The sequence below is a fragment of the Vicia villosa genome, linkage group LG1 (assembly GCF_029867415.1).
Source record: "Vicia villosa cultivar HV-30 ecotype Madison, WI linkage group LG1, Vvil1.0, whole genome shotgun sequence".
NCBI lineage: Eukaryota > Viridiplantae > Streptophyta > Magnoliopsida > Fabales > Fabaceae > Vicia > Vicia villosa.
In genome coordinates, this window is record NC_081180.1 from 243,262,713 (window position 1) to 243,334,801 (window position 72,089).

The 72,089-nt window shown below is 36.1% G+C and overlaps 3 protein-coding genes across 3 annotated transcripts; 2 read left to right on the top strand and 1 right to left on the bottom strand.

The window, feature by feature from the left end:
* The first annotated feature begins 14,601 nt into the window (after window positions 1-14,601).
* On the top strand, window positions 14,602-15,460 carry LOC131598074 (uncharacterized). The gene is made up of 3 exons (XM_058870712.1): window positions 14,602-14,687; window positions 14,779-14,993; window positions 15,060-15,460. Exons 1-3 carry the CDS (start codon window positions 14,602-14,604, stop codon window positions 15,458-15,460), a joined length of 702 nt encoding a protein of 233 aa, XP_058726695.1.
* A 16,121-nt stretch (window positions 15,461-31,581) lies between these two features.
* LOC131624787 (protein REPRESSOR OF SILENCING 3-like) lies at window positions 31,582-32,422 on the top strand. Its single transcript, XM_058895705.1, has 2 exons — window positions 31,582-31,931; window positions 32,128-32,422. Exons 1-2 carry the CDS (start codon window positions 31,728-31,730, stop codon window positions 32,329-32,331), a joined length of 408 nt encoding a protein of 135 aa, XP_058751688.1. The 5' UTR covers window positions 31,582-31,727; the 3' UTR covers window positions 32,332-32,422.
* Window positions 32,423-63,368: 30,946 nt separating this feature from the next.
* Window positions 63,369-67,609, bottom strand: LOC131645040 (probable pectin methylesterase CGR2). Its single transcript, XM_058915696.1, has 7 exons — window positions 67,363-67,609; window positions 66,052-66,198; window positions 65,638-65,677; window positions 65,036-65,077; window positions 64,274-64,648; window positions 63,976-64,031; window positions 63,369-63,870 (listed from the first exon to the last, which is right to left on the bottom strand). Exons 2-7 carry the CDS (start codon window positions 66,172-66,174, stop codon window positions 63,718-63,720), a joined length of 789 nt encoding a protein of 262 aa, XP_058771679.1. The 5' UTR covers window positions 66,175-66,198; window positions 67,363-67,609; the 3' UTR covers window positions 63,369-63,717.
* Window positions 67,610-72,089: the final 4,480 nt, after the last annotated feature.

The following is a 72,089-nucleotide window of genomic DNA, read 5'->3' on the forward strand; positions in this document are numbered from 1 at the left end:
TATTTGTACAATTACCATACCATTCATTCTTTTGCATTACTTGCTTATTGATTGAATCACTTTAGTTCCCAAACCATAAATGTGAGGAAGCTTTCCATTGTTCATATATGCTGGAGGCCACAATCTTTGTTTTAACTGGATTTTAGTATGCTTAATCTTTTGTTTATGTTGATTTTGTGAAAGCATGAAAAGGATCAAGGCATTTTGTTTCATTTTGAGCACAACTACCAAAACCAAATAGTCAATTCACCTTGTGAGTGTGTGATCATTTGTTAACCCTTTTGAGCCTTTTTGTCAATATCCATGTTATTTTTGCTAAATGCTTATCTTTGAGTATTTAATTCTCATTTTTGCATGGGTGATTGATTCTTTGTTTTCTTGAACCCTCAACCATGATTTTTGGTATGAATTTTTACCTTGCCTTAGAAAGTAAGGAGTATTCATATGATGGTGTGGTTGAATTCAAGTTGGGGAGAGAAATGGTTGCTACTTATTTGGTTATTGCTATGAGGTTGAAAAGAAAGAAAAAAAAAGAAAAAAAATGTGAAAAGAAAAGAAAAAGAAAGAAAAAAGTGAAAAAGTTTTCAAAAACAAAAGAAAAGAGAAGCAAATAATTGTGCTAATAAGTATTGTGATTGGTTTGAGAAACATGTGGATAAGGAAGAAGTTTAATCGAGATTTTGTTGCTTAGGACTTTGGTGGATTGGTCACTCCCTTAGATTTAGGCAAGTTTTTTTTTCCGATTAGCCTTAGGACATATCCCTTGTTTGTTAACCAAGCCACATTACAACCTTGAAAAGTCCTTGTTATTCTTGCTTTTGTATCTTCAATGTGATTTTTGGATGAATGCATAATTTAATCTTTTGTTTGCAAGATTGTTGGATGAGTGTTAAAAGTCCTTCACCTTTGTGTGTTCTTCATCCATTGATGAATTTTTGCTAGGTGTGATTCATGATGTGAGCATGTATTATGTTAGAATGTTTTGTATGCTTTTTGTGCTTAGGATTCGTTTCGTTTACATGTTGTCGTTGTAGGATAGTGGTAAGTATTTACTTTGTTTATACGTTTTTGTATTGAGCCATACATTTGTTTTTGGTTTTCAAAACTTGTTGATTCACAATTCTTTGGTTTATTACTTTTGATTCTTTGATTTATTTGACACTGTTTGAGGACAAACAAAGTTTCAAGTTGGGGAGAGTTTGATAAGTGTCAAAATGTCGATGTTTTGAGTATGTAAATAGTGGCACTTATCGATACTTTTGTCAATACCGTTTGAATAATTCCCTATTTTATGTATAAATACGTATACTTTGTAAATAGTTATATTTTCATATACTTTTATACCATTTGATAGTTTTCCATTCATTTTATAGGTATGCATGCATCTTTGGAGCATTGAGTAATAAAGACCAAAGGCTAAGCTTCAAGAATGCAAATTCTACCAATTCATCAAAGAATAAGGCTCAAAATAAGGATGATAAAAATTATCATATTGGTTTCCATTCATTCATTATTGGATAGAGCATTGAATAAGCTTTCCAACGCTTCGAACCGGGCGCAATTCGGAGTTACGGTTCTCAACTTATGGCGAAAACAAGATTTCACTTTTGCTGTCAGCCGCTAAGCGGGAGTACCTCCGCTGAGCGACCATGACAGATATCAGCTCGTTAAATAGGGGTAAAAATCACATTTTTAGGTTATGTTTTGGGGTAATTGTTCCCAAATCATCAAACCTTCATTCTTAGGGTAGATTAGCTTAGAAAACAACTTCCGAGGTTGCATAAGGATGATCGGGGGTGGATTGAGCGTCGAACGGAGCTGACAAACCGGGAGATCTTCGGTTCATTTCTCTTCTTCTTTGTGTATTTCTCTTTTGTTGGGTTTTGTTTGTATATTTACTTGAATCTTATGTATATTTACCGATTATAATGTTATATTTAACTTGCTTTACGAATCTGTGTTGATGTTGTTCTGGATTTTTGCTCTATGCTGGGGATTTGGGGTGCTTTAGAGATAAACTTCTTGAATCCTTATCTAGGATGATAATCTGTTGGTTCTGAACTCTAGAGATAGATTTAGAGCTAGCATTCACTGTGGGTATCTGTTCTTAATGCTTTTGTGTTTGAGCGGCGCCCGAGAGATCGCCGACGCGAGAACACGGATGTTCTCGTGACTTCGCGTTAGAGATAACCTTAGTTGTGAGATGATCTCGTTTGTGCTCCAGAGATGGACGCTTATGTGAGAGATACGTGATAACATAGATGAGTATCATAGGTTGAGTATAATAGGTTGGTAAGTGTATGTTTGTGAAGAGTGGGTATACTTACATTCCTGATAAGTTATTTCTCTTCTAAGAATGTGTTTATTCTTTTCCTGTCTATATCTTTGTTTACTTTTTGCTCATTCAATCCCGAGCTCGAAACCATAGAAACTATTGAATGGCATCTCTCCATCTCTGTGGACGATAATTCCCGGATCAATATTTCCAAATCTTTTCTGTTGCCTGCCCTATACTGCATTCAACAAAATGGCGCCGTTGCCGGGGATGGTTGTTGAATTGCATCGCAATAGTTTTCGTGGTTTTGAGCTTTGTATATAACGTATATATTGTATAGTTTCACAAGTATATATTTACTTGTACATGTTTACTTGTTTATGTTCACCATATAGTAACTTGTATATGTGTTCATACAAGTATACTTTGTTGGTGAATGTTGGTGAAACACGTTGAGATCGGACAAGTTTGTTATTCAAAATCTTCACTTTTTAACTTGTGAATCCAACATTTACCAAAGTTTCTCTTTTTGTATGATAATAGTTGTTTGTGTTCCATAATTGTGCATATTTTTTGGTTTGTGTACATAATTGTATACTTGCGTTTTCTTTTATGTTCGTATAATTGTTGTATATATTTGTACTCGTAACGTTTGTTGAGTGTTTTGGTTAGGAAACTTTCTTTAGGCTTGTGCGGTGAGACGTCACCATGGCATGATTGGAGGAAGCTACTTTCCAAACACCAAAACAATAAAGGCGTCGAGCTAACGACGTAAAACAAGCGCTTGTTGGGAGGCACCCCAACAGTTGTAAATTTTGTCTATATTTCGGTATTTGAGGTATTTAGGTGAAGTGGAGAGAGCTGGAACACCAGATTCTGTTCTGATTTTTCTGGTTTTTTCTGTGTCCGCTTAGCGAGCTCGGCTCCGCTAAGCGAGCATAGCAGAATTTTGTTTTCCTGCTTTGCACCAGTGGGGCTTCCATTCCACTTGGTTCACTCTTTTTCCCACTTTCACCAAGGCTAATTAGTAGTATATAATAGTTTTGTTTTTCTAATTCTTTTGTTGGTTGTTTGTACTCAAATTTTATCGGTGATTCGAAGATTTTTGAGGTGATTTTCTGAAGCTTGAGTGTTTCAACTTGCGGATGTATGGTAGGACATTGTTTTTGAAGTTGTATCATTCAAGGTACTCATTTATCGCTTTCTATAGCATAACATGTTTAGGAAACTTTTTATTTGTACAATTACCATACCATTCATTCTTTTGCATTACTTGCTTATTGATTGAATCACTTTAGTTCCCAAACCATAAATGTGAGGAAGCTTTCCATTGTTCATATATGCTGGAGGCCACAATCTTTGTTTTAACTGGATTTTAGTATGCTTAATCTTTTGTTTATGTTGATTTTGTGAAAGCATGAAAAGGATCAAGGCATTTTGTTTCATTTTGAGCACAACTACCAAAACCAAATAGTCAATTCACCTTGTGAGTGTGTGATCATTTGTTAACCCTTTTGAGCCTTTTTGTCAATATCCATGTTATTTTTGCTAAATGCTTATCTTTGAGTATTTAATTCTCATTTTTGCATGGGTGATTGATTCTTTGTTTTCTTGAACCCTCAACCATGATTTTTGGTATGAATTTTTACCTTGCCTTAGAAAGTAAGGAGTATTCATATGATGGTGTGGTTGAATTCAAGTTGGGGAGAGAAATGGTTGCTACTTATTTGGTTATTGCTATGAGGTTGAAAAGAAAGAAAAAAAAAGAAAAAAAATGTGAAAAGAAAAGAAAAAGAAAGAAAAAAGTGAAAAAGTTTTCAAAAACAAAAGAAAAGAGAAGCAAATAATTGTGCTAATAAGTATTGTGATTGGTTTGAGAAACATGTGGATAAGGAAGAAGTTTAATCGAGATTTTGTTGCTTAGGACTTTGGTGGATTGGTCACTCCCTTAGATTTAGGCAAGTTTTTTTTTCCGATTAGCCTTAGGACATATCCCTTGTTTGTTAACCAAGCCACATTACAACCTTGAAAAGTCCTTGTTATTCTTGCTTTTGTATCTTCAATGTGATTTTTGGATGAATGCATAATTTAATCTTTTGTTTGCAAGATTGTTGGATGAGTGTTAAAAGTCCTTCACCTTTGTGTGTTCTTCATCCATTGATGAATTTTTGCTAGGTGTGATTCATGATGTGAGCATGTATTATGTTAGAATGTTTTGTATGCTTTTTGTGCTTAGGATTCGTTTCGTTTACATGTTGTCGTTGTAGGATAGTGGTAAGTATTTACTTTGTTTATACGTTTTTGTATTGAGCCATACATTTGTTTTTGGTTTTCAAAACTTGTTGATTCACAATTCTTTGGTTTATTACTTTTGATTCTTTGATTTATTTGACACTGTTTGAGGACAAACAAAGTTTCAAGTTGGGGAGAGTTTGATAAGTGTCAAAATGTCGATGTTTTGAGTATGTAAATAGTGGCACTTATCGATACTTTTGTCAATACCGTTTGAATAATTCCCTATTTTATGTATAAATACGTATACTTTGTAAATAGTTATATTTTCATATACTTTTATACCATTTGATAGTTTTCCATTCATTTTATAGGTATGCATGCATCTTTGGAGCATTGAGTAATAAAGACCAAAGGCTAAGCTTCAAGAATGCAAATTCTACCAATTCATCAAAGAATAAGGCTCAAAATAAGGATGATAAAAATTATCATATTGGTTTCCATTCATTCATTATTGGATAGAGCATTGAATAAGCTTTCCAACGCTTCGAACCGGGCGCAATTCGGAGTTACGGTTCTCAACTTATGGCGAAAACAAGATTTCACTTTTGCTGTCAGCCGCTAAGCGGGAGTACCTCCGCTGAGCGACCATGACAGATATCAGCTCGTTAAATAGGGGTAAAAATCACATTTTTAGGTTATGTTTTGGGGTAATTGTTCCCAAATCATCAAACCTTCATTCTTAGGGTAGATTAGCTTAGAAAACAACTTCCGAGGTTGCATAAGGATGATCGGGGGTGGATTGAGCGTCGAACGGAGCTGACAAACCGGGAGATCTTCGGTTCATTTCTCTTCTTCTTTGTGTATTTCTCTTTTGTTGGGTTTTGTTTGTATATTTACTTGAATCTTATGTATATTTACCGATTATAATGTTATATTTAACTTGCTTTACGAATCTGTGTTGATGTTGTTCTGGATTTTTGCTCTATGCTGGGGATTTGGGGTGCTTTAGAGATAAACTTCTTGAATCCTTATCTAGGATGATAATCTGTTGGTTCTGAACTCTAGAGATAGATTTAGAGCTAGCATTCACTGTGGGTATCTGTTCTTAATGCTTTTGTGTTTGAGCGGCGCCCGAGAGATCGCCGACGCGAGAACACGGATGTTCTCGTGACTTCGCGTTAGAGATAACCTTAGTTGTGAGATGATCTCGTTTGTGCTCCAGAGATGGACGCTTATGTGAGAGATACGTGATAACATAGATGAGTATCATAGGTTGAGTATAATAGGTTGGTAAGTGTATGTTTGTGAAGAGTGGGTATACTTACATTCCTGATAAGTTATTTCTCTTCTAAGAATGTGTTTATTCTTTTCCTGTCTATATCTTTGTTTACTTTTTGCTCATTCAATCCCGAGCTCGAAACCATAGAAACTATTGAATGGCATCTCTCCATCTCTGTGGACGATAATTCCCGGATCAATATTTCCAAATCTTTTCTGTTGCCTGCCCTATACTGCATTCAACAAAATGGCGCCGTTGCCGGGGATGGTTGTTGAATTGCATCGCAATAGTTTTCGTGGTTTTGAGCTTTGTATATAACGTATATATTGTATAGTTTCACAAGTATATATTTACTTGTACATGTTTACTTGTTTATGTTCACCATATAGTAACTTGTATATGTGTTCATACAAGTATACTTTGTTGGTGAATGTTGGTGAAACACGTTGAGATCGGACAAGTTTGTTATTCAAAATCTTCACTTTTTAACTTGTGAATCCAACATTTACCAAAGTTTCTCTTTTTGTATGATAATAGTTGTTTGTGTTCCATAATTGTGCATATTTTTTGGTTTGTGTACATAATTGTATACTTGCGTTTTCTTTTATGTTCGTATAATTGTTGTATATATTTGTACTCGTAACGTTTGTTGAGTGTTTTGGTTAGGAAACTTTCTTTAGGCTTGTGCGGTGAGACGTCACCATGGCATGATTGGAGGAAGCTACTTTCCAAACACCAAAACAATAAAGGCGTCGAGCTAACGACGTAAAACAAGCGCTTGTTGGGAGGCACCCCAACAGTTGTAAATTTTGTCTATATTTCGGTATTTGAGGTATTTAGGTGAAGTGGAGAGAGCTGGAACACCAGATTCTGTTCTGATTTTTCTGGTTTTTTCTGTGTCCGCTTAGCGAGCTCGGCTCCGCTAAGCGAGCATAGCAGAATTTTGTTTTCCTGCTTTGCACCAGTGGGGCTTCCATTCCACTTGGTTCACTCTTTTTCCCACTTTCACCAAGGCTAATTAGTAGTATATAATAGTTTTGTTTTTCTAATTCTTTTGTTGGTTGTTTGTACTCAAATTTTATCGGTGATTCGAAGATTTTTGAGGTGATTTTCTGAAGCTTGAGTGTTTCAACTTGCGGATGTATGGTAGGACATTGTTTTTGAAGTTGTATCATTCAAGGTACTCATTTATCGCTTTCTATAGCATAACATGTTTAGGAAACTTTTTATTTGTACAATTACCATACCATTCATTCTTTTGCATTACTTGCTTATTGATTGAATCACTTTAGTTCCCAAACCATAAATGTGAGGAAGCTTTCCATTGTTCATATATGCTGGAGGCCACAATCTTTGTTTTAACTGGATTTTAGTATGCTTAATCTTTTGTTTATGTTGATTTTGTGAAAGCATGAAAAGGATCAAGGCATTTTGTTTCATTTTGAGCACAACTACCAAAACCAAATAGTCAATTCACCTTGTGAGTGTGTGATCATTTGTTAACCCTTTTGAGCCTTTTTGTCAATATCCATGTTATTTTTGCTAAATGCTTATCTTTGAGTATTTAATTCTCATTTTTGCATGGGTGATTGATTCTTTGTTTTCTTGAACCCTCAACCATGATTTTTGGTATGAATTTTTACCTTGCCTTAGAAAGTAAGGAGTATTCATATGATGGTGTGGTTGAATTCAAGTTGGGGAGAGAAATGGTTGCTACTTATTTGGTTATTGCTATGAGGTTGAAAAGAAAGAAAAAAAAAGAAAAAAAAATGTGAAAAGAAAAGAAAAAGAAAGAAAAAAGTGAAAAAGTTTTCAAAAACAAAAGAAAAGAGAAGCAAATAATTGTGCTAATAAGTATTGTGATTGGTTTGAGAAACATGTGGATAAGGAAGAAGTTTAATCGAGATTTTGTTGCTTAGGACTTTGGTGGATTGGTCACTCCCTTAGATTTAGGCAAGTTTTTTTTTCCGATTAGCCTTAGGACATATCCCTTGTTTGTTAACCAAGCCACATTACAACCTTGAAAAGTCCTTGTTATTCTTGCTTTTGTATCTTCAATGTGATTTTTGGATGAATGCATAATTTAATCTTTTGTTTGCAAGATTGTTGGATGAGTGTTAAAAGTCCTTCACCTTTGTGTGTTCTTCATCCATTGATGAATTTTTGCTAGGTGTGATTCATGATGTGAGCATGTATTATGTTAGAATGTTTTGTATGCTTTTTGTGCTTAGGATTCGTTTCGTTTACATGTTGTCGTTGTAGGATAGTGGTAAGTATTTACTTTGTTTATACGTTTTTGTATTGAGCCATACATTTGTTTTTGGTTTTCAAAACTTGTTGATTCACAATTCTTTGGTTTATTACTTTTGATTCTTTGATTTATTTGACACTGTTTGAGGACAAACAAAGTTTCAAGTTGGGGAGAGTTTGATAAGTGTCAAAATGTCGATGTTTTGAGTATGTAAATAGTGGCACTTATCGATACTTTTGTCAATACCGTTTGAATAATTCCCTATTTTATGTATAAATACGTATACTTTGTAAATAGTTATATTTTCATATACTTTTATACCATTTGATAGTTTTCCATTCATTTTATAGGTATGCATGCATCTTTGGAGCATTGAGTAATAAAGACCAAAGGCTAAGCTTCAAGAATGCAAATTCTACCAATTCATCAAAGAATAAGGCTCAAAATAAGGATGATAAAAATTATCATATTGGTTTCCATTCATTCATTATTGGATAGAGCATTGAATAAGCTTTCCAACGCTTCGAACCGGGCGCAATTCGGAGTTACGGTTCTCAACTTATGGCGAAAACAAGATTTCACTTTTGCTGTCAGCCGCTAAGCGGGAGTACCTCCGCTGAGCGACCATGACAGATATCAGCTCGTTAAATAGGGGTAAAAATCACATTTTTAGGTTATGTTTTGGGGTAATTGTTCCCAAATCATCAAACCTTCATTCTTAGGGTAGATTAGCTTAGAAAACAACTTCCGAGGTTGCATAAGGATGATCGGGGGTGGATTGAGCGTCGAACGGAGCTGACAAACCGGGAGATCTTCGGTTCATTTCTCTTCTTCTTTGTGTATTTCTCTTTGGTTGGGTTTTGTTTGTATATTTACTTGAATCTTATGTATATTTACCGATTATAATGTTATATTTAACTTGCTTTACGAATCTGTGTTGATGTTGTTCTGGATTTTTGCTCTATGCTGGGGATTTGGGGTGCTTTAGAGATAAACTTCTTGAATCCTTATCTAGGATGATAATCTGTTGGTTCTGAACTCTAGAGATAGATTTAGAGCTAGCATTCACTGTGGGTATCTGTTCTTAATGCTTTTGTGTTTGAGCGGCGCGCGAGAGATCGCCGACGCGAGAACACGGATGTTCTCGTGACTTCGCGTTAGAGATAACCTTAGTTGTGAGATGATCTCGTTTGTGCTCCAGAGATGGACGCTTATGTGAGAGATACGTGATAACATAGATGAGTATCGTAGGTTGAGTATAATAGGTTGGTAAGTGTATGTTTGTGAAGAGTGGGTATACTTACATTCCTGATAAGTTATTTCTCTTCTAAGAATGTGTTTATTCTTTTCCTGTCTATATCTTTGTTTACTTTTTGCTCATTCAATCCCGAGCTCGAAACCATAGAAACTATTGAATGGCATCTCTCCATCTCTGTGGACGATAATTCCCGGATCAATATTTCCAAATCTTTTCTGTTGCCTGCCCTATACTGCATTCAACAATACCCTTGAGGCTGAAGTTGTAAGTGGTTCGACAAATGTTGCATCAACGAAACCTTTGTCGAAGACAAAAATCTGGCACATGAGATTGGGCCATGTCAGTGAAAGGGGTCTGGTCGAATTAGGGAAACAAAATCTGCTTGGTGGAGACAATGTCGAAAAGCTAAAGTTTTGTGAACCCTATGTACTTGGAAAATCTTGCAGAGTGAAGTTCAACAAAGGCAAACAAAGAACACATGGATCCCTTGATTACATCCATGCTGATCTTTGGGAGCCTGCAAGGTGTGCCTCACATTCTGGAGCGAGGTATTTCCTATCCATAGTAGATGATTATTCCAGGAAGTTATGGGTATTCATCCAGAAGACTAAGGATGAAACTTTTGAGAATTTCAAAAGTTGGAAGACTCTGGTTTAAAATCAGACTGGCGGGAAGGTCAAGAGGTTGAGAACCAATAATGACCTTGAATTTTGCAATGAAGCGTTCGACAGTTTTTGTGCTGACTCTGGTATTGCAAGGCATAGAACTACTGCAGGTACTCCACAGCAAAATGGTTTGGCTGAAAGGTTTAATCGAACTATTTTGGAGAGATTCAGATGCATGTTGACTAGTGCGGGGTTAAAGAAGGTGTTCTGGGCTGAGGCTATTTCGACAGCAACATATCTGATAAACAAATGTCCTTCGACAGCGTTAGATATGAAGACACCTGAAGAAGTTTGGTCGGGACATCCACCAGATCTCGACAAACTGAGAATATTTGGCTGCGTAGCCTATGCTCACATTAGGCAAGAAAAGGTCGAACCTAGAGCTCTGAAATGCATGTTCATGGGATACCCTGAAGGAGTCAAAGCTTATAGGCTATGGTGCCTAGAGCCAGGTCACAGGAGGTGTATCACCAGTCGAGATGTAGTTTTCAATGAAGCTGAAATGGCTTTTAAGAAAACTGATGATGTTGGTCGAAGTACAGAAACATCTGACGAAGAGCTGGAACAGGTAGAGATTCCTGTTGAGGTGGAGCATGTTCATGCTGAATTGCATATCCTTGATGAAGTCGAAGAAGAAGCAGAAGATGCTGAGGAAGTTGAGGAAACTGACGATGACTACCTATTGTCGGGAGATAGGTCGAGAAGAGTCATCAAGCCACCTCAGAGGCTTGGGTATGCAGATCTTATAGCTTATGCCTTAATCTCTGCAAGTGAGGTTCTAGACGATGAACCTAAAGATTATAAGGAAGTTATGAGGAGACGAAATAAGACTGAATGGCTGAAGGCCATGGATGATGAGATGAAATCTCTTCATGATAATCACACTTGGGAACTGATCAAGAAACCTGCTGGGGCAAGGTTAGTCATCTGTAAATGGATTTTCAAAGTTAAGGAAGGAATCGAAGGAGTGACGTCGAAAAGATACAAGGCAAGTGATCGGAAAAATAGCAAGTATACTATTTTTACGAATAGTAATTAAAGGGTAAAAACCAAGTATCGATCTCGAAGACTGCATTCGAATATAAGTTTTATAATTATTCAATTAAACAAAAAGACAACTGGGGTTTTTTGATTTTGTTATAATTTCTAAACGTAGAATAAAAACAGTCGAATGTAAATTTAAGCTTTTTCACTAATATGAGTAAATGCCAAGGCAAAGTGTGTGATTTGCTCTGTAACAACCCTGAATCCTTATTTGAGATCTCTTCAATAAGTTCATGATATTCAATTACTAAATCTTTAGAGTGTTTGCCCCAAAATCCTTAATGGGCAAACCTTTGGTTTTTCATCTATAAATCCTAAGTCCTTAGAGAAATAAGATAAAACCAAGCTTTTTCTATCAAGAATTCTTAGTGACCATTGAGTATCCCTAGTCCTAGGTGATATCTACTATGGTTCAATTGAATACAAGCCTTAACAATTGCGATCCGGCAAATTGTTAATCATAAACAATCTTTATTGGTCCGATAAAGAAGGCATTAAAAACGGTATAAAATTGAATTGAATAACATAAACATGGAATCAATCAAATTAAAGTATCAAAGTCATTACAAACCAAATCAGGGACACCCCCTAGCATTAGGGGGTTTAGCTACTCATATTGTTCAAAAGAAATTCAAAAGTATCAAAGTTAAACATTACAGATAATTGAGGAGTTTGTGATCTTCAATTGCTCTTGCTCATGAATGATCTCCGTTCTTCAATAATCTCATATGTTGCTCTTCCTCAGATTCAATTTCTTCCTTGTGTAAAAGATGCCCTACTCCACTTTCACAACTCTGATTAAGTAGTTTCAGACTTAGTCTCAGCACAAAGTCCAAATTGCCCTTAATGACCGGACAACTGGCAAAAGATCGCAAAATAGCATGTTTCTGCGTAACCATCTACACGGGCCGTGTAGATTCACACGGGCACCCGTGTAGATCTTCTGACTTCACTCTTTTAGCTTTTATGCTCCAGACACATCAACACTGACCGTGTTGATTTACACGGCCAACCGTGTAGATTCACTGACTTAGCACTTCTTTCCTTTCCTCCTTAGCATTCAACACGGGGCCGTGTTGATTCACACGGGTACCCGTGTTGACCTTCTGATTCTTCATCGACTCCCATATTTTGGCCTTCCAGCAGCTCCAAGTCAGGCTATAATTTCTTTTTGCTCCACGACATCGATCTGAAACATTAACAATACCACAAGCAGGCATAAAGAGGAACTTTTGACAACATCACTAACAAAATGCAATGACACACTATGACTTAATGATTAAATTAAACTTAACTTAAAAGCATGAAAAACAACCAAGATGTTACCGAATTGATGAATTTCCGCCGGATGAAAGATCGAAACTTGCATAGAAATGGTGACCGATCAGCAAGGTTAGTTGCAAGGGGTTTCACTCAAAAAGAAGGTGTCGACTTCAATGATGTGTTTTCTCCTGTTATGAATTTGAATGTTGCTTGCCATGGTGGCACAGTTCGACCTTGAATTGGAACAGATGGATGTGAAGACTGCTTTCTTGTATGGTGATCTAGATGAAACAATCCTGATGAGGCAACCTGAAGGGTATGTCGAAAAGGGGAAGGAAGATTATGTGTTCAAGCTAAAGAGGGTGAAGGCTGAACTCAATAAGGAGTTCGATATGAAGGATCTGGTAGCTGCTTCCAAGATTCTTGGAATTGACATTCGAAGAGATAGAAAGAAGTCAAAGTTATGCTTATCTCAAGAGGCATATCTACGGAAGATTCTCGAAAAGTTTGGAATGTCGAATTCGAAGCCAGTTGTGACTCCAACAAACCCTCAATTCAAGTTGAGTATTGATCAGTGTCCCAGTACTGATGTCAAAGGAGCCTATATGAATAGCATCCCATATGCTAATATAGTTGGTTCTTTGATGTATGCTATGGTCTGTACTAGACCCAATATAGCATATGCAATAAGTCTTGTAAGCAGGTACATGGCGAATCCTGGAAAGGCTCACTAGCAAGCATTGAAGTGGATTTTAAGGTACATAGATGGGTCTCTAAACAGAGTCTTAATTTATGGTGGAGTCTGGGGTGAAGATAGTAAATCAGCAATTGAAGGATATGTCGACTCTGATTATGCAGGTTGTATGGATTCCAGAAAATCTATTTCTGGATATGTTTTCACTATGTTTGGCACAACAATTAGTTGGAAAGCAACACTTCAGAAGGTTGTTGCTCTATCAACCATTGAAGCAGAATATATTGCTCTCACTGAAGCTGTGAAAGAAGCATTGTGGCTTGAAGGTTTTGCGAAGGAGCTGAAACGTCAAGGTCGAGGTATCACTGTTAAATGTGATAATCAAAGTGCAATACACCTGTCGAAGAATTTAGCCTATCATGAGTGAACTAAGCACATTGATGTGAGGCTGCATTTCGTCAGAGGAGTAATCGAGCGTGGAGAAGTCCAAGTGCTGAAGGTTTCGACTGAAGACAATGCTGCTGATATGATCACCATGACATTGCCGAGTTGCAAGTTTTTCCATTGTATGCAGTTGATAAAGCTGCATGAAGAAAGCTAGTTTGTTCCCTTGATGTTGTAGAGTTAGATCCAAGGTGGAGATTTGTGAGATATTGGATCGAACTCTAGTATGGTCGAAGGGTAGCTTTTTGGTTCGACAGTTCGACAGAGTTAAGCATGAAGTCGAAGGTTGTTCACATGCTGGTGTCGAAGTGTGCATGTTGTAGTCGAAGATGGGTCTAGCTTGCATATGTCGAAGATGCTAGGGTTGTTAGCATGTTGAATTAGGTTTTAGTGTTTAAACCCTAATTTGTTAAGTTAGCTTGTGTATTAAGTTAGCTTGTGTAATGGGCCTTGCTGAAAAAGCCCATTAGTTAGTATGTTAGGTTTTATTATAAATAGCATATTAGTCTCTCATCATTGTTAAGCTGCAAATCCTAATTTTGGGTGAGAGAGGTTATTTGTTATTCTTGTAAACTTGTAATCTTGTTTTAAGAGAAAGTAAAAGAATAGCAGTTATAACCAATTCTTGTGTTCTTCATCTCCTCCCTAATTCCCTTTTATACTTTGTTCTTGGCATTGAATTCACAACATGGTACAATATATTTGTTTGTTTAAGCATAATTTGATAGATGCTCACATGCAAAATCTTAGGTGCATATCATGATACATTAAAGGCAATAGTCAATATAGATTGCACCTTTATCCATCATTCACTATATATCTTTGATCTCTTGCACAAATGCAGATTAGGAAGGTTGTCTAGATACCAAGAAATCTACTTCTAGTTATTGTGTTTTTCTTGGTGACAAATTACTCTCTTGGACCTTCAAATGCAAACCACTTTATCCCGCTTTTGTCCTGAGGTCGAATATTATGGTGTTGCAAGTATGGTGTCTAAATCTTGTTAGTTACGTAACGTGCTTTTAGAGTTATATTGTCCAATTCACAAAGCTGCTATGGTCTATTGTAATAACGTCGATGCAATATTTATTTGGTAATTCAATTTGAGATGGACATTCACTTCATACGCAAAAAAAAAATAGTATGTAGTCAGGTCTGCATCCCTCATGTTCCTACGCGCCTTCAGCAACACCATGTTCAGTGTACGGGAATTTGCCCTTTCTGTGATAGTTATTGTGAGGATGACTGGCATGTCTTCTTTGGGTGTCCAGATACTTATGTTTGTTGGAGAGCAGCAGGTTTGAGCAATATTATTGATCACCGAACTTTTCATTTTATGATGTTAAGTCTCTCATTCTTGACATTTGCAGTAAGGAAGATAAGAATACGGCGGGTCGATTTGCTGTTACTATCGAGTCGATGTGGAAAAGTAGGAATGATCTTATTTGGAATAATGAGCGTGAGAATGACTCCCGAGTAGGTTGGCTTGCTCATCATAATTGGCAAGAATGGCTTTCGGCGCAACGAGTTAAGGATAATAATAATGGTATTCATCAGCCTCTAAATTGGAATCCGCCTCCCCAAGGTTGGTTTTAGTGCAACTACGCGGGTTTCAATAATAATAATAATAATAGAAGCACGACTATTAGAGGTTGGTGCCTTAGAGATGATCTCGACAACTTCATTGCCGCTGGAGTGGCTTGGGACCCTGGTAACCTTTCTGTTCTTGAAGCGGAAGCTTTAGCTCTTAAAGAAGCGATCCAAGGATTTGTTCCGCTAAATTTAGGTAATATTATCTTCGAAAGTGATTCTCTTGGGGTGGTGCAAGCTTTTCATTCTGTTACCGTATGTATTTCGAAGTTTTATACTATAATAAAAGATATTCAGTTACTATTACAAAATTTTCCCAACTTTGAGGTGAAGTTTGTCAAACGTCAAGCAAACATGGTTGCTCATTTGTTAGCGAAGGCGGCCAATTCTTATACTAGACGTAGTATTATGCATGTAATTCCTCCTTGTATTGAACTTTTGATTATGAATGAGAAAAGTTAGTTTTGATTTGTTAAAAAAAAAATTTATAAAAGTCTTTTCTTAATCAGCTTTGCTAATCATACACCATAATTGAGTACACCGTATGGTACACCGTATATATCATCAAAGCAAAATTTTCTTTCACACAAACCAATGCAAAATATATTATTAAAAAATAAAATGTGTATATATTTTGTTGTGTTTTACGGTGTAGGTGTTGAAAATGGGTGCATAAATAACTTTTCTCTTTCTTAATACTCTGTCAGGATTTTAGAACTAGACTCAGCATAGGACAACCTCTCACTAAGACGGCAGATGTGATTGAATATATTATTATTATTATTATTATTATTATTATTATTATTATTATTATTATTATTATTATTATTAGTTTTTAAGTATATTTATTAGGTATAGTTAGTTCATCGATATCAATTATTCAATATATTTCTTATAAAAAATAATAGGCATAGGTTTTTTATTTGTTTTTGAATAAGCTATATTAAAAACAATCGACTTCTAGTAATAGTAAACTCATGTGACTCACAATATTCTTCTAATATACTATTGCAAGCATGACTTCACGTGTTTGATTGTAAGAAAAAATGAAAATGACTTCAAATATTATTTGATAATGCGTATACATCTGAGATAAATTTTGCAATTGTGTGCGGAGGGAGGGGCCCAATATTTCACATGCGTTTGTCGGTTACTTGTGGCCACAAATTTTGGAAGGTCTTTTTAAAGCAGCAAAATTAGGGTATTGTTAATCCTTTTTTAAGTGGTAAAAAAATATTTTATGAACAAATATTTTATGAATTCCTACATAAATGCATTATCAATCAAGATTTCTACTCCAAAACTGCACCCTTGTGTTTCATCACTTCAAAAGAAGTAAAAGAGGCTGAAATTCAAGGTAAAGATCATTTATTTCATTTCACATTGTTTACAATAATCTTGTTTTTGAGCAGTAAAAGTTATGTTGCATCCAAAAATGCATTTATGGATTATATATGAATTCTTACATAAGTGCTTTTTCCGAATAGTTATGTGTTCATTTCATTATGTTTTTAAATTTTTTTGTTATTGTTTGCATTAGATATGGTGTACCCTATGTTTTCCCCAAACCTATTGCGTCTGCAGATGCCAAATGTGTTGATTGTGAAAGAATTAGACGTCGGCAACTAATTTACAAAGGGATAAGAGTTTAAGTTTCATGATCATATGCTTCAATGGATTTGCACATTGCCTTTTAAATTGGGTTTGGTGTTGTAATCGGAAGGTCCCGGAAGGTCCGATAAAGGTTTAGATAAAAAAATTGCATTTGTGACAATGAGATACGAAAGAAGTGGGAAGTATAGAACTCCTCTCCAGAAATTCAAACGAGATGACACCGGTTAGAGAAAATGTTAGTGTCCCTTTAACTTGTGTGGTTATCTTTTGTATAACAAATGGAGATTTAATGTGATTTATGGTTTACATAACCATGACATGCGTGACAAGTTAGTTGGGCATCCAATTGCATGTCGATTTATGCCGGAAGAGAAGAAAATTGTTTCGTACATGACATTGAATATGATGCAGTCCAGAAACATACTTGCAACTTTAAAAAGTAAAAGACCCAGAAATATATCAAATATCAAGCAAGTGTAGAATATTTGTGTCCTCAACAACAAGGAATTAAGGGAGAATAAAACTAAAATGCAACAAATGTTAAAACTTCTGAATAATAACAATTATGTATCTAGGTACCAAGCGTGTGAGGATGGAGTAACCATTCGAGATATATTTTAGACTCATCCTAATTCTATAAATTTGTTCAACACATTTCCTACAGAGCTCAACATTGATTCAACGTACAAGACCAACAAAGTACAGACTTCCACTATTGGAAATTATTGGTGTCACCCCTGTCAATAAGACTTATTTTGTTGGGTTTTCATTTTTGGAGAGCGAAAAAGAGGAAAATGTTACTTGGGCTTTAGAAGTGTGTCAGACAATGTTGAAGGACCAAGAAGACATATCGAAAGTCATTGTCACCGATCGCGATACGGCATTGATGAATTCGGTTGTAAAGTTTTTCCTACTTCATACGCATTACTTTGTAGATATCACATCACAAAGAATGTGAAAAGTCGGGTTAAACCTGAGGTATGGACCAAACAAATTAAAGGCAAAGACAGAATAATTGTCGAGCTAGCGTGATAGTGGAGAGAATAATGGATGCATGGAATGTTATAATAAATTATTCTACAAAAAAATTATATGTAGATGCCATTATAAATTTCAGGAAGGTGTGTGAGAAATATCCAGATTTATTAAAATATGTTAACATTATAATTTTGGACCAGGTAAAGAAAAATATTGTTTATGCTTGGACCAATCAGGTTAGACACCTTGGAAATACAACAACTAACTGAGTTGAATATGCCCATGCTACACTGAAAAATTGGTTGGGAAATAGTAAGGGTGATTTGTGTAGAGATTGAGACCCTATGAACCAAATTATCCAAAATCAGCATAATAATATTGGGACTCAAAAAAGTGTTTTCAAAGGAGCTTAAATAAGCAAACCACGTGCTTCACCACATCTACCAAAAACTCAATTCATCAACAAGATGACAGTTTTTATGCACAATTACATTGAATGAATTGCCAATGTTAAGGGTGACTGTAACTACGGTTTTCAAGTTGTTTCTACTTTGATCAGTAAAGGAGAAGAAGGACATACACTTTCCCGCCAACAACTTATCAAAGAGTTAAAGGGACATAAAGAATCTTGCACACACGACTATACAGGAAAAAAAGAAAATTTTGATGCAATTTATGAGTCTCTTGTTCCTTGCATTAGTGGACCGACATCGGAGTAAAAATGGATGTGTTTCCCTAAAATGGCTCATCTTATAGCAACTGCGTGTGAAAGAGTGTGTATTGATCTAACATGATACAGTTTCTCGAAAACGTTTTTCCACTGTGCACTACCCAACTCAAAACCCAAATGATCATATTTTTTGTATCGGGTGGCTTTTGTAAACGCGTAACTTTGTTCAAGTTTATTTGAAACTGGGATGCCCTATACCACTGACATCACCAGAGTGGACATGTCATTCAACGAGGAAAGCTAAGACTTGGCTTAATCATTTTTTGAAAAGGATGCAAGAGTTCATCAAGTTGAGCGAGATTGAAAGAGAATCAAATAAACAAAAGTAAAAGGCGGTCCACTAGTAGATATAGATTTAGCTGTGACATATGTCCCTATTCATTTTAGTTTTTAGTCAATGATGTATTTATGTGGTTAGACATGTTTTGTATGTAATTTTGTATTAAAATTAATGATGTCAAATATATACATTTTCAAATATTTCAATACATGTTTAGGCTTCAAGAAAATTTTTCCATTTTTCATTCTAAAACAGGTTCTGTTTCTCACTGTTTCTGAAATTCTTCTGTGTTGTGTGGTTTCAAAAATGCATCTGTGTAATCGCATGATAAGGTGGTTCTGGAAATGCATTTTCGAAATTTATCCTGGTACAAGATAGACTTTTTAAGGTTCATATTGTCCTAGAACTTGTAAAAGGATTAGGCTCCCATCTCATATTTTTTACCAAATCACATTACAGTAATGAACATCAATTGACATGTCGCATATGTCTACTTCAAAGGGGGTGAAACTCTCAATTGAATTTAAGTTCAATAAGTACATCCCTCTTGTAGATCTGAAATTCATATTGGAGAATCTCCTACCATACTCTGACAATCAAAAAGTTGTGAAGCTCAGGTATTATTCACTCTCGATTGACAATAATGGAAGATTAAGTTCAACAAATTTAAGCTGAAAACAGATACAAATTTAAGGGTTATTTGGAATACATTGTTCTATTATGAAACAAAATTTCTAATCTAGTTGGATGCAACGATTGTGAGATCGATCAAAGATATTATGAAGATGTTCAAACGTCCATTTGAATATTGAAATGTAATTTTCAATTAATGTTAACAATTAGCTATGTAGATTTGCAGAAGATTTATTTGGACTGGAACTGAAGACAACAAAATTAACAAGAGCCTTGTGGCTTGGAACAGGGTCTGCAGCAGTTTTAAGCAATGGGGTCTGCAGATTACTAATCTCTAATGCTGGAATTCTGCTCTTCTGATGAAGTGCTTATGGAATCTAAGTGGGAAAGCTGATAATTTATGGTTTAGATGGGTAAACTGCTATTTTCTTAAAGGAAAGGATATTTTGGAGTATTATGTGAAACTAGACAAAAGCTGGATGTTCAAGGGTATTCTAAATCAAAGGGTGAACATTGTGAATATGCAACAGGTTTGGGATAAGGCTCTGTAGCAGAATAAATTTAAAGTCACCAAGTTCAACAATTGTATGATTGATGATGGGAATAGAGTTCCTTGGTTTAATATGGTGCAATGCAATAAGGCTAGGCACCGAGCAGTCGTGTGCCTCTGGATGGCTTGCCATGGTAAGCTACCCCCGAGGGAGAGATTGAAACATTTTGGTATTGTACATGATAGTAGTTGTGTGTTCTGCAATACTGAGGAGGAATACCTCAACCATTTGTTCTTAAGGTGCAGCAAAACTGGGCATATTGGAAGGAGATTCTTAACTGGTTTGGGGTTGATTATAGACCTCAACAGTGGGAGGAGGAATTAGGTTGGCTTTAACAGACACTAAGGGCAAGGGCTGGAAAGCCACTCTGCTTAAAATGGGCATTGCTGAAACTTTGTATTGTGTTTGGAGGATGCGCAATAGTATATCCTTTAAAGAGACTGTTGATATTACTTGTATAGCTGGTAGAATTAAAGATAGCATAGTTTATAGAGCTTGGCAAAATACCAAGATTAGGCACCATATTGCTAGAATAATGATGTAAGTTTAGGTCGTGTAGTCTGTTTGGTGGGTTGGATTTGTTGATCACCATGGGCTTGTACTGTTTTTGAATAAAGATCAATATATATATATATATATATATATATTATTCATTAAAAAAATTAGCTATGCAATGTTTTGTTTTTTATGTTATCAATGTTAATTTATCTTTATTCTACATCTTTCCATTTCTGTGTTTATTTCTGGTTTAGTATGTTCCAGAAATACACCTTTGTAAAGTTTACGGATATACATTTCCGAATTAAATTCACTAGAATATTTGGGGTGTGACTCAAAAACGAATGGGATGTGTGTTTTGGATCCGTCCGGAGATGCATTTCTGAAATTTAAAAGTATTTTTGATTTTTCACAAGGGTTTGGAAGCAATCCTTAGGGTTGTTGGCGCAACAATTGGTAGATTGAGCGAGGAGCATTCTACTTTGTGGGACTTTCCTTGAGCAATACACCTTTGTGATAGAGACACCACTTAATCATCCAAAATCTTAAGGTTTTTGATGAATATGTGGTGTGTCTCTCACAAAGGCGTGTTCCAAGTGTAAAATGTTCTCTCGTGTTGACCCCCAAATTGCCTATAATAATTGTTATCAGAGTCTTTAGTTTCGAGAAACGGATCAGCTTACTTGTATGGAAAATACCCCACATGGTCGTGAGTAAGCATCCCGCATGTGGGTAAAGAGTGTTTGTTGAAAAGAGTCAACGGCAGTACAAGTGTATGTGAAAGAAAGAACTTTGTGGGACTTTCCTTTGAGCAACACACATTTGTGGGAGACACGCCACTTGTCAACCTAAAACCTTAAGGTGATAGGTGAGTGAGTTCTCCCACTTAGAAATGCTTGAGTCACCATATTATTATTCTATGTGAGACTATTTCCCCATAATACTCACACTTGCTATATTCTCAACACTCCCCATCAAGTGTGACTCCACATTGCTCCCCCTCAAGTGAAAGCTCTTTCTTTCACATACACTTGTACCTTCATTGACTCTCTTCAACTGAAACTTTTTACCCACATGTGGGATGCTTACCCATGACTATGTGGGGTACTTTTTGATACAAGTAAGCTTGTCCCTTTCTCGAAGCTAAAGTCTCTAATACCATTTGTTGGAGGCAATTCGGGGGTCAACACGAGAGAGCATTTTACACTTGGAACACACCTTTTTGGTGAATAAGTTGTGTGTCTCTCGAAAAGGTGTATTGCTCAAGAAAAGTCCCGCAAAGTAGAATGCTCCTTGCTCGATCCCCTTTGGTTGTGAGAAAGGAACCGACTTACTCTGTTGGGTCATTATGAATGGGAAGCATTCATATTGAGTCAAACACTCATCTTAAAGTTTTGTGTGAATATGTGGTGTCTCTCTCACGCTTTTGGATGAGTCTTTGATCTTTAACTGAGTGTTTGAGCTAATGTAAATGTATCCCCTTTATAATGACCCAACAAGGATACCTTAAGCAATTCTCAATATTAAAATTACATTTACTATCTACAATTGAATCAAACATTTACATCTTAAACATAAATAACTTTTAATTTAAATTAATTTTGAATATTAAAGTTTTAATTTAATTTTTTTATTAATGTTATTATTATTATTAAAAGTTTACATATAAATAATCAATTTTTTTTACATATAATATACTAAAAATTAATATTATAAAATGATAATGATTATCTTTAAAATAAATAAAACAGTATAAATAATAGATTATCTTTGGATTGATGGGTTTGCGATTTTTACTTGAATCTTTAATTGAAATTAAAATTTTAGAACTTAAAATTTAAATTCCAAAATATAAATATAGAATAATTTTTTTTAAATGATCTTATTAAGATTGAGTGGTTATTTGATAGGAAGAAAATTTAGAACCCTAACAACTCAAGAAAAGCTAAGAGAAATAAAAGAGACAAGTAAAATAAACTAAGAAAATTAAAGACTTTTCATTTCATTTGATTCTTGATACCTATTGTCTCGATGAGACTACACTATATAGTACTTCTAATGCTAATAAACTTAAAGGCTCAAACACTACTAAAAGCCCAATTCAACCAAGCATTCAAAATAAAATAACAACTAACATTATATTGCTAATTAAAATATCTAATTGCACCTCCTATCACTGTCTCCCGGTTCACATTGAACCTTGTCCTCAAGGTTCTAAAATTACTTCGGATCCCATTGCTTAAATGGAACAACCATAATAAATAAAATCCAACCACTAATGTTTGATCCATAATGTGTATCAAGTAGTAGTACAGTAGCATGAGAGGAACATATTACTTTCTTGAATATTTGATCCATAAATATAAAACTATCCAACTGCAAAAATTTAGAATGACATTCAGCTTCTAATATCACCTTCTGAGTAGGAAAGCCAGGATATGTAATATGGTTGGTTGACATCAATTCAAAAGTAACAATGAAAAAATCTGCAAGTTCCTTGGCATTTGAAAATCTGAAGACCACATCAGTACACCAATAGTAAAAAGTAACAAGTTCCTCAATTTGCTTAGCTGAGCTTGCATAAGCATCAAAGGCCTTCACACAATCGGTGTACTCCATGTCAAAGAATTTGTCAAGCAACACAGCCGCGACAAAATTCCCCTGAGCAAAATAAACTTGAGCGACATTTATCCAAACGTCAGGTATTTGGGCAAAAACATTACCACTGGCAGCTTCTTGAACCTGTGTAGAGATATCTTTTGAAACTTGAAAATGGCCTTTTTCCGCAAAAACAACTGCAGCACCATTGGCATCATATAAATTCGAAGAATGTTGAATCATAACTCTTGTAAAAAGTTTCTCGGCCTTTTCCAAATGAGTAGCTTCTAGCTTTGGATTTCTCTTTTCATTGCGAATTGCAGCAAAGTGTTTCTAGTTTCCTAGATACAATGTATCACATGAATCCTTCCCGTCAGTGGCATTACTAGCTGCCCGGAGAAGTTCGGTTGCCTTCACCCAATCATCATTTTTCAACTCCATCTCACCTAACATAGATAATGCATTAGGACACTTGTCATTCACCTTCAGGGCATCATTAACTAGTTCAATGCTTAATAAAATGTTGTTCCTAGCCTTTGCAATAACAGATAACCTCAGATTCACATCAATGTAGTATGGATACTTAAACAATATTAGGTGATATAATAAGCTTGCAGTTCCAGACTCATTTAACTGCTCAAGTAATCTGGCCAGATTAAACAGTACCGTGACTTTATCCCATAGTATTTCGACAAATTGACCCTTACTTTCAAGGTCGTGTGAAACACCCTGAAACAAGGTGGAGACAACTGAACTGGACGTTCCAATAATCCTCACAGAACTCAAGTCATTGTCCGATGTTAAATTAACCACAGTATTCTCATAACGTTTATCTTTCCCATCGCTAAAAACAATTGCACTCAACGCGGAGTAATAGTCATCCTCACTAGGAACAACTCTACCTAAATATTTCTTAACCAAATCAAGATACTCTCTAAACGCTTCCGAAATCGAACAAAAAATAACACCAGCTTTCTCAAGTTCATGGAACTCTATGACACACTTGGTAACCTTCAAGATGACATTTACTATATCATTAAGCGTATCGAATCGTGGTTTTAGTGAGGTCGAATGCTCTTTTTCTTCCTTCTTAAGACAGTGATGAAGGAATTGTTTTGAAAAACATGACAGAAACAGTGATGGTGTTTGAATGACAATTTCATCCGGTGGTTTAGGTGGAATTGCAATAAAAACATATGCACCGAATTTCCATACCTTTGCAATCAGAGGAAGTATGGTGTTCCCCTTAAAAACAGAAACAAGAATGATTCGACGCAGACATGCCCGTGTGAAATAATGTTGGATACTACCATGTATGGTAAATCCCCAAAAGTGACCTTTAGCATGATGCCTACAGAGAGAAAAGTGACATCATCGCATAAACCGTCCTCCTCCGACTCCAAGGCTTGAACAAACACATCAATTGCTTCCAGGTCCAAGTATGTTAGAGTGGTAATATTTCCTAACTCCTTAGGAATCTCCCTTGACAAACGATGAGCAAGTAGCGAGATTGAAGTTAGTTCAATCGAACCTCATTCCTTTGGAATATCGTACTATTTAGGTAGTTAAGAGCAAAATCAACTACTTTGAGGTATGGAAGCTTAACCAATTGAGGTGGAAACGTGCCAGGAAGGTTGTATCCCTTGAATTCCATCCTTACTACGTGACAGAAGGTGTCAGTTTGAGAAGAGCATTCACAAGCAATGTTGCTTTGGGATCCATCAGGTGACTTTTTAGTTAAACCAATATTTTGAATTTGACATGAATCACCATCAAATTTCCAATAGTTTGAACCCATTGTACTAGTGATTTCTTCAAGAGAATCAACTTTTATCTGACTAGCTGGGTTCCACAAGTTGGGTTTCCTTTCCAATCCTTGTCATGCAAACAGCAGAAGAGAAACCCCTGTTCTTTTTAGATTTTCCATTGTTGAAGGGAATAATGACTCAAGTGGGCCTGGGTCGTAAGGGATGGAGTTGAATAGTAGGGCATCTCCTATAGCGGGGGTAACACCGTCGAGGATTTGAAAGGGATTGGAGCAACAACGAGTGAGCTGAGAAATGCAGCGAATTGCAATACCAGAAAAGAAATTGTTGAAATCATCCTCTATATTCATGTAAACCCTAGAAAACGTGTCCTCCAATTGCTCCATGACATATAAGGATAAATCGGAAATAACGTTAACTGTGAACCCAGATTTCTCAACACCAACCTTATAAACAAGGAGCTTCAAGTCTATGTTGGCTAGGATTAATACCAGAACGACAGTTTGAGTAGCGATCGGAGAACTCGAACCAGCATCATCATCGAGGACAAAGGAAGAAGCCTCTATCTCCTTCGCGAGGATGATAGCGTCATCTGGATCCGGTGAAGCAGATTGGAACGATGACTCGTCGTCATCATCATCCGGTACTGCGAAATCTCGATCTCCAATAACAGGTGAAGAATAATGTGTGTTGAAATCACAGAATCCTTCTACTATCCCTGTTGATTGTTTAGTAACAATCTCACAAGTTCTTCTGTAACTATGGCAGAGACCTAGTTGTGCCTTTTCCAAATTTGTTAGGCTTAGGGAAAAAGATAGGGTGTGCGTTTGGTGTTGAGAGAGAAGGGAGAATCCGAAGGTTTTGGGGAATTTTATTTTGAGGTTTTCTTAAAAGAAGGATGAGATATTTGTAAATGTTTCTCAAAATCTTTTCTAATTGTGGAAGAGGTTTTTGTTGGTTCCAGTGGTTGATGATGATTATTGTAGTAGTATGGATAATGAAATGAAGAATATGATGCATATGGATTAGGTGGAGGTGGTGTATACCCATGATTAAAATACTAATATGGGGTTGTAACATGTGGATTTGTGGAATAAGATGGAAAATTTTCCCATGGAAAAGATGGAAATGAGGAAGTGATTGGAGATGTAAAAGGAGGGTTTGTGGGATAGGTAGGAGGAATACTCCATGGATGATATGAAAGTGTGTGATAAGGATAATCTATAGGAGGATTTGAGTATACGGATGAAAGCACCAATTGAAAGGAAGCAAATTTAGAACCCTAACAACTCAAGAAAAGATAAGAGAAATAAAAGAGACAAGTAAAATAAACTAAAAAAATTAAAGACTTTTCATTTCATTTGATTCTTGATACCTAATGTCTCAATGAGACTACAATATATAGTACTTCTAATGCTAATAAACTTAAAGGCTCAAACACTACTAAGAGCCTAATTCAACCAAATATTAAAAATAAAATAACAACTAACATTATATTACTAATTAAAATATCTAATTGCACCTCCTATCATTATTTATGTTTAAGATGAAAATGTTTGATTGACTGTCACAAAATTTTATTTTTAAATTTAATTAACTAAATAAAATTTAATTAACTTTTACTTCAAACCTGCTACAAACCGCATCACGAAGTTTAATCTTAATTAAACAATATCTTTTTGAATTTGATTTCATCATTATAAATTAACAACCACAAAAAATCCTTAATATGTCATGGGATTAAGTCAAAAATAAAAGTCATAAGGACATGTGAACTTTCTTGTTCCTTTAACTTTGTGATTAAAGTTAGGCTCTGAAGAAATTATCGGAAATGTTTACCAATTAAAAAAGAGGAGTGAGTTATAAAATAACACGATACTTTTTATCTACTGAAAAAATAATATAGTAGTTAACCTGTAAATATAAATCACATGTTAATATTTAATAATATATTATAAAAAGATGACTTTTGCTGCAAATTTTGACCGGAGTCTCGAGATTAGCGGTTGTTTTGTTTTATATGAATTATAATTTAACAAATTTTTAGACAGAATTTTAACTTGCTCTTATATGGTAGAACCAGAAATAATAGATGCATGGGGAGTGGTCTCTACAAGGACGGCATTGAGTGGTTCTGGTAAGATAGAGCAGTATGAATTTATAAGATTAACACTAAAATACTCAATACTCAAGTCAATAAATAATGAATGAAAAGTGATAATGTGAATAAAAATGAGATCATACATACTTGTAGAGAAGCTAATGTATCTTGTATCCCTAACCTGAGATGCGGGCAACAATATTTGATCAAACCTAATAAGAAATGATCTTAGGAGGCAAGAGATTAGATGTCAAATCCTTTGGTGTAGTTTGACATAATTCATAGCTATTTTGTGAAGGTGCCTTTTTGTTTGAACTCTCATGTGATTCGGTTTCACATGCCTTTTGAATTGGACTCACTTGTAATTGGGTCTCTTGTCTTTTGTGCCTTAGATTGTCTGGGACAGTTGGCCCCAAGGCTTCGTTATTACTTATTAATGTGAGAGTTGAGATTGTTGGGTCATATTCATTTTCCGTCTTGATCTTCCCGTCATTTGTAATCAGAGATATTTATGAATATTTATGAATATTTATATTTTCTATGCATGTGTGACTTTATTTCATCACTTATCTTCATGAATGATTTTATTTCATCGTCGTGTGTCTTAAATGATATTATTTCATCATTATCCTTCTTGAATGATTTTATTTCATCATCTTGTATCTTGAATAATTTTACTACATCATTTTAGTCTATAATGACTTTGTTTTATCATTGCTTTGGCGCAGTCGCCCAATCCTGAGCTTGTGACGGCCGAGTTGGAAGTCGAGCTTTACTTTGACCGTGTCCAACCAAGGGTGGTTTCCCTTGTTGTGTTATTTAAATTCCGTGATTAATTTAAAATTTTATTACTTAAAACAGAACTTTGTGTTAATACTGTAAGGGAGCAGAGAGAGGCAAAGAGAAATTTAAGAGAGATTGCATTAGGATTTATAGTGGTTCGGCCGATCTTTTGGCCACTACAAGAAAAGTTGGATCTAGCCACGTAATGTTGCGACGTGATTATCACGTGGCTCAAAAAAGTGTGTTGCGACGTGATAATCACGTCACTATAAGATTTTAATATTAAAAAAATAAAGCCAACGTTGGCACATGGGGTGTCTGAAATTTTATTTTTAAAAAAAAAATTGAGAAGTGAAAAACACGTCGCAACCTTTAAATAAAAAAAAAAGAAAAATGAAAACAGATAAAGTATCTGACAAAGGGGGGAATTTCAAATTTTCATATTTTTTTTTGTTGCGGCGTGTATTTCACGTCGCAAACGTATTTAGAATTCCACGCCAACAATTTGACTGACACATTAATTATTGTGTGGGTGTTGCGACGTGATTTTCACTTCACAACCTAGACACGTGAAAATCACGTCACTAAAATTGATATAGGTCTTCGCGTGTTGCTCCTCTTCCCAGAACCCCCTTTCTGCGTTTTCTCTTCTTCCTCTTCCCCCAAACCCTCTTCCTCTCTTCTTCCACTTCCTCCATAATCCACCATTTTCAATCCTCTATTTTTGTTACAATCTCCCATTTTCAGGTATGCAACCAATCTCCACTTGTTCTTGTCCATTTTTTTTTTAAATTTTTTTAATAAGAAACTGATTTTGATTTAATATATGTAGGTGAAGATTTTTGATTTTGATTCTAGTATAAGAACTCACTCATTGTTCAACTTCATTAAGGTATTTTTTTTTCAATTTTATTTATATAATTTTTCTGATTTTCTTTTATGTGATTATATATATATATATATATATATATATATATATATATATATATATATATATATATATATATATATATATATATATATATATATATATATATATATAGTTTGTTATAATTTGTTATAGTTTGTATTATTTATAGTATGTATTATTAATTTTTTGATGTGATTATAGGTTAATTTGTAGTATAGTTTGTTATAATTTGTAGTAGTTTGTAGTATAGTTTGTTAATTTGTTATAGTTTGTTAATTAATAGAATGTTATAATAATTAGAATGTATATTATTTGTAGTATGTATATATATAGATTAATTTTTAGAATGTATATTATTTATTGAATGTTAATTTTTATGTGATTATATAATAATTTTGTAGAATGTAATATTATTTATAGTATGTATAATTTTTAGAATGTCATTATAATTATAGATTTTTATGTCGCTATCGGTATTATTTTTTTAAGCTATATGTATTATTTGGTTAAGCTATCGGTATTATATTTGGTTAAGTTATCGGTATTATTTGGTTAAGTTGGGTATTATATTTGGTTAAGTTATCGGTATTATATTTGGTTAAGCTATCGGTATTATTTGGTTAAGTTGGATATTATATTTGTTTAAGCTATCTGTATTATATTTGGTTAAGCTATCAGTATTATTTGATTAAAGTTGAGTATTATATTTGGTTAAGCTATCCGTATTATATTTGATTAAGCTATCGGTATTATTTGGTTAAAGTTTGGTATTATATTTGGTTAAGCTATCCGTATTATATTTGGTTAAGCTATCAGTATTATTTGGTTAAAGTTGGGTATTATATTTGGTTAAGCTATCCGTATTATATTTGGTTAAGCTATCAGTATTTCTTTAAGCGATGAATTGTGATGTATTTGGTGGTGATTGTGAAGTGTCGATAAAGTGTTGATATATATGAATCAAATTGGTGATCAAAGTTAGAATGTATGTGTTATAATGTATGAGTTAAATCGGGATTATTATTCTGATTTATTAATTAATTCCGACAGGTAGAATGTATGTGTTATAATGTATGAATTAAATCGGTATTATTATTCTGATTTATTAATTAATTCTGACACGTAGAATGTATGTGTTATAATTTTCATGTGGCATGTGACATGTTGTGGCGTGAAAATCATGTGGCAACTAAATTTGTGGCGTGAAATTCATGTGGCAACTAAATTATATTTAACTTTTTTTTGTATGTGTAGGATGATTATCAGGCATTGCTTGTACAATTTCTGACTGCTAATCCTCGGTATACTCCAAGACCGGGAGAGCCGCTTCATCCAGATGTAGATTTTTATCTTTGGAGTAAAGTCATTGGCGGCAAGGGGCCTAACGAGTGTTTTTTTGGTGGTGGAAATTTGGCAGGCACCTTGAGATCTGATGATAGAACTCTATATCAAAGAGTTCTTGACGGGGAAGGAGGTTCACGTCCTGTAACTTTAACAGATGAACAGAGAGACACTGTAAGACAATTGGCGATAAATGAGGTGAGGCGTGAGGCGGAGGAACGTGAAGCGGCACTGAAAACTCAAATGGAGGCCCAAATGGAGGCCCAAATGATGGCAATGCGGAATGAGCATCAGCGGGAAATGGAGGTCATGGCGAAAAGACAATCGGATATGGAGGCACAAATGCGACAATTTATGCAATCTTTTGGAGGAAACCAAAATATGGGGGGTTCTGCGCCGACTGATCAGGAAAATCTAAATGAAGATGAGTTTCCCGACCCGGATTGATTGTTGATTTAGTTTAGTTTTTATTTTGTTGTTATAACTTTTAATTTTGAATTTGTGTAAACTATTAATTAAATTATAATTACATTATTTAGTAATATTAGATTTATAATTTTACTTTCTTAATTTTAATATTAGATTTATATTTAGTTTATTGAATTAATTTATAAATTTTATTAATTAATTTTAATATATTTAGTTTATTAATTTGATTATATATATATATATATATATATATATATATATAATATTTTGTTTTTAAAAAAAATATATTAGTGACGTGATTTCCATGTCACTACCTAGTGACATGAAAATCACGTCGCAACTTCCCAAGTCTCTAGGCAAATTTAGTGACGTGATTTGCATGCCACTAAGTAGTGACATGGAAATCACGTCACTAATAAAGATGCTTTTACTAACTCATTACTGCTGCGCCTGCTCTGAATTGAAAAGCATTAAACTCTGGTCCAAATGTTGCGACGTGATTTTCACTTCACTAATTAGTGAAGTGAAAATCACGTCACTAAAAGTTTCCACCTTGCCTCCTGCGACGTGAATGACCACGTCGCAAACAATGGTTTGTGAAGTGTTTTTTCTGTTTGTGGCGTGATTATCACGTCACTACTGAGCTCTCTTTTTGTAGTGGGCCTACTCCTCTCCTTAAGAAATTCTTCTTGAGATTTTTACTAAAATATCATTGAGCTTTTACTAGGTTATTCCCAAGAACCTATTTACAATCTATTGAGAGATTTTAACATATTAATCACTTAAACTAAATGGTGCTTTTAACAAGCTAAGCTCACGAACCAAAAACAAGATTTCAACTTACTGATCTCGAAAACTAAAAAGAGGCTTTATGAGGATAATCTCAACAATCATATAAGAAAAACACTACAAGAGAATTGCAATCCTTATAAAAAAGTTGAACTCTAATACAACTAAAATCTCACAAGTGTTATCACTACTAGAAATTTGGCCTACGGCCACGCTAAAATTGTCCACAGCTCAGAAACTGTGGCCACATATATGATTTGGCCATGGTTATCAAAGCGTAGACGTATGTTATAGAATATTGAATCCGGAGTGTAAAACTGTGGCCTTTCCTTCAATTGCCACGGTTAGAAAACTGCAGATATTTTTAACCGCAAAAGAAAAACCGCGGCCTTATAATTTTGACTACAAACTGTGACCCAAGCCTAAAAAATTTTAGGCCGCCAAATTTTCCCTCTTTTCGTTTCCCTAAAAAAATTTGTTTCCCTCCTTTTATTATTATTATTATATTAAAAATTAAATAAAAATAAATTAATTAAAATGAAAGAAGAGACCCAAGTATCAACTATAAGCAAAGAAAAGGAAACCAAAATTCAGCGTAAAACCCTAATCCCAGTCGTTCAACCTTCAAACAAACCTGAAAACAAAATCCTTCTCCTCCAAATCCAAGCGTAACCTTAGACCCTATTTTTAGGTCACAGAACAGTGAAAGAGAACACCGCTTCACAATCATGGAGGTAGAAGAAATCGAGAAGAAAGCAGTGAGAATATTCGTCGGCGGTTTAGGTGAAGCCGTAACCAACGACGACATTCGCCGCCTATTCGAATCACTTGGCACCGTTCAATCTCTCGAAACCATCCGAACCAAATGCCGCAACCTCGCTTACCTCGACTTCCTCTCCGATCCTAAATCCCTATCCAAACTTTTCAGCAAGGTAGCAGCAACATTCCCCACTTCAATTAATCAATTCCATCGCGCTTTTATTATTAGATTAAATTTTAAGTTCAATTTTGATTATTGTCAGGGTTTTAAGCCATGTTCTAGGGTTTTCAATTTTAAGCCAAACATAGTCTAAATTTAATTTGCTTAATATGTTATTTTTGAAAGTGATGATTATGTTGGCATTGCAGTATAATGGATGTGTGCGGAAAGGTGGAAAGCTGGGACTTGAAAAGGCTAAAGAGCACTACCTTGATCGGATGAAAAAAGAATGGGAAGAAGATAAGATTCGTAGTATAGAAGCATCGGCCACTGAGATTACTACTCAAAAGAGGGAATTGGTAAAGGAAAAGCCTATTTCAAGGTTGATGCACTTTGATAGTTTTGGGTTGTAACGTGAGTTTCTTGTTTCTTCAATCGGTTTAGGTTGATGCACTTTGATAGTTTTGGTTTGATTAATAATAACGTGGATTTGATTTAACCTAATTAGTGTTGTTTTAGATACTAATTATCATTATCTTGTGATGTGCTGATGAGGTTTTGGACAAGGAGAAAGGCAAGATTGAATCTGGTGAGGTTCTTCGCCTTGCAAGTGAAATACGTGGAGAAGTTCACGTCCATGACGAGGTTTTGCACGCTACAGCTCTGCAGCTACCTGAGGTAAATGAAGCTAATTTATTTCTCGATATTGTTAGAGCCTTTACTTAATGAGAGACTTAAAGTGTGTTCTATTTTGGTTGTTGATATTGACACAATATAGTTATCGTTTAAGGTGGAAAACCTGGGGGAGTTACTAGGAATGTCTGTCTCGAGAGTATATTCACTCGCAAAAGACTATGATAACTTTTAGTGAAAGAATATAAAGGAGAGAGGTGAGAATGAGAAAAGGATTATTGAATTTCAAAGTCTGGTGTGTTTGAAAGTTAGGAGACGCCCTCCTTTTACACTAGAAAACGTGGTTTAAAAATAAAAAGAGTCCATGGGCTTTTTAATGCTCATAGTCGATTATGCATATCACATAATTAATTATGTAGTTTAAATATGGAAGTGTTTTAAATGGCATTGTCACTAATCGATCATAAGCTTTAATAATCGATTATAAGGCAAAGCAAAAGAAATATTTGATTTACCTTAATTTTCTAATCGATTAACAAGTGTAAACTACACTCATAAAGGATAATTTGAGCTAGTAACCAACTAGCTACTTGCGTAAAATATTTTCTGTGATTTTAACAAAATTAGATAGTCCTAAAAAAAAACGTTTGTTGGGTGAGTGAGAGTTGCCTTAGTAATTAATGAGTTACTCTAACACTTTTATAATACTTTGGCCACTCAAACATTGTACTACGCACGGCTGACTAGGAGAGCTATCACACTTCCTCTCTTTCACAAGTTTGAAGCCTCAAGTTCCTTGCTACTATATCTTTGACTTTAGCACTTCACTAGAACCTTGGATCTTCTCCCTAATGAGGCTAGAGATAACCTCAGGATGATCATCATCATCAGAAACAATTGGAAATATATCATCATAACTTCATCGAACATCCAAAACCATCATGATTTAACAACGGATCAAGCATCGGGACTCCGCTGAACATCAATGTCATCATCAAAACCACCGTGATTAATCTACCAATCAAAACATCAGTTGCAATTTGTTATGCCTAGAGGCATATAGATCCATAGCCCTTCTGTAAAACCTAATCTACCCCGGAAAATAATAATAATATCAGAGTAAAAATTTCATTTTAAATATTCATCACAAAACTAGGATGTCACATTCTTCCCAAATGTAAACATTTGCTCGCAATTATTAACCGATGCATAACACATTTAACATCGGATGAACCGATCAAAATACATAGTCTTCAAAATAACTTTTATTACGTAGCGGAAAATATCCATAATTTAAGTAAAACCAACATAACAACTTAGTTCAACAATTGCCAACATCAAAATTCAAGAAGGCTTCAACGATCATTTAAAATTCAACAAAGAAAACAAACAAGCGTTCATCCCGTGTAGTGTTACGTATCAGAGCAACGATGAAGACTCGAACTAGATGAAGGTAACCATCCTTCACTCCTGATCACCTACATGTTACCCACGTGTGGTGTCGTTTTCTTTTACTTCCCCGTTTCACTTGGGAGGACGGCACGCTATACCCTTCACGCAAAATTTGGAAGGAGAATGCGCCCGTGGTGGGATGAATTTTGTTTCAGTTCTTCCTACGATATCACACGAACTTTCTTATTTGTCCTACGAGTAGGAAAGGGAAAAAAAGATCTCAACTAAACCCTAGGAGTTTGCTAAGTGTGGGGATTTCACCTAGACTAGAAATTCTGGAGTCCGGGGGGTCGGTTATACATAGGGAAGTGTTTAAGCACCCTACATATCTGTAGTACTCTACAGGAACCTTCTCTGTGTCATTGTGATTGTGTTTATTGCTAATGATTGGGAAAGTTTCTCCTTTGTATTACGAGAGAGAATTGAATTGATTAAAGAAAGACAGACAGACAGACAAACTGACTATTTTTGGTATTTTATTAGCTCGCTGAGATTCCTTGTGAACCTCATGCCTACATATCCCTAGTGGAAGTCAGAGCTTAATGTAGTTCGGGGAACTAACTAGGGAAATTAATCATTTTTGGTGCCTTGCTTGAAGCTCAAGGTTGAAGCTTGAATTAAATCTCTGTTTACAGTAAAGAGACATGAAATCATCTCTACAGAGAGGTATTTGTACTATTCTACCACAAACATTTAAAGGAGTGACAGAATAACTGAGTTCATTTCATTCAAGAGGGGGACCTTACTTGTGTATGTGTAAGTATACCAGTCAAATGCCTCTTAAATGAAAGAAAGATGCTCATCCAAATTAGGGAAAGTTACCACATGTCTGGGTTTTACTGCCAGCTCATGCCTTTCAAAATCCTAAATGGGAGACTTGATTAAAATTGAAATTGAAATTGAAATGTTTGTTTGTTTGAATGTGGTAGATTAGTAAAAATATCTCTCTATAGAGATAAGCTATGTCTATCTACTGTATAAAAGACTTGACTTTAGCTAGCTTGAATGAGGCCCAAGCTTGAGGCTTTTTGATTGATTAATTAATATTATGACTCTGGGAGATGACTCCATTGAGGATTAATTACAGGGTATTTTGGTGTTCTGTACAAAGCCCAGAATTGAGGCTGGCTCTATTTGGAGAGTGTTTATTTGATGGAGTTTTATTTGGTGTTCTGTACAAAGCCCAGAATTGAGGTTGACTCTACTTAGGGAGACTCTATTTGTGTGCCTTGTACAAAGCCCAAGGTTGTGGCTAACTGCTGAGGATAACTGAATTTTTGAAACTATGAATGACTCTATTTTGTGTGCCTTGTACAAAGCCCAAGGTTGTGGCTGACTCTAGCTAGGGAAAACATTATTTTCTGCCTTGTACAAAGCCCAAGGTTATGGCAGACTCTTTTAAATGAACTGAGTATGGATGACTCTATGGGGAAAAGATTCTAAGTGTTAGGAATCTTTGACTCATGAAATATGGTTTATCTGCCTTGTACAAAGCCCAAGGTTGTGGCTACTGAATGATGAAGAACTCACTGGGGAGACTCTATTATCTGCCTTGTACAATGCCCAAGGTTGAGGCTGACTCTTGACAGGGGAGTTTTATTGTTTGGTGCCTTGTATGAAGCCCAAGGTTGAGGCTAACTGTTTTTGTTGATTTTGACTCTACTAAGGAGATTTTATTTATTAAAAGACTGTTTTTCTTTGGAAGCTAACCCTTTCCAGGGATTTTGACTCAGCTGGTGAATTTGTCTGTTAAAAGACTGACTTTATCATGTTTTTTGGAGGCTGACCCTTTCCAGGGGTTTTGACTCTTTTTTTTTTGGGGAAATTATCTCCTAGGAGAATGAATCTTTATTTATTAATTAATTGACTTTGGAGGCTAACCCTTTCCAGGGATTTTGACTCTTTTGGGGAAATTATCTCCTAAGAGAAATGAATCTTTGGTTTTTTGACATTTTTATTAATTGACTTTGGAGGCTAACCCTTTCCAGGGGATTTTGTTAAAATGAAGGAATGTGTGGAAGCTAACCCTTTCCAGGGAATTTAAAATGATGGATTGATTTTGGAGGCTAACCCTTTCCAGGGATTTTTGACATCTTAAACAGATTTTTATTAATTGACTTTGGAGGCTAACCCTTTCCAGGGAATGGCAGAAAGATTATCTAGTGGAGACTTCTTGTTTAAAGCCCAAGATGAAGGCTGACTCAATGCTGAGGAGAAGTAAACATAGATCCTAGACTCTGCTAAGGAAGATTGATGAAGATAAGGGTGACAGAGACTGTCCATGTCTCTCATTCCAAAAGGTGTACTCAATGCAAAATTGAGACAAACTTAGCTTGTTTAAAGTCTGGTTTAAATTGGAAGAAACTCACCAGGGTAGGCTAAAAGGTGACTAAAGACCTGTTCCTATGTTTATAAGAAACCTGATGGGTCCTTGTATACAAGCTCAAGAGGAAGCTGGAAATGCTTTTAAGAAGCCTGTGGGTCCTTGTACAAAGCCCAAGAGGAGGCTAATCGAGGGTCATCGAGGGTCCTTGTTATAGCCCAAGAGAAAGCTATGTAGTTTTGAACTTATTTTTGGCTCTAAGCAAATGGGTAATAGGTTTCACCGGGAATAATTCCTCTTTGGGTGGATGTGTCCTATTATTTTTGGATTCTAAGGTTTTTACCAAGATGTTTCACCGGGAATAATTCATCTTGGGGGTTTGAACTACAGATCTCTAATTAGGAAAGAGCCTTCACCGGGAAGATATTCTCAATCCTAGGCCATATTCCTATAATATATATATATAGTTTAACTGTCCTAGGGTTTACACTCAAACGTAGTTCTAAACAAATATATGTACAGTTTATATTTGACAGTAATTTAAATAAAGACTGTAAATTGAAAGCTTGTAAAGCCTAACCTGGATGGAGTGGAGGCCTTTGAAGAAGTATGTACAGAGCCTCAACAGTAATTGGTGGATAACAGTTGAATGTATATATGATAAACAGTTAATGGTTTTTGAAAACAGAAGAAGTGAAGATGGACAAAGGTCACATAGGTATCTGAAGAGTTTCACCGGGAATAATGCCCTTCAAATACCAGAAGAATGTTTTGAAAACAGAAAGAAGATTTTGAAAATACAGTTTTGAAAACAAGCTAAAAAGAGAAGGTTTTTGGGACTTACACTCTATTAGAGGCCCAGTACTTTACAGTACTGGTGTAAAAGCAATTTGAAAATGATTTGGAATGATACAAGGTTTTGTTGTTTGAAAACCTTAATCATTTGATTTAATCAGAGATTGAAAACAGTTTTGAGAATTAACAAAAGTCAACTTAATTAAAGTAAAAATAAAGATTTTTACTTAATTAAGACCTAAACAAATTAGGGTTTTATCATAAACATATTCACAAAATAATTAGATTAAAACAAAATGAGTATATGCATTTAAAGTATTTAAGAAAACACTTAAAACATACTATTTTAAACCTAATAAAAATATATGAAATAAATAATATTTTTATGATTTTTTTGATTATTCACAAAATAGGTATATTAAATAACAAGTGTGTGAAAAATGAAGTGAAAATGATTTAATTTGATAGGTGAATTAATTGTGTGAAGTTTGTGAGAAAAATGAAAGAAAATGAGTGTTAAAAAAATAGTTTTGGCCCTTGGAGGATTTGAACCCACGCCCTCTAGGTCACACACTCAAAACAAACACCACTGAGCCAACGCGCGTGTGGTGATAGTAAGCTGGTTTCAATGCAATTCATATAGTGTTCAAGTGTATAGAAGCAAAAAAGAAAATAAAATCAAAAGGTCTGGGGCGAGGGGGATTCGAACCCCAGACCTTGGGCACGCGCAACACACAAACACTCTTTACCACTGGGCTATCACGTTTTAGTCGTTTATAAAACAACTACCATTCAAAATAAAATAAACTTTGGCCCCAGATTTGAATTTTTGCGCGCCATGGCCATAGTCATCTTCTTCCTCGAGCTCAAGGATTTTCAAAATCCTAACTCTCTGGTTTCTCAACTAAATGACATGATGTAAACATCAATCTTGTTCTAAATTTCCTCACGAATCCAGATATGTAACTAACATTTATTTATATGAACTATAGCTACCTAATTTCTCAGAAAACTCTAAGAACACATGAACCCTAAATTTGAAATTAAATGACAAACAAGATGAATAAATGAAAGATGATAGAGGGTTTTCAATCCTCTGATGATGCTAAACAAGATAGAATCGAGCTTTGATTCAAAGAGTACTTGAATTAAAGAGGTGAGGTTCAGAAACTTACCTCTGAAAATGGAGGTCGTGAGGACGATGGAGAACACCTGGACTTGAATGAATGATCTCAATAGCTTCCTTGAGACTCAATGATGCTAACTGAATGCTTATTGGAGCTTGAATCCTCCTGAATTGCTCTATGGACCTCCCTCGATTTCAGCTTCAAGTGAACATGGAGGGTGATGATTCTCGAGTTACAGATGAGTTGCAGCCATCTGGTTAGCTTCACTATGACCTGAGGAGTGTGTCTGGATGATTGGCTTGGCTTGGAACCTCCTGAATTACTCTATGGACCTCCAACTGCAAATGCTCCAAAGTGAGAGCAACAATGGTGTTCCTCCACTTACAGAAGTGATCCAGGTGCTTGGATCACCTCAAATGAACTCCCTTGAGATGTTAGAATGCTTACTTTCCAAAGATAAGCTTTGGTTTGAAGAAAACGATTCTTCTTGCCAAAGAACTTTGAAAAACCGTAAGCATGAGAAGAGAAAGAGAAAGCAAGGAATAAGGTTGCTTTGGTGTGTTTTCTGAATGAGAAAGAGGCCTCTATTTATAAGCAATTGGTTCAGAGCAATTGATCATAGTAAGCTTGCTTAGTGTAGTGAGTTTAGTTTCTTAGCCATGAAGAAATTCAAAGAATATTCCAAGTGCAATGATGAGCTCTTTGATACCACTCCCTAGCCATCGGTTTTGCTTGATCTTAGGGGACCAAATGGCTGCAGAAATGAGCTCCAATTGGTTGGGAGAAGATTCCTTTGATGAATCACCAATTTTTCATAAATTCAAAAATGCAATCATTACATAATCACATGCCTTTGTTTTTGGGAATCTTCTCTAATCCTTATGCAATGATGGAAATTGATGTATAGTATGGTTTCAGATGCATTAGAGGTCGTGTAGCATCACTTAGTGAAGCAAAATGCACAAAATTGCAAAGTTCCAAATTGTACATGACCTATAATTTCACTTCATGAGGCCAACTTTGAACAAGCATAACTCCTAGCTCAAAATGAATTTGGAGAAGGTTGAACACAATTTGGAAAGCCCTAAACATCTACTTTAAATCATTAGTTTGGAGTTTCTTCAGAATCCTTTGGCAAATTTGTGAAAAATGAGGCCAAAGTTGGAAGAAAACTAGGTTAAAACACTTAGAAATTTTTTTAAGTGTTTATGACCTAAACTTCAAAATTTCCAAAACTCTTAAATGATTGATCTTTTGAAAAAAGTTCCTTTGTAAGATGTTGTTTTATTTTGCAAGATCTACAACTTTCATGTTGGAAGTTTTTTTGAGTTGTGTAGGTGAAATTTTGAGTTCTCACCATGCCTTTAAAAACCCTAATTCCCGACTTTTCGCTCCTTGATGAATTTCTTTGGTCAAATGACTTTACTATCTATATATTGATGATATTGATCCTTGAAAGTCATTTTTTGACCAAAGATCTCAAAAGTCAATGGTGATCCCATACAGTTGACTTTTTCCAGACAAGGTGAGATTTTGGACTTTTGTGTAGAATCAAGATCTTCTCCTCAAATGAATGATGTAAATGGATTATATTGAGGTAGTAGAGACTCTTGAATCATGTCTTGAGTTTTGGATTCATCCTCTGATTAAAAGTCAACTATCTTGGTGAATTAGGTCAAAAACCCTAATTGTCGACCAGATGAAAATGATGACTGTAGACTTTGAATTGAGGTGTGATGTCCAGTGGATCTTGTCATATGAGTTATTTGAAGATGATTGATGTCTTTGAATGATCCCCTAGGGCTTTTTATGGTTTCCCAAAGGTAATCCCTGATTTTAGTCCTTGATAAGGCCCAAAACCCTAGTATGTGGATCTGAGTAATTCTGTACTCAGATGACTGGGTGTCTAATCAATCATAGGTGAAATAATGAAGCTCTTGAGTCTTATGATTGTATTAGAGACTAATCTTCCTATTGATTGATCCTTTGCCTGAGTTTTCCTGTCTTTGAACACCCTCGATTGAATGTCAGACTGCCCTAGATATTTACTTTGACTTGATGAAAATCCTGAAGATATGTCATCTCAGGGGGGTCAAAAATTAGGGTATGACAGATGCCCCTATTTAAGTTTCTTTTATCTGGAGAGAGAGAGATTGATATCTCGATCTCTCTTGCGTGAAAGAAACTTAAATATCAAAGAATGCCCGAATTTTGGGCGCTCCTGAGATGTTGTAACTGACATAATCTTTGCATGACTTGATCCCGTTGTCGCGCTTGGCGGGGGATGAGGAGACAAAATCTCCTGTAGAAATACTTGATGTGGACTTTGGCGAATGGACGGCAGTGTAGGATGCGCAATCCATCTTCTTTAACTAAGTGTTGATACTTAGAAAAAGGTAAACAACCTCCCTTCGTTTCGGATGTCCATATCTCGAAACTGGCCTTAGTTGTGTTTGGACAATATCTCAGATAAAGAGAAAATTTCCAAAGGTCTGTTTCCTCATCAAACTTCTCATCAGCACTTGGAGATGAGACGCCATTTGATGGTAGTAAAGAAACTTCAAAGGTTTGTTTCCTCGTCAAACTTCTTACCAGCACTTGGAGGTAAGATGCCATTTGACGGTTGTAAAGAAACTTCAAAGGTTTGTTTCCTCGTCAAACTTCTTACTAGCGCTTAGAGGTAAGATGCCATTTGACGGCTGTAAAGAAACTTCAAAGGTTTGTTTCCTCGTCAAACTTCTTACCAGCGCTTGGAGGTAAGATGCCATTTGACGGCTGTAAAGAAACTTCACCATCTTCCCTTTTGACTTGACGTCTTTGAAAGAATGTCATATGGCCTCATGATCTTTTGAGGGGCTAATGACTTTGTTTAAAGGCGGACGAACTGTTTTCGGGGTGAAAACTGCCATTCGTCGACTGATGCCTGGGGAATCAACAAACTGTTTTCCTAATAGGAAAACTGCCATTCATCGACTCTGTGGGGAGTTAAACATCCCAGAAACAGACAAACTGTTTGAAGAAACTGCCATTTGTCGATCTCTTGAGTATTTAACAGACAAACTGTCTTTTCTTGGGAAAAGACTGCCATTTGCCAATTGCTAGGGGAGCAAACTGTCTTCTACTGGGAGAGACTGCCATTTGTCGACCCTGTCATGAAAGAAAGTGAGCAAACTGTCTTCTGATGAAAGAGACTGCCATTTGCTGGCTTTGTTGTGATAGAAAGTGAGCAAACTGTCTTCTGATGAAAGAGACTGCCATTTGCTGACTTTGTTGGGGAATCTGAACTATCTTCTGGACGAAGACTACCATTCACTGACTCCGCTGGGGAATCTGAACCATCTTCTGGACGAAGACTACCATTCGCTGACTCCGCTGGGGAATCATGAACCATCTTCTGGACGAAGACTACCATTCGCTGACTTCGCTGGGGAATCATTCGTCGATCTGCTGGGAGATTCTGAATTATTTTCTTTGATGAGAAGTGGCATCTCTTGACCTTGCTGGGGAAATACCAAACTATTTTCCAGGAGGAAAAACTATCACTCGTCAATTATGTCGAGGAATCCTTATTTCTTAGAGAAGAGAAACGCTCATCGACCCTGTAGGGAATTACAAAATGCGAAGCGGACTATCTTATCTGACGAAGACTGTCGAGTGTCGCTCTGCAGGAGAATCTTGGCTGAGGAATTCCAAAAGTGAACAAACTATCTCTTTGAGGGAGACTGCCATTTGTTGATTTGCTTGGGGAAATCCTTGTGTATGAACTGTTGTCTCGCAGGAAGAGGTTTCTCCAGAACTTGCAGGGGAAACTTGAGTTCATGCCTCAATGACTTAGGCATTCACATGATCAAAGCCTGACTTGACTATGCAATTGTGATGTAATGTATGCATGAATATTATGACAATGATAAAATGTAAAGTGAATGTGAATGGAATTGTCGCGGATGTAAAATCCTATGATATGACTCGATTTCTTGTTGATCAGAAGATGTCCTCTTCTTGTAGTTCGAACTCTGTTGGAAATATCTGGTTATCAGTTGTCCGCTGTTCGAAGTGAGTAATATGAATTGAAGTGAAGATCCGTCATCGGGAGATGTTCTCAAAGCGACCTCATGGGGGAAATCTTGATTCCCGGAGTCCCAACCGTTCTCGGAGCAACTGTTTGCATTCTTCCTATTGTTTGTAAACCTCAGAAAGAAATTTCACCTTTATTTTTGCAAGTAAATTCATTTTATTTTATGAAAACATTTGTTTCAAGAAAAATGACTGTTTAAACTTAAAATGCATTTCAAGAAACTGAATAAGACTAGATTGCAAAGGAAAGCACAAGGCTCGAATTATTATATATGGAATGGTAATCAGCCAAATGCTTGATTCCATGGAGTATTTACAAAGTTGGAAATTGGTAATTTTCGGGAAAAGGGCTACGATGAAACGTGACGACCGTTATCTTTCCCTTCCACTCCGAGTCGCGTTGTATTCGTGCTTCGTAGAAGATGACCTACTGCTGATGAATACTCCGCTATGGATTTTGAATGATCAAGTTTGTCCTGAACACAGTTACTTGCCATATATCCCTAACTTTTGCGTAAGCTACCCCTTTCGGGTTTTAAGTCTACCGGGATTGATTATTATTATTTTTTTATGTCTCTAACTTTTGCCTGAATCGCCCTTTCGGGTTTTCGATTCACCGAGACGCTCTTTTTTGCCTAAGCCGCTCTTTGCGAGTTTTCAACTTAGCGAGCTGTTCTTTTGTTTATTTAGGCGAAGTATTTCTTGACTACGTCGACGTTCACAGGACGGGTGAATTCTTCTCCATCCATAGTCGTGAGTATTAAGGCTCCTCCTGAGAAAGCTCTCTTGACCACGTAGGGGCCGTCATAATTGGGAGTCCATTTCCCTCTCGAATCTGTGAGAAAAGATTGAATCTTTTTGAGTACAAGGTCGCCTTCTTTGATTGTGCGAGGTCGAACCTTTTTGTCGAAAGCTTTCTTCATTCTTTGTTGATATAGCTGACCGTGGCATAAAGCTGTCATGCGCTTTTCTTCGATTAAGTTCAATTCATTGAATCTGCTTTGACACCACTCGGCTTCTGTTAATTTTGCTTCCATCAAAACTCTCATTGATGGAATCTCAACCTCTATTGGTAGGACTGCCTCCATGCCATATACAAGGGAGAAAGAGGTTGCTCCAGTCGAAGTACGTACTGATGTACGGTAACCATGAAGAGCATACGGGAGCATTTCATGCCAATCTTTGTAAGTGATGACCATCTTCTGAATGATCTTCTTGATGTTTTTGTTAGCTGCTTCTACAGCTCCATTCATCTTTGGTCTGTAAGGAGATGAGTTGTGATGTTCAATCTTGAATTCTTCACAAAGCTCCTTCATCATTTTGTTATTCAAATTTGACCCATTGTCAGTGATTATCTTGCTAGGAACGCCGTAGCGACAGATGATGTGATTCTTGATAAACCTGACGACAACTTGTCTTGTAACGTTTGCATATGAAGCTGCTTCAACCCATTTGGTGAAATAGTCTATAGCTACCAAGATGAAGCGATGTCCGTTGGACGCTTTTGGCTCGATCATTCCAATCATGTCGATTCCCCACATGGAGAAAGGCCAAGGGGAAGAGAGTATGTTGAGAAGAGATGGTGGCACATGAATTCTATCGGCGTAGATCTGACATTTGTGACACCTCTTTGCGTACTGGTAGCAATCTGACTCCATTGTCAGCCAATAATATCCTGCTCTCAGTATTTTCCTTGTCATGGTGTGTCCATTGGTGTGAGTACCAAAGGAACCTTCATGTATTTCTCTCATGAGTATTTCTGCTTCTTTTCTGTCAACGCATCTGAGCAGAACCATGTCGAAGTTTCTCTTGTACAGAACATCTTCATTCAGGAAGAATCTACAAGCTAACTTTCTCAAAGTCTTTCTATCTTTCTTTGACGCCCCAAGAGGGTACTCTTGCTTTTGAAGAAAGTTCTTGATGTCGTGATACCACGGTTTGTCGTCGATGATTGCTTCTACCGTGAAAACATGAGCGGGCCTATCCAGGCGCATAACATCGATCTGAGGAATGTCATTCCAATGATTTATCCTAATCATGGAAGAGCGCGTGGCTAATGCATCAGCCAAATTATTTTCTTCACGAGGAATGTGATGAAAATCTACCCTGTCGAAGAATGGTAACGATCTTCTCGCGTAGTCTTTGTAAGGAATTAGCCCTGATTGGCGTGTTTCCCATTCTCCTTTGATTTGATTGATGACCAAAGCAGAATCTCCATATACATCCAAGTGTTTAATTCTTAGATCCATGGCTTCTTCGAGACCCATGATGCAAGCTTCATATTCGGCATCATTATTTGTGCATTTGAAAGTTAATCTGGCAGTAAATGGAATATGGGTACCCTGAGGTGTAACAATGATTGCCCCAATTCCTCGTCCATAAGCATTGACAGCTCCGTCAAAGTTAAGCCCCACTGGGATCCTATCTCAGGTCCTTCGTCTGGTAGTGGCTCGTCGCAATCTTTCATCTTGAGGTACATGACGTCCTCGTCCGGAAAGTCGAAACTGGTTGATTCATGACCATTGAGTGGGTGGTGAGCCAGGTGCTCAGCTAGAATGCTTCCTTTAACGGCTTTCTGTGCGTGATACTCAATGTCGTATTCTGATAATAACATCTGCCAACGGGCAATTCTCCCGGTTAAGGCAGGCTTCTCAAAGATGTACTTGATTGGATCCATATGAGAGATCAAACAAGTAGTATGTCGAATCATGTACTGGCGGAGACGCTTGGCAGCCCAGGCCAAAGCACAACACGTCTTCTCGAGCATTGAGTAGCAGGATTCACAGTCAGTGAATTTCTTGCTCAGGTAGTAAATGGCATGCTCTTTTCTCTTTGTCTCGTCTTGCTGTCCAAGGACACAACCCATGGAATCTTCTAAGACGGTTAAGTACATTATCAAAGGTCTTCCTTCCACTGGAGGAGACAAGATGGGTGGTTCGAGCAGATATTCCTTAATGTTGTCGAATGCTTTCTGACAATTGTCTGTCCAGACGCAATTTTGATTTTTCCGTAGAAGTTTGAAAATAGGAGCGCAAGTCGCAGTCATGAGATATATGAATCTCGAGATGTAATTCAGACGTCCAAGAAATCCTCTAACTTGTTTCTCGGTTCTGGGCGAAGGCATTTCTTGAATTGCCTTGACTTTATCTGGATCTACTTCAATTCCTCGTTTGCTGACAATGAAGCCAAGGAGTTTTCCTAAGTAGACACCAAAGGTGCACTTGTTGGGGTTCAGGCGAAGCTGAAACTTCCGTAAGCGCTGAAATAACTTTGTCAGATTCTGTATGTGATCTTCTTCATTTTCTGATTTGGCAATCGTGTCATCCACATAGACTTCCACTTCTTTATGCATCATATCATGGAAAAGTGTAGTCATGGCCCTTTGATAAGTTGCCCCTGCGTTCTTCAGTCCAAAAGGCATAACACGATAGCAGAACGTGCCCCAGGGGGTGATGAAAGCTGTTTTTTCCATGTCTTCAGGTGCCATTTTGATTTGGTTGTATCCTGAAAATCCGTCCATGAACGAGAAAACTTTGGATTTTGCTGTACTGTCTACCAACATATCAATATGTGGTAAAGGAAAATCATCCTTAGGGCTAGCTTTGTTCAAATCTCTGTAGTCGACGCACATGCGGACTTTTCCGTCTTTCTTAGGAACGGGAACAATGTTAGCTAACCACTGAGGGTATTCTGAAGTGACGAGGAAACCTGCGTTGATCTGCTTTTGAACTTCCTCTTTGATTTTCATGGCCATCTCCGGATGAGTTCTTCTTTATTTTTGCTTGACCGGAGGGCATTCTGCTTTTAATGGCAAGTGATGCTCCACTATACTGGTATCCAACCCTGGCATATCTTGATAAGACCAAGCGAAGACATCTGAGAATTCTTTGAGAAGCTGTATCAAACTTTCTCTGATCTCTGAACTGAGCGAAGCTCCAATCTTAACCTCTTTTCTGTTTCCATCGGAACCAAGATTAATGATCTCTAAAGGCTCATTGTATGGCTGAATGGCCTCTTCCTTTTGTTGAAGTAACCGTGAAATTTCCTTTGATATTTCTTCGTCTTCTTCTTCCTCTGCCTCGAATACAGGAAACTCAAAGCTTGGAGAAGTCATACGGTCGCACGTTTCAACGGGGTATTTTATGATTAATATGCATATGTGTGATAAGTTTTATTTAGACAACAAGGGAAGACTCGGTGTATGCAGTTAATGGATTATTTTTGATGTTTTTTAAGGGTGTTTTTTAGGATTACCAATTTCCGAAAAAAGAAAAGGAAAAACTAAACGAAGGAACAGAATGACATTTTTATTTATTGACAGTCATTTCTTGAAACAAAGACCCTATAAAACAAAACTCTATTGCTTTGGGCGAAGCAAAGAGGGACATTTTCCTAAGAAATAGTAAAATGCAAATCCCTATGAAACATCTCTTCACCCTGGGCTATGGTGAGAGGACAAAATAACGGTGAAAGTTCCTACTTAGGAGTGCGAACAACAGTTGAAACTTCAACAGCTGTCCAGTAGTGGCGAACCCCATTGTGCACTAAGTAATCTGGAACCTTAGGCTTAAGCTGGCCTATGGTAGGTCTTGATTTACCAACCACTGTCTTTGCAACACTCAGACGATCTTCTTCTACTTCAGCAGACTGAGCGGTGTGAGCATACCCATTTCCAAGTGGAGTATGTCGGTTTTTCTTTTGAGGAAACTTCCAATCTTCTGAATGGAGAGACTCGTTGTCGGAGACACTTTCGAGATCATCCTCTTCTGTATTTTGGTCTTGCTCTTCTCCCAAGATGGCATTGACTAGATATGTGAACTCTAGGTCCGTAGCCTCGGAAGGTGACTTGGGGATATAATCCTCAACGATGATTTCACCAGTCGATGATGATGAATAGCAAGGGTTATACATCTCTTTTGGTTGAGAGAGGTACTCAAAATCACTGTTCCATCCAGTTGGAACAATGTCTTCAAGAGAGATTCTTGAACTTTCAGGAGCGGAGTATTTCACCATGTAGTCGAATTTTCCGCTTGGTTCTCCTAATGTATCCCAAGTCTCTTCGGGGATAGGAGGAACTTCTTCTGATGAACTATGACTTCTGGTGGTGAAGCTGTCAGTAACTTCATCACTGCTTGGTTGAGTCTTACTTTCAGATCCTTTAGTCGGATAACAGCAATATGGATTAGACTCTGGTAGGGAGATGTATCCTGCTTTGTTAAGATAGGATAACCATTCCTCTTCATCGGTGTTTTCCGTACCAATGGTATTGACTGTTTGTTGAACAGGTTGAAGAAAACCTCCACTGCAGAAAGTATCTTGAATTGGGAGAACTACCTCAATCCCTGGAATAGCTTTTGATGATGTTGGAAAGAATCCAACTCCTGTTCTGTTCTTGTTGTTGGTAGGAATATTAATGTGCCCCCAACCACTGGTAGTGCCATCCTTTACAACTTGGATTGCATCTTTGTATGAAGAGATAGACGCTGCTTTTTCTTTTCCTTTGTCCAAGGAAAGTGCTTGGAATTTAGTTCCAACAACTTCTTTTGGTTTTATGTCGGAGAATGATGACAGGTTACTGACGATCAGAGCTCGTTCTCCACACAGGGTTACCAACTTGTCATTTCTTATGAACTTCAGTTTCTGATGAAGTGTTGAAGTAATTGCCCCAGCCTCATGAATCCATGGGCGACCTAGCAAACAACTGTATTGTGCTGGAATGTCCATAACTTGGAAAGTGATTTTGAACGTCTGAGGTCCAATAGTTATGGGAAGATCCACTTCTCCAAAAACTGACTTCCTCGATCCATCAAATGCTTTGACGATGACATGACTTTTCCTTAGAGGGTAATCTTCGAAAGATAATCTTGATAATGTTGATTTAGGCATGACGTTGAGAGAGGATCCATTGTCTATTAGGACTCCTGTGAGTGTATCACCCATGCAGCCAACTGAGATATGAAGTGGAAGATTGTGGTCCACTCCTTCTTCAGGAAGATCTTCGTCACAGAAACTTAGGTTAGTTCCGGCGGAGATGTTGGCAACGATGTTGTTGAATTGGCTTATTGTAACGCTTGGTTCTACGAAAGCTTGTTCCAAAACTTTCTGTAGAGCTTCCCTATGAGCTTCAGAACTCAATAGCAGGGAAAGAACAGAAATCCTAGACGGAGTATGTAGTAATTGATCTACAATGTTGTATTCACTCCTCTGGATTAACTTCAAAATCTCATCATTTTCTTTCGCTTGAACAGCATTGGTCGGATGATTGTCTTGCCTATGTGGTACTTCCTCCGAAGGTTTCTCCACATTTTCTGTTGTTCTGTTGAAGACTCGTCCACTTCTGGTGACTCGACTAACATCAGCAATGTTGACAACAGACGGTAATGGTATTTCCTTACCATTTTCAATGAATGTAGCGTTGTACTTGTATGGTATAGCCTTGTCAGACTCATACGGTACAGGACCTGGTAAGTAGATGACTGATGGAGCAACTGCTGTCTTCCTGCTATCATACTTAACTTGCATAGGTTCATCTTGATTAATTTGAGGAGATATGGTAAAGACTTCATCATCTTCTCTGTTGGCAAGAACAGTAATGGTATTGTCATCCATCAGCTTCTGAATGTCGTTGCGAACACGCAAACATCCTCGTGAATTTCTTCGACATATTTCGCATCTACTGTAAGCGTGGAAATCTGTTCCAAAGTAGGCAAGTCCATTTAAAGTTTTGTGGAACCTGACTACCGATCCTTCAAGATTTTCAACTTTGTAGATTTTGTATTCTCCTGGACATCCTTGAACCATGTTGATGTCATGTTCAGTTCTGACTCGGATATGTTGAATCCATCCTAAGTCCATTTGTTCTTGTAATGCAGCTTGAACTACAGCACATCCTTGATTATTCTTTGGACAAATTTCACATGTGAAGTAGTTGTGAGGTGGTACATGACCGTACCCAGCTTGTCTAGCGTGCATCTTGACAAGATTTTCCCCTATCTGACGAATGTCGTAGATTTGAATGACATTGGGGTGTTGATCTATCAGATTTACTGAAGCTTCTTTATGCTGCAGCAAAGGATTTTCTTGGACGTTTGGATTAGTATCTTTGAAGGATAGCATTCCGCTCTTCACTAATCGTTGGACGTCAACCTTGAAAGATAAACAGTTCTCAATATTGTGACCTGGTGCCCCCTGATGATAGGGACAAGATTGGTCAGCCTTATACCATGGTGAGGAACTGTTTGTAGGATTTGGAGGACTCCTTGTCTGAATGAGTCCTTTTGCCAGTAATGTTGGGAATAATTCTGCATACGGCATTGGTACGGGGTCAAAGGCAGGATACCTTGGAGCCCGATTGTTGTAATTTGGAGGTCGAACCTGCTGCTGAGGTTGCTGCGACCTTTGTTGAATTTGTTGTTGCGAGACCTGAGGTTGATAAGTTGGCGCTGGGTTAACAACCGGAGTTATTGTTGCAACTTGAGGTTGGAATTTCTTCTTGATTTTGTGCAAGACGTTGCTGACATCTTGATCCTTTTTCTTCTGGAAAGAACTTCCATACTTCCTTGGACCAATAGAAGATTCTGGTTCTTTGTTCAGGCGTCCTTCTCGAACTGCTTCTTCTAAACGCACACCCATGTTTACCATCTCGGTAAAGTCACTTGGTGCACTTGCAACCATTCGTCCGTAGTAAAATGGACTCAAAGTTTTGAGATAGATTTTTGTCATTTCTTTCTCTTCAAGTGGTGGACAAATTTGAGCAGCAACTTCACGCCATCTTTGAGCGTATTCCTTGAAGCTTTCTCTATCCTTTTGAGTCATGGCCCGGAGTTGATCTCTGTCGGGAGCCATATCCAGATTGTACTTATACTGTTTGACGAAGGCCTCTCCGAGGTCTCGAAAAGTACGAATCTCTGAACTGTCCAAGTTCATGTACCATTTGAGTGCAGCACCAGTCAGGCTGTCTTGAAAATAATGGATGAGCAATTGTTGATTATCAGTCTGAGTTGACATTCTTCGAGCGTACATCACAAGATGACTTTGTGGGCATGAATTCCCTTTGTACCTCTCGAATTCTGGTACTTTGAATTTATGAGGAATCTTAACATTTGGAACCAGACAGAGGTCCGCAGCATTCTTTCCAAATAGATCTTGTCCTCGAAGAGTCTTGAGTTCCTTCTGCATTTGCAAAAACTGTTCCTGGAACTCGTCCAATCTTTCATACACGCCAGCGTCCTCACTTGGAGCGTGATGATATACTTGTCCGCCCTGCAGGGGAAAAGTATGCATAATGGGCTGTGGAAAAGCCATGACAGCAGATCTTGGAATCTCAGCGTTCTTTTGTGTGAAACCCATTGCCGTTGCTCTTGGAACTTCAATTTCCAGAGGTTTGTAACCCTCCGGTGGACGCATATCCATGGTGACTTTTGGAGCTTCAGAAGCTGGAGGTATGTACCCTTCTGGAGTAAAGTTATACGGCATGCCCCAAGGTCGATCAGGTGGCATGGTATACTAAGGAATAGGAGTAGAAACAATCTCGGAAACCACAGTCCTTTGTGGTTCTTCTGGAGTTGGTCGATTCTGCGCAACTACCAGGGCTTCTACCATACTACTGAGTCTTTCAACAGTACCTTTGAGAGTATTAATCTCTTCTCTGAGTTCTTCATTCTCTTGCTCAAAGTCTTCCATTCTTTTCTTGTGACTTGAACGAGTGTTGTATGGATGAGATAGCTTCAAAGTCTTGGTTCACCTCCTTCTCCTCCTCTCTTTCTGGAGAAAGGAAAGTGACTATTAGATCCGCGACAATTCTCGTGTCAGTGCGTACGACTAAAGCGATGTATGATATGCAATTAAGTTAATAATTTTTCAAGGAAACACCATAATTACGTTATGAAACATCAAACTTTTATTAATTAAGCGAAAATGCCGTTTTTACACACTTTGAAAAGGGAAATACAGAGAAACTGAGAGAAAGGACTCTAAAATTTTGACGAAGAGCCGACTTCACGTTCTATCATCTTCTTCTGTTTTTTGAGTTGAGCGTTCTCTGACGTGAGCTGATCGATGATCCAGGAAGCAGGAGGAATATGATGAGAAAGTGATGATTGTGTCACTTGTCGATCGAGTACTTCAAGTAACTCATCCTTCCTTCTTAGGATGTTTTGAATCTCAACATTTTCCGTGTTGACAATTCGATACTTGTTCCTCCAAGCATTCCTTTCTTGGCATACCTTGTTTAATGCCGCTTGTAATTTTTCAACATCGGTGGAGAAAAGGTAAATTGGTTCCCTTAGGGGAATAGGTTCTTGATGTTGATATGGCATTCTGAGCTTGAATGCTCTGACGCGTACCCATTGAAGGTAAGGATCTAGGGAGATGCAAAGATGTTTTCCTAACAATCTTCTCCCTTTGCTGTGAACAAGACGCCAGGCTTGGACAATTTCCTTCTTCAGCATGTTGCCATGATCGTCGATGTTCTTGAAGAACAGACCCTCCAATTGGATATTACTTGGAATGTTTTTCATGGGATAGCCGTATTGACGATGGGCTAAAGCTGGATTGTAACTGATTCCTCCCTTAGTTCCAATAAGGGGTACGTTGGGAAAACTCCCGCAACTGAAGATGATCTTGGTTTCGTCGTTGTCAGGACTACACCACTCAATGTCCGTATGAGTAAGGGACGTGATTTTCCGTGACCAGTAAAGGCCATCCCTCATATTCCAGAAAGTGCTAGACTTTGGCAGGTGTGAAACGAACCATTCGTATAACAACGGTACGCAACATGTGATTAATCCTCCTCGCTGCAGGTTTCTTGAATGCACAGAGTGATAAGCATCCGCAAGCAAGGTTGGAACCGGATTTCCAATTAAGAAGATCTTAATTGCGTTGATGTTGACGAAATCGTTAATGTTAGGAAACAAAAACAATCCGTAGATAAGCAAAGCCAAGATTTCCTCAAAAGCGCTCATATCTTGGATGCTGACGAAGTACCGAGCTTGATCAAACAGGAATTTGGAGGGCAATCCTTGAATTCCTCCTCTACTCACCATATGAGTTCTGATGTCGACTACGTTCAAAGGAGTAGTTGCAGCAATGATAATGTCGTCAGGATTCTTTTCCAAACCGGAGTACGGATCTTGCGCGTACATGGGTATCTTAATCAGACGAGAGTACTCCTCCAACGTAGGCATGAGCTGATAATCTGGAAAGGTAAAGCAGTGATACGTTGGATCGTAAAACTGTACCAAGGTGGGAAGGATCCCATCCACCATATTGGTATTGAGCAAAGGCAGAAGTTTTCCATACTTCTCCTTGAAAGCCTGAGGGTTGACCACCAGTTTTCCGAGCTTACCCAGTTCCTCGACCTGGGGAATCTTGAAGGTATATTTCCTAGCTCTTTTTCTTCCATAATCCATGGTATAGATCCTTAAGTCCTTTCTCCGTTTCTCTCTTTCTATGAAGTTCAAAACGTTCGTTATTTAGTTTCCTTGAAAAACGACTCGAAAAAGACTCTTTTTTTAGTTGTTTATTAATGAATGATGCATGAATGCATGAATGCACACACAAGAGTTTTAAACAAACATGGCGTTGAAGGGTATAGTGGTCATGAAGTCAAAACGCAAACCTCGCCCCAATGGTAAACTAAGGATAAGGATTTTTGTACCTGTAGAACGGGTTCTAGGGGTCTTAGAGTTTTTGCTCAACCTTAAAGATACGTTGATTGGTATCTATAAGAGAGTTTTCTCTGAGTGTAGTATCTGCGTGACAATTACTTCCGTAATCACCGCTCTACGTCCTAAAAAAGGCTTTAAGTGGGGGTAATGTGTTTCTAGGTCCTCCTGGTACAAATCAATCTCGGAATGCAGTGGCGCAGTTAATCACAACCAGCCAGGCAAATCCCAAGAGTAGACTTGGAAACCAAGATTAGAGGGTCTTCACCGGGAAGACATCCTCCATCCTATCTTATGTTGCACTCAAATCCGGGTATAGGATTTCTCACCACAAGGGGGAATCAAGCCCTTTCCCGATACAGAATAAACAAAATAAACAAATATATATGCAGCAAACACATGATATGACACAGAGGTTAGGAAGGACCTCTCTTGTTTGAGGGGGAATTTGGCATCCCTAATTCCTCATTGGGGCTGGACCAGCAACAGGTCAACCATTGGTTTGGATGAAAAACCAAGGTTTTTAACACTTATATCCCCAGCAGAGTCGCCATTTTTCTGTGGTGTCGTTTTCTTTTACCTCCCCGTTTCACTTGGGAGGACGGCATGTTATACCCTTCACGCAAAATTTGGAAGGAGAATGCGCCCGTGGTGGGATGAATTTTGTTTCAGTTCTTCCTACAATATCACACGAACTTTCTTATTTGTCCTACGAGTAGGAAAGGGAAAAAAAGATCTCAACTAAACCCTAGGAGTTTGCTAAGTGTGGGGATTTCACCTAGACTAGAAATTCTGGAGTCCGGGGGGTCGGTTATACATAGGGAAGTGTTTAAGCACCCTACATATCTGTAGTACTCTACAGGAACATTCTCTGTGTCATTGTGATTGTGTTTATTGCTAATGATTGGGAAAGTTTCTCCTTTGTATTAGGAGAGAGAATTGAATTGATTAAAGAAAGACAGACAGACAGACAAACTGACTATTTTTGGTATTTTATTAGCTCGCTGAGATTCCTTGTGAACCTCATGCCTACATATCCCTAGTGGAAGTCAGAGCTTAATGTAGTTCGGGGAACTAACTAGGGAAATTAATCATTTTTGGTGCCTTGCTTGAAGCTCAAGGTTGAAGCTTGAATTAAATCTCTGTTTACAGTAAAGAGACATGAAATCATCTCTACAGAGAGGTATTTGTACTATTCTACCACAAACATTTAAAGGAGTGACAGAATAACTGAATTCATTTCATTCAAGAGGGGGACCTTACTTGTGTATATGCAAGTATACCAGTCAAATGCCTCTTAAATGAAAGAAAGATGCTCATCCAAATTAGGGAAAGTTACCACATGTCTGGATTTTACTGCCAGCTCATGCCTTTCAAAATCTTAAATGGGAGACTTGATTAAAATTGAAATTGAAATTGAAATGTTTGTTTGTTTGAATGTGGTAGAGTAGTAAAAATATCTCTCTATAGAGATAAGCTATGTCTATCTACTGTATAAAATATTTGACTTTAGCTAGCTTGAATGAGGCCCAAGCTTGAGGCTTTTTGATTGATTAATTAATATTATGACTCTGGGAGATGACTCCATTGAGGATTAATTACAGGGTATTTTGGTGTTCTGTACAAAGCCCAGAATTGAGGCTGGCTCTATTTGGAGAGTGTTTATTTGATGGAGTTTTATTTGGTGTTCTGTACAAAGCCCAGAATTGAGGCTGACTCTACTTAGGGAGACTCTATTTGTGTGCCTTGTACAAAGCCCAAGGTTGTGGCTAACTGCTGAGGATAACTGAATTTTTGAAACTATGAATGACTCTATTTTGTGTGCCTTGTACAAAGCCCAAGGTTGTGGCTGACTCTAGCTAGGGAAAACATTATTTTCTGCCTTGTACAAAGCCCAAGGTTATGGCAGACTCTTTTAACTGAACTGAGTATGGATGACTCTATGGGGAAAAGATCCTAAGTGTTAGGAATCTTTGACTCATGAAATATGGTTTATCTGCCTTGTACAAAGCCCAAGGTTGTGGCTACTGAATGATGAAGAACTCACTGGGGAGACTCTATTATCTGCCTTGTACAATGCCCAAGGTTGAGGCTGACTCTTGACAGGGGAGTTTTATTGTTTGGTGCCTTGTATGAAGCCCAAGGTTGAGGCTAACTGTTTTTGTTGATTTTGACTCTACTAAGGAGATTTTATTTATTAAAAGACTGTTTTTCTTTGGAAGCTAACCCTTTCCAGGGATTTTGACTCAGCTGGTGAATTTGTCTGTTAAAAGACTGACTTTATCATGTTTTTTGGAGGCTGACCCTTTCCAGGGGTTTTGACTCTTTTTTTTTTGGGGAAATTATCTCCTAGGAGAATGAATCTTTATTTATTAATTAATTGACTTTGGAGGCTAACCCTTTCCAGGGATTTTGACTCTTTTGGGGAAATTATCTCCTAAGAGAAATGAATCTTTGGTTTTTTGACATTTTTATTAATTGACTTTGGAGGCTAACCCTTTCCAGGGGATTTTGTTAAAATGAAGGAATGTGTGGAAGCTAACCCTTTCCAGGGAATTTAAAATGATGGATTGATTTTGGAGGCTAACCCTTTCCAGGGATTTTTGACATCTTAAACAGATTTTTATTAATTGACTTTGGAGGCTAACCCTTTCCAGGGAATGGCAGAAAGATTATCTAGTGGAGACTTCTTGTTTAAAGCCCAAGATGAAGGCTGACTCAATGCTGAGGAGAAGTAAACATAGATCCTAGACTCTGCTAAGGAAGATTGATGAAGATAAGGGTGACAGAGACTGTCCATGTCTCTCATTCCAAAAGGTGTACTCAATGCAAAATTGAGACAAACTTAGCTTGTTTAAAGTCTGGTTTAAATTGGAAGAAACTCACCAGGGTAGGCTAAAAGGTGACTAAAGACCTGTTCCTATGTTTATAAGAAACCTGATGGGTCCTTGTATACAAGCTCAAGAGGAAGCTGGAAATGCTTTTAAGAAGCCTGTGGGTCCTTGTACAAAGCCCAAGAGGAGGCTAATCGAGGGTCATCGAGGGTCCTTGTTATAGCACAAGAGAAAGCTATGTAGTTTTGAACTTATTTTTGGCTCTAAGCAAATGGGTAATAGGTTTCACCGGGAATAATTCCTCTTTGGGTGGATGTGTCCTATTATTTTTGGATTCTAAGGTTTTTACCAAGATGTTTCACCGGGAATAATTCATCTTGGGGGTTTGAACTACAGATCTCTAATTAGGAAAGAGCCTTCACCGGGAAGATATTCTCAATCCTAGGCCATATTCCTATAATATATATATATATATATATATATATATATATATATATATATATAGTTTAACTGTCCTAGGGTTTACACTCAAACGTAGTTCTAAACAAATATATGTACAGTTTATATTTGACAGTAATTTAAATAAAGACTGTAAATTGAAAGCTTGTAAAGCCTAACCTGGATGGAGTGGAGGCCTTTGAAGAAGTATGTACAGAGCCTCAACAGTAATTGGTGGATAACAGTTGAATGTATATATGATAAACAGTTAATGGTTTTTGAAAACAGAAGAAGTGAAGATGGACAAAGGTCACATAGGTATCTGAAGAGTTTCACCGGGAATAATGCCCTTCAAATACCAGAAGAATGTTTTGAAAACAGAAAGAAGATTTTGAAAATACAGTTTTGAAAACAAGCTAAGAAGAGAAGGTTTTTGGGACTTACACTCTATTAGAGGCCCAGTACTTTACAGTACTGGTGTAAAAGCAATTTGAAAATGATTTGGAATGATACAAGGTTTTGTTGTTTGAAAACCTTAATCATTTGATTTAATCAGAGATTGAAAACAGTTTTGAGAATTGACAAAAGTCAACTTAATTAAAGTAAAAATAAAGATTTTTACTTAATTAAGACATAAACAAATTAGGGTTTTATCATAAAAATATTCACAAAATAATTAGATTAAAACAAAATGAGTATATGCATTTAAAGTATTTAAGAAAACACTTAAAACATACTATTTTAAACCTAATAAAAATATATGAAATAAATAATATTTTTATGATTTTTTTGATTATTCACAAAATAGGTATATTAAATAACAAGTGTGTGAAAAATGAAGTGAAAATGATTTAATTTGATAGGTGAATTAATTGTGTGAAGTTTGTGAGAAAAATGAAAGAAAATGAGTGTTAAAAAAATAGTTTTGGCCCTTGGAGGATTTGAACCCAGGCCCTCTAGGTCACACACTCAAAACAAACACCACTGAGCCAACGCGCGTGTGGTGATAGTAAGCTGGTTTCAATGCAATTCATATAGTGTTCAAGTGTATAGAAGCAAAAAAGAAAATAAAATCAAAAGGTCTGGGGCGAGGGGGATTCGAACCCCAGACCTTGGGCACGCGCAACACACAAACACTCTTTACCACTGGGCTATCACGTTTTAGTCGTTTATAAAACAACTACCATTCAAAATAAAATAAACTTTGGCCCCATATTTGAATTTTTGCGCGCCATGGCCATAGTCATCTTCTTCCTCGAGCTCAAGGATTTTCAAAATCCTAACTCTCTGGTTTCTCAACTAAATGACATGATGTAAACATCAATCTTGTTCTAAATTTCCTCACGAATCCAGATATGTAACTAACATTTATTTATATGAACTATAGCTACCTAATTTCTCAGAAAACTCTAAGAACACATGAACCCTAAATTTGAAATTAAATGACAAACAAGATGAATAAATGAAAGATGATAGAGGGTTTTCAATCCTCTGATGATGCTAAACAAGATAGAATCGAGCTTTGATTCAAAGAGTACTTGAATTAAAGAGGTGAGGTTCAGAAACTTACCTCTGAAAATGGAGGTCGTGAGGACGATGGAGAACACCTGGACTTGAATGAATGATCTCAATAGCTTCCTTGAGACTCAATGATGCTAACTGAATGCTTATTGGAGCTTGAATCCTCCTGAATTGCTCTATGGACCTCCCTCGATTTCAGCTTCAAGTGAACATGGAGGGTGATGATTCTCGAGTTACAGATGAGCTGCAACCATCTGGTTAGCTTCACTATGACCTGAGGAGTGTGTCTGGATGATTGGCTTGGCTTGGAACCTCCTGAATTACTCTATGGACCTCCAACTGCAAATGCTCCAAAGTGAGAGCAACAATGGTGTTCCTCCACTTACAGAAGTGATCCAGGTGCTTGGATCACCTCAAATGAACTCCCTTGAGATGTTAGAATGCTTACTTTCCAAAGATAAGCTTTGGTTTGAAGAAAACGATTCTTCTTGCCAAAGAACTTTGAAAAACCATAAGCATGAGAAGAGAAAGAGAATGCAAGGAATAAGGTTGCTTTGGTGTGTTTTCTGAATGAGAAAGAGGCCTCTATTTATAGGCAATTGGTTCAGAGCAATTGATCATAGTAAGCTTGCTTAGTGTAGTGAGTTTAGTTTCTTAGCCATGAAGAAATTCAAAGAATATTCCAAGTGCAATGATGAGCTCTTTGATACCACTCCCTAGCCATCGGTTTTGCTTGATCTTAGGGGACCAAATGGCTGCAGAAATGAGCTCCAATTGGTTGGGAGAAGATTCCTTTGATGAATCACCAATTTGTCATAAATTCAAAAATGCAATCATTACATAATCACATGCCTTTGTTTTTGGGAATCTTCTCTAATCCTTATGCAATGATGGAAATTGATGTATAGTATGGTTTCAGATGCATTAGAGGTCGTGTAGCATCACTTAGTGAAGCAAAATGCACAAAATTGCAAAGTTCCAAATTGTACATGACCTATAATTTCACTTCATGAGGCCAACTTTGAACAAGCATAACTCCTAGCTCAAAATGAATTTGGAGAAGGTTGAACACAATTTGGAAAGCCCTAAACATCTACTTTAAATCATTAGTTTGGAGTTTCTTCAGAATCCTTTGGCAAATTTGTGAAAAATGAGGCCAAAGTTGGAAGAAAACTAGGTTAAAACACTTAGAAAAATTTCTAAGTGTTTATGACCTAAACTTCAAAATTTCCAAAACTCTTAAATGATTGATCTTTTGAAAAAAGTTCCTTTGTAAGATGTTGTTTTATTTTGCAAGATCTACAACTTTCATGTTGGAAGTTTTTTTGAGTTGTGTAGGTGAAATTTTGAGTTCTCACCATGCCTTTAAAAACCCTAATTCCCGACTTTTCGCTCCTTGATGAATTTCTTTGGTCAAATGATTTTACTATCTATATATTGATGATATTGATCCTTGAAAGTCATTTTTTGACCAAAGATCTCAAAAGTCAATGGTGATCCCATACAGTTGACTTTTTCCAGACAAGGTGAGATTTTGGACTTTTGTGTAGAATCAAGATCTTCTCCTCAAATGAATGATGTAAATGGATTATATTGAGGTAGTAGAGACTCTTGAATCATGTCTTGAGTTTTGGATTCATCCTCTGATTAAAAGTCAACTATCTTGGTGAATTAGGTCAAAAACCCTAATTGTCGACCAGATGAAAATGATGACTGTAGACTTTGAATTGAGGTGTGATGTCCAGTGGATCTTGTCATATGAGTTATTTGAAGATGATTGATGTCTTTGAATGATCCCCTAGGGCTTTTTATGGTTTCCCAAAGGTAATCCCTGATTTTAGTCCTTGATAAGGCTCAAAACCCTAGTCTGTGGATCTGAGTAATTCTGTACTCAGATGACTGGGTGTCTAATCAATCATAGGTGAAATAATGAAGCTCTTGAGTCTTATGATTGTATTAGAGACTAATATTCCTATTGATTGATCCTTTGCCTGAGTTTTCCTGTCTTTGAACACCCTCGATTGAATGTCAGACTGCCCTAGATATTTACTTTGACTTGATGAAAATCCTGAAGATATGTCATCTCAGGGGGGTCAAAAATTAGGGTATGACACCACGTATAGGCAAAATTCAAACATAAGGGGTGAGATATCATAACAATATAAGAAAACGTATGATAATAAGTATAAGAAGAATAAAGTCATACACTTTTCATTAACTCCACAAAATTATCAGCATCCATAAACACATAAAATACAAGTATTCGACAACAAACAATGTATTATCACATCATTGATTATAAAATGAAATGAGACCAATACCGACTCAGATGCATGTAGTACCAACATGGCATAAGCCCTCAACATAATGCTAGTAAATAGAGGCAGCAACAAGGCATAAGCCCACAATAACTTGCCCATCCAGGCCAGCAACAGAAGCATAAGCCCTCAACAATCTATGTATGCGACACCTACATGCAATAACACAGTTATGCAACCACAAGGCATAAGCCTTCTACAAACGCCAATATAGGCCATCACCTCATCGTCATCATATAGCCACATCATGTGCTTATAAACAACAATTAACGAACAAGGTTCAAGATGTCTTTCTCAAGAAATCATTCATTCCAATGCATAAATTTAGAAAATTCAAGTATTCGGTTTCCATAAAACTCGTCTCAAAGACCATTCAAACGATTCCAGAAAATTATGGAAAATTCACTAAATCTCATGACAAATCATTAGTATACAGGATCCGGTTCTGTTTTGAAAAATATAAACTTTTTCTCCCAGGTCTCGCTAGTCGCCCTTAGCTTCGCTAAGCAAAATAGCCATTATGCAGAAAAACTCTGCAACGGCCAGCTACTTTCAAGCCAATTTTCCCCCTGAAAACCCATCCTAGACAGTCTGTTTTACGAAAGAATTGTATATTCATGTTCTCTGTTCATATAACATCAATTGGGATCATAAAAATGCAATTCTACGACGTCACTTTCGACAGTGAATTTACAGTCAAAACATGGAATTTTGTGAAAATCACCAACAAGACTAAATTTCACAAGATAGAAACCATACAACACATATACATCAAATACAAACAAGTAATTGTCATCAAACATGCATTAATTTATCAATTTTATGGATTTCCCATTCAAAACCTAAGAACATCAACATAGAAATCAAAATCCCATTCCTATTTACTAATAATCATACCTAACCTTATAGAGTTAGAACTCCATCCTTACCTTAGATTAGTGATTCTCAACTCTTATAGTGGATTCTTTACTCTTTCCTTTTTGTGCTTCTTCTCTACGATAACTTTTCTTTTTCACGTTCTGTCTAATTTCCCTCTTCCCAATTCTCTTTTCTCTTTTAGTTAACCCCTTTACTAACTTCTACTCACTAATTGGCTTAACAACAACACCCCCACTATTTCTTATGCTAACACAACATAAACTCAATTAATTATTCAATCATTTATTCTATTATAATAATTATTATTACTACTATTCCATCTAATTAAAATAATAGTAATAATTTCCACCAATTATTTAATTAAATAATATTCACTCTAATATTAAATAACGAAATAATTATTAACTAATATAATGCAATTAGTTCTACTCTCTACACCACCAACTTCTATACTTTTACTCACACATTCTGCTACCTTAGTTCTACTCTTATCGCCACTATCCCACACAAGGTAGCCCAATACACCAAAACACCAGCAGTACCATACAATTATCAAATATCACATAATTATATGACAAATAACCTATTAAAATAATAAATAAATTATTTGGGGCTACACCTTTTTGCATCTAAGTGAAAACCCAGTTCAAGGTCAACGTTTTCCAAGTTGAGAATTATGTCACTTACCCTACTGTTGAATGACTTGTCCGTGAACACATTCCATGTAGTAGTTGATTCTGACGCAACCAGTGCATTTTTACTATGAAATTCGTAAACATTTGGGCCTTTAGTGCTTTTCTAAACTCAAAAGAGACATCAAATTCTAACATTTCAGTAGACCATTTGGTCATTCGTCCTACCAGATATGGTCTAAGAAGGACTTGTTTTAAGGGGTGGGTTAAACTCGACGGCGATGGCAAGCACTAGGAACTATCGATCTATGTGCTTGTAGGTATGACCATCAGTTGGTTTTAATATGACAACTGATGAAGCAACTTCGAAGATAACAACTCCAAAAGTCAAACGACTTGTGGATGTTGAGAGTTCTTTGTGATAGCGGGAATGATCAATCGTATTTTTTATCACTTTTTGTCTATGTCCTCTAAATTTTGGTATTTTGCCTTTATTTTGTTCGTTTAACTTATGCATTTCAATTTTTCTTCATTTTTCAAGTGTTCCAGATGAGCAAGGCCTATATACGCTGAGTTGGAGAGGAATTGTGTAAGGATGGAGAAGAACTGCACAAATGAGGGTTTCAAAAGCATAACCATAGAAAGCATTATGGTTGTAGCACCCCATGCTCTTTCCCCTTTCCAAATCAGGCTCTATACAAATGACCAGATCCCACTACGGCCAGCTCGTAGCAAGTGTTATGGGCCGTAGTGGCCCCAAAACTCCCCACATTATGAAATTACCACCCTTCTCCTTTGTAATTTGAATTTCCCATTGAAATTGAATTCCTCATTAAGGAATTCACCACAACAGTTTCTACTACATCTTTCTAAACTTGGAACAATCCCACCAATAAAATGTTTGAAAAATGTTTTAAGAAATTTTTTAAGACAAATAGTTGAGAGAGGAAAAGATATATTTTTCCATCGTTAAAACATTGTGAGATATCACTATATTTATACATGTATCAATAGACACAAATCTTTAATGAAAACAAAGAAAAAACTTGTTAAAGAATCAATTAAACAAAATTTGAATTTTTTAGTGTGAATTGATTCTTATGGTGAATGATTCAATTTACAAAAAGAGTGAATCAATTTGCATAAACATTTTTTCTATTTATATGAACAATTGAAAGAGAGAAAAAAATACATATGATTCTTGTGAAAAATGGTTCAATTCAAAATAACCCCAAATTAATTCACATGAAACAACTAATGCAAGCTAATGATTCTTAGATATGTATTTAGAGGCCAAATTTCTTTATAATTTATTTTTAGAATTAAATATTCAAAATTCGACAATTTACACACTGAATTAGTTATTATTAGTTATAATTAGTTATAATTAGATTTAAATAGCTTAGTATAAAAAATCTAGGGCACATGTCCCTTTAAATTTCTATATGTATCGCACTTGTGGTAATAATGTAAAGGGAGGAGCCTGAGCACTTGCTTGACATCCCCGAGGTCTGTACATTAATAGCTGATGCAAACTTATAATTTTAAGCAAATCTTTCACACTAGTTGTAGCCAACCTTACATATCCCACACATCATATACTAAAATAACAAAACAATGCAAATATAATGAGTTTAGTGTTGCAAAACAAAACATGAAATCATTCAGAGAGAAATAATACTAGCTTATATGGTTGATCTATATGCCTGAACTCACCTAATAGAATAAAACTTTGATTATTGTTATTGTTCTACATTAAGAAGCAACAAAAGAAAAGCTTTATAATAATATAAGGAACCTTAAATAAGGTAACAATTGTAGAAGTTGCCAAAAGTGTCAAAATAGTAAATTTCCTAAACTAGTAGAAACGGAGGGCTTCTGTAAATACATATGAAAAAATGGAAAATATGAGACAATAGTGTTTACAAATGTAAAAGCCGATAAGGTACATAATTTAACCTAATAATACCATCAAGGTCGGATCAAACAAGACTATAATTTCAACATAATGTATGTATGGAACTTTTACCCTTTGGGTGCTCAAGGTGCCAGCCTCATCAGTATGGTTTCTTACCAAAAAGTCATGCTTAAAACAAGCCAATAAAAATTTCAGGAGAATGATTTCAGGTGGAAAACTTGGCAAGCTGGTGCGTACGCCTTCTTGGCTGAAGCTTGTTGAAACTTCTTTCCAGCAATTTCATTTTCTTCTAAACTTGTTTGCACGAAAAACCTTATCCACCAAGATGAGCTCCGCAATTTGGCCTTCATATAGAGAATATCAAATTGTAAAAGGAGAGAAGCAGAATAAGAATAGTTTTATTGACATTAATCTGAGTAACAAAGACACAACACAGGTTAATGACTTACTGGACGACCAAATTTGGCCAACTGTTCACCTCTAACTCTTTGTTGACCAGGATAACCTATGCATAAAAATGAGAAATCAGGACAAAGAACGCACAAGTGAATTAAAAACTTAAAGAGCATGATTTGTTAAAGACTGCTAAGATTATGAGTTTATTATTGTTGGCATTGCCTAGGTGAATATAGGCCTAGCCAGCCAAATAAATATTGTCAAAAGAAGTGCCAAAGATACATTCAGTTCAGGATTAAAAGCGTTCAAAAGTATAAACTAGAAGATCAAAAGATTCAGAAGAGACGATACCTGAAAAGATAACCACGCTGTCAGAAGATACCCTCACTAACTCTGGCAATGTTTTATTCAGGTATTTTGGAGATAAATAGTCCAATGCATCTGACACAATGACAAGAGAAAATGACTTTGCACGGTAAGGTAAAGGAAACTTTATGTCAGCCACGCGTACAATGCCCTTTCGTACAAGACTTTTGCACTTCGCGCCTGCATCATCTAATTCGTAAGGTTCTATTCCCCAAGCCTCGGAATCCTCTTCTGCTAACAAACTAGATACCACAGTACAAGTGTCAGGGCCAACGTGCAAAACCTTATGCATGCTGTCTCCATATGTTTTCTTCAAAACGGGCAATGCTTGTAGTACTTCTAATGTACATGATGAACCACCTGCAAACATGCACTAGAGCTGTTTTAAGTGCAACAAAATTTTCAATATTCACAATTTTAAATCAATATTTCTACTATAAATGCTAACAAACTTGTACCAACTGACCATACAAATAAGACACTAATAATTACAGATTATGATACAGTAACTTCAAGTCCCAATAATTGGTATGCCACATAACCTCATTGTGCACATGTTGATTGGATACCAGTCAATGAATTAAAGGATTAAAGAAGACATCCAAAACATTGCCAAAATCAAGAGAAAAAAAGACACTTAAATAATCCAGTGCCACGGTTTCATAAAAACATTCGCACAGGTTTTGTTCTGCAGGAAATATCCAGGAAGCATGAGGCTTAAAATAATAAATTAATGGTTTTTTGTACCTTCAAGTTTACTTGCATCCTTAATATCAATACTAGCTCCACCTGCCACATAACCAAACAAATCAGCATTATTAGAATTTTAAAGCAAATACCAATTAATGAAACAGAGAATGTTCATTGTTAATTTATGCAGTGAAATGAGCTCCTTTTTTCTTTTCATTTAAAATAGAAATGTTAGCAATATCAATATGATAATGGCTGACTGATCATTTTCATGACAGTATGATCTAGGTTCTATGAGGCTGGTGCAAGATGTAGGCATCAACATGATGATGTAAATAAATTTTCATTTGTATTCTTCTACTCTTTAGCTTCATTGACTATATTCATTTTGAGTACTCCACTGTATTTTTGTCACCGTAGCACTGTCCTGAGTCGTAATGAACAAAAGACTGGATCCAAGATTATTAAACTTAAACCCGAGGAAGTTGCAAAATACTCAGGTCTGCTAGACAAGATCCAGAGTCAAAACATTCGTGTTTGGCTTCTAAAACACAATATTTGGAGAGTGCCAAGTTCATAATCCTTGTTTTATTATTTGGTAAAAGATCCTTATCTTTATGAGGGTTTCAGAATTTAAAGTTAACAGATTAATTACAAACCTGAACTGCTGTAAAAATAACCAATCAGAAGAATCGCACCCTGAAAATTTTGCAAAAATCAGTTCATTAGTTGGGCTATGTTGATAATAAACAGGGAAGACTATATAGGACCTATTTGGATAAACAACTCATTTGCAGCTTATAGTACAAGCACTTATCATTCTCAGACAATCTTACAAAATTCATGTCAGTAGATAAGTTCCAATAATACAATCCAAACAGGCTTATAGTATAAAGTAAATTAAAAAGATTATATATAGAATTAGGTAAAAGGAGAATGCAAATGGGAAAAAATCATAAATGCAGGAAGTATCTCAAAATGATGTTAAGAAATTAGAATTATTTAAAATTAAACCTAATAATACCAGAATATTTCTGTAATGACATTCAATTTTCAAAAAGAAAAAAATATACCACAATAACAAGCGCAATAGATATCAGGGGAGAGTTCTGAGATTTAGACTGGATAGAGGCAACAAATGGTATACTTCCACCATCACCTAACCGACGTGACGGATTTACTGGCCTCCTTGACATGATAACAGCAATGAGACTTCAGACCTAGCAATAGTTTTAGCAACAAGATCAATTATGATATTTCAAAAACAAAATAAAGTTGTTTCTTGTTGTATACTTTATCAAGTGTTTTCCATTCATTATTCTGACTTGTAGTTGTATACATATATCTGCTCTCTTAGTTGTTTTATTACAGATAAATTTCTCTTAAAGCCAATGCCAATTATTCAATAGTAGTTGAGACATAGTTAATAATAAATGCTAAAAAGCTGCACAGCTCAGAGTACAATTGGTTATTATTAACTCATGACAGTATCCTTTAAACCAGAATCCCATATCATCTCTATGAAAAAACAAGTAAAAAAAGGCTAGGCAACAACTGCGGTCCAAGACCCAAATTCCCTACATTTTGAAAACCACATATTTATACACTAACAGATCTCGGCCATTAATTCAAGATTGGTCGGCTTACTCTATATCTTCACTAACTAACTAACTAACAACAACAACAACAACAAAGTCTTATCCCACAAAGTAGGGTCGGCTACGTGGATAAACTTTCTCCATAATGTTCTACTCAGAACCATGTTTTTATCCAAATCGTTAATCTCGAGATCTTTCTTAATAAGTTCCCCTATAGTATTTCTGAGTCTTCCTCTAATTGACTTCTCTTTATCTGATCTACTCTCTTTACTATATATCTTCACCAAATCATCTTTAATTAATTTTCACTGTTGATTTGAAAATCTACAACCAAGATCAAGTATTGCAATCCACATTTACCAGGTGGAATCCAGATCCGTCCATAGTTTCCAATTAAAGCCATGACTAGCAAGCAAGATACAAACTTACAGACAGTAAAATCCCCCAAACAATCCCATCAACCCTAATGTAGCAAAACACAACTTCAATTTTTCACATCAAACACATTGCCTACCAAGTTATTCAAACCATTTCCAGACATCATAACACAACACAATTACATCACAACAAACACATCACTCATTTATACTCCAAAATCAACAACCCTAACTCAAAAACCAAACAGAATAAACCAAATCAATCACAATGAACTAAACCTAAAAACCGGATTTAGCTTAAAAACAACTACAAAATCGAAAACAATACTACAGTTTAGCAAACTTACTTCGGAATGAAATTGAAATCATGAATGCATGAAATGTTGAAGAATGGAGAAAAAACGGTTACCTGAGAAGGAAATCGATAGGTTCCTTCAGATCTGATCTTGCAGTGAATGAGCGGTGACTGAAAGAGACTCTGAAAGCCGCGTATTTAAATTCAAGCACTGATATTTTATTTTTTAATTTCTTTGTTTTTGTAATAATTTGGGTTTTTATATGCTTTTTTTATTTTGGAAAAAAAGCTACTACTCTATGCACATGTTCGTTGAAATAAGATTGAGTTAGTTCAGTTTCCTCGTTGAGTTGGAGTTTGACCTGATGAGGTTGGCACGCACTCAAAGCGTGTCGGTGTTTATTTCATTTCATATGATTTATACGGTTCGTATTAATATGGTTTTTGAATCAATTATTTAATGCGATATTAGTATTAAATAAACCTGACACATGTTAGCTTTTTCCATATTTTATTTTTATTATATTAATTTTGTTAAATAAAAAATTATTTTAATATTTATTTGAATATTTCGAGTTTTTAAAGATTGTGTGTTTTATTGAATTTTTTGAGCCAACTATTTCAATTTTCAAAAATATAATTTTACTGAAAATTTTAGTTTTATACCGAATTTAAAAAAAATAAAATAAACATGCATTTTATCAAACATTTTTAAAATGTCCTATAAAAACTCATTTTTTACATGTATTTTTATCGAATTTTTTGAAAACTCTTATAAAATGTGAAATTCTGGTATTCAGATCTCAGATGTCTAAGAGATGTTGAGACATTGATCTCTGAGTAACATGCATTGGCAGGAAAATCATTATTTAACACATACTCTAGGGGCTACCAAGCTAAGAAGGAAATCCACTAATAGTAGTATCAATTCGAAGTTAAACAACTTCTGATTTACAATTTCTCAATTAATCCCTACCCAATGCAACTTCTGCCTAGAAACCTCCTAGATATGAGAAACCCCTCTCACTTTCAATCACTGCAGTGATATCTTACAATAATAATCGCAGTTACTGATATTGACGGTCATTTACCACAATCTTCAATTACAAGCAATATTAGATTAAGAACCTCTTAATCAAGAATAATACTTGATCTTACTTAAAAGCTTTGATCAAGAATAATAGCTTGAGATTCAAGCAACACACACTTAGAATTATGTACCAACGATACCTAAGTGACATACAAACATTCAATACTTAAAAGCTTATGAATGAATGTCAGAATTTACAACTCAAAAACAGTCATACTCTTCTATCAATAATGATATCAGAGAGGCTCGCAATTAACACACAAACTCTAACCTATTACATCGTAAGTTCTCTACTCCAATAAGGTTTCTAGTATTCTATATAAAGCAATCTCCTGGATTAAACTTAGGCTTTAAATTTGCAATAGGGCTCTGCTAAAAAATCTTCCAAAATCTTCTCCAAAAAGATAGGACTTCAAATATTAGTTTCCCAAATATTCTCCATATTTAGAAACTATTCATATATCTTCAAAAACAAATAAAATCTTTTATCCTCAAGTTAAGCTTCATATTGGATTGCATAATATTTCAGAATATTCTGCATATGTCAATAACTTAAACAGATTCTAAAAAATTAGCTTAACACACCGTCATAATATCGTATGGACCTGAATAGAACATCTTGTTCGACATGTTATACCAGTTGCAGTTGATAGAACATTTTATTCAACATCTTTTCTTTCTGCAAGATAAAACGTCCTGCTTAACATGTTTTTGACTAATTTGTTTTACTAAAATAGATGTCAATCATACAAATAGAGAATTAACAAAATGCATGTGTTTTACCGGATATTTTGAAAAATGTGGTAAAATTGCATGCTTTTTTACTAAAAACTTTAAAATATTCGGTAAAAATGCATGAAGCAATACAAATTTTTGAAAAAATTGGTAGAAGAAAAATTTGAGATTAACCAAATATTTCAAAAAATCAGAGAAAATCATGTTGATTTCGAGATTTTTAAAAAATATGGTAGTTCATTTTTCATCATTTTGAATTTACAGTGATGACTAGAGAATCATACACAAGACGATTGCTTCTAGGCATTATGACAAAGCTGCAACGAAGGCTCGTGCGAGGGCAGATGACGTTGAGGATTCGCATATCCGGGTGGCGAGAGTAGCCCCGACGTAAACAGGCTAAAATTGATGAATGGGCCAAAAATGGTGTTCATAAGCCCGATGTTGCGATTGGTGACAATGTCCAAACAATAGCTGTGTATGTAGAGGATCATGATGACGTGAAAATGGTGGCCAAGGTGGTTGTGCCCCATCATTCTGAAACTGGGGCCTAACCTGATATGGAGGTGACTCCTCCACTAGAAACGATGGCCACTGCTCCAGTTAATATGGAGGTTCCTACTATGTGATATGGAGGTTACACCTTCGGCTGATACAGAGGTGACTGCTCTAACATCAATAGAGTCATTTGTACACAGTGTGAAGGGTTTCTTGAAGGGCCTAGTGACGGTTTCGTGCTAACCGAATTTGACGATCATTTGAAATTGAGATTATGGCAAGGAGAGGTGCGTGTGTATAAATTTATTTTATTTACTATTGATATGTTAAAATTAATTTATGTTTTTTACTTTGTTTGTTACAGGACCGGTTGCCGCTAAAAGTGCCTCAAAAATTGTAAGATCTAACATTGGTATCTTTTGTTAGTTAAAGAAAATATACGCTTGAACTCCATCAAGATGATGGTTTACTAAGAACTAAACTTTTCACTATTCAATTTAATCCTACTACTAAGCTTTCTAGCACTGATGGTGCTCCTTTGAATTACCCCTATTTTTTATACAAGACTCATAAGAAGGTTTATCGATTTAACATACATGACCAAACAATAGTTTTTGTCCATTATTTAAGTTAATTTGGGCAATGTGCCTTAAAACTAGAAATTGTATAACAGAATTTTGTGCTTTACTTGGTTCTTCTTTAATTTCTTAAGGCTATGTTTGGGAGTTTGGAGGGGAGGGGAGGGGAAGGCTTCCAAAATCAAAATTTTAAAAAAATGTAGGAAAATATTTGACATTTTTTGAAAAAATGAATTTGTTTAGAATGATAAAATAGTTATTATAATTACTAAATTTTTAATTTTCAAAAATGTATAACAACCTAAAAGATATTTTCCAAATTTATGTAAGCCTTTCAAAACCCTCCAAAACCCTCCTTCAATACAATTTTTTAGTTCCCCTATTTTATGGGGTTTTTGGTGTTATGAATAAACTGAAACCCTCCAAAACCCTCCTACCCAAAATCTTTTTATCATTTTCACCAAATTCCTCTTATTTTTCAAAGCCCTCCCCTCCCTTCCCCTCCAAACTCCCAAACATAGCCTAAAAGTTCAAGAAGAAATATATTTTCTCTGAATCTTTAACACAGGATGAATATAGATCTTTGGCCTTGTTAATTCGTAAACTTCAATGGTCACAATACATGACTCAAGACTTCAAGATAGTTTTTTAAAAGCTAGCTATTGTGTTTTGGGATAACATATCAATTATTTACTTATCTCACACCCCCACTTTTCATGAAAGGAGTAAATATATTGGTCTAGATTGCCATGTGATTTGTGAGAAACTTCAACCAAATCTGATTCATTTACTATTTTTACCAAGCAGTTATCAACTTGTATTCACTAAGCCATTTCATCCTCCAAATTTTTCTTATTTTGTGTTGAAATTATATTTATGTTTTATTCACAAAATACTATCATCAAATGATTTAACACTCATTAAACAAGTTAAAGAACTCACAAATCAAGAGATACAATCGTTAACGTAATCATTTGAAACGTTGAGAGCTATATTGATTGATAAGTGAAAAATTTACTTGTTTTACATAGACACTTGTTAACTTAAAGCATAAATAATCACATGAAACAATCTCAATTTATCATGAAAATACGCTAAAACATTTGTGAGAGATTAATAACCATGTTATTTGTAACACCCCGTTTACGAATAGTTTATTTTAAACAATTTATTTATGAATTATTTGTGATTATGTGCATTTTATTGAGTTGTGGGTTGTGGTAGTTAAATAAACATATGGAGTAGAAGTTAGTTGGAATGAATTAGAACTAATTAGAATTATTTTGATAATTAAATAATAAGAGTTGTTTAAATTAGTTTAGTAAATATATTAGAATAATAAAATAATAAGAAAATATGAGTGTGTAAAGAAATTGAGGACAAGGTTGGAATTAATAAAATTAGAGATGATAAGGGCATTTTGGTGAATAGGGGGTTAAGTGATGAGAATGATGGAAGTCTCTAATTAAGAGATTAGGTTACTAATAAAAAGGTTAGTAAGAATTTGGGAGAGTTTTTGGATACATAAAATCAGAATGTGGTGGAAAGAGGAAGAGGTAAGGGCTATGGCATAGGAAGAGCATCCATTGAAAGAGCTTTGAAGAATTTGGCTGGAGAAATCTAAGGTAGGGGAGATTGCCTTCTCTAATGGGTGTTAAAGCATGTGGGGTAGATGGAGGAACCCTTAACCTCTTTAGGATCGGGTGTTTCATTCAAAATTATGAACTTTGATGTTATAATGGTTGTTATGTCATGGTTGATCACGATTTTCATTTTTGCCTTTGTGTTGTAAATTATATGACGATCATTGAGATAAATATTAATGTCAATGGTGGAACTTGATATGTTTGGTGTTGTGATGATAAACATGAAATTATCATGAAATCGATGGATAAATTGTGTGAAAATATGAGTTAACATCTTATGATGATGACATTATA

Excerpts from the sequence above, each read along its gene's own strand:
- LOC131598074 (XM_058870712.1), top strand. The coding sequence starts at position 14,602 with ATGTTCAGTGTACGGGAATTTGCCCTTTCTGTGATAGTTATTGTGAGG. Across the intron at positions 14,688-14,778 it reads TTGGGTGTCCAGATACTTAT|TAAGGAAGATAAGAATACGG; the intron begins GTTTGTTGGAGA and ends TGACATTTGCAG. Across the intron at positions 14,994-15,059 it reads TTGGAATCCGCCTCCCCAAG|GTTGGTGCCTTAGAGATGAT; the intron begins GTTGGTTTTAGT and ends CGACTATTAGAG.
- LOC131624787 (XM_058895705.1), top strand. The coding sequence starts at position 31,728 with ATGGAGGTAGAAGAAATCGAGAAGAAAGCAGTGAGAATATTCGTCGGC. Across the intron at positions 31,932-32,127 it reads TATCCAAACTTTTCAGCAAG|TATAATGGATGTGTGCGGAA; the intron begins GTAGCAGCAACA and ends TTGGCATTGCAG.
- LOC131645040 (XM_058915696.1), bottom strand. The coding sequence starts at position 66,174 with ATGTCAAGGAGGCCAGTAAATCCGTCACGTCGGTTAGGTGATGGTGGA. Across the intron at positions 64,649-65,035 it reads GGATGCAAGTAAACTTGAAG|GTGGTTCATCATGTACATTA; the intron begins GTACAAAAAACC and ends GCATGTTTGCAG. Across the intron at positions 63,871-63,975 it reads TGGCCAAATTTGGTCGTCCA|GCCAAATTGCGGAGCTCATC; the intron begins GTAAGTCATTAA and ends CTCTATATGAAG.